Here is a 72,089-nt window from a genome sequence, read left to right as displayed (position 1 = left end):
TTGTAATATACAATTATGGACTGTTTAGAAGGGAGATATCACCAATTAATTATCAGGTCTGAGTAGGTTTGTCACCCGAAGGTGCTTGCACCCGAGGGTGACAACCCTACTCAGACCTGATAATTGAAGATGTCTCCCTTCTAAAATGTCCATAATCGTTTTATTATTCTGAAGAATCTAAATAATCAATTAGATGGAGTAGAAAATAGTAATTAAACCTCTTGTGTTCTCCTACTCTGCTCAGATTCCACTTTCAAAATATGTCAACAGACAACTTTGACGTCATCATTGGAATTTATTGTTTTCTGATCCTGCATATTTAACAATTGTTAAATTAAAAATATGAGTCATCTCGCTAAAACCACTGTATTTTCATTCAAAAGGCAACAACACAGTTGTGACCCAGCATGCTCACTTGTACTATTTCATTGTCATCTGAAGGAAGATAACAGTTGTCACCCTGCACGTGAGGGAGACATCACGAGTTGTCTCCCTGCAAGTGACCTGCTCTAAACCAATCAGATTGACTGTATAATTCTGAAGGATAATAATCTCCTTTGTCGTCATTGTAAACTTTTCACATTTTCATCTTCTTTTCAAGAACTACTCAGTAACTGGGTCCATTTTAACCAAACTTGACACAGAGTATCCTTAAGTGAAGGGGATTCAAAATTGTTCAAGCTAGGGTGGATAATAACAAATTAGTGACAAACTAATGGTATCATTTAAAAATCTTCCTCTCAAGAATCACTGAGCCAAGAAAGATGAAACTTATGTGGAGTTATCCATACATGATGTAGATTCAGGTTTGTTCAAATCATGACCTCCAAGGTAGGATGGGGCCACAATGACCAGCAAAGTTTTACATAGGATTGTGGAATATATAGGAAAAATCTTTGAAAATCTTCTCCTCAAGAAACACTGGGCCAAAAAAGATAAAACTTAAGTAAATTGTCCACAGGTATTTGGTGTTGATTCAAGTTTGTGCAAATCATGTCCCCCAAGGGTAGGATGGGGCTACACTTAGGGATCAAAGTTTTACATGGAAATATGTAGAAAAAAATTTTATCAATCTTCTTCTCAAGAATAGCAAAGTCATGATTAGTGATATTTATAAGGAAGCATCCTCTGGTTGTGTAGATTTATGTTTGTTCAAATCATAGCCCCCTGAGGGTTAGTGGGGCCACAAAGAAGGATCAAAGTTTTACATAAGAAAAAAGGGGAAAATCTTCTCAGGAACAGAAAAATTATATATGTTTAGTCATCTTGACATATAAGCATGATAAGCATCCTTATGTAATAAAGATATAAATTTGTTCAAATCATGACCTCTTCTGGTATGGAGGGGTAACAATGGGGGATCAAATTTTTACAAAGTAATATATAGGAAGAATTAAAAAAAAAACCTTTTCTCAAGAACAGCAAAGCTATATGCTATATCAATATGGAGGCACCCTCAAGTAAGCATGCTTTGTCCTTTTTCTTAGCCGATGTGCTCAGGTGAGCGATATGGCCCATGTGCCTCTTTTTATGCTATATGGGACAAGATGATTAACATTTTTAAATACAGGCATAAAATTTTGAAATCACTATTTGGTAGAGATGACTAAGGAAGCTACTTGATGTGTGAAGACCATTGACCTAAGAAAAATTAAATCTGTGTTGACTTTGTAGACATCACATGATATTAAATCAGTAACACATGACAATCTTAACAAAAGAAATTATGGAGACATTTATAAGCTTTATTGATTTTGAATGAAAGTGCTTTACAGCTAATATAGACCCAGTAAAAATGAAATCTTTTACACTATTTGTGGCATATTGCATTTAACCGATTGAAAATTGATAAATTCAGGACATGTAATCATTAAAAAATAAAAGATTGTTTCAACTTATAGACAAGATATTTCAATTCAATTCAATTCAATTGTGCTAAGTAGTCAGAAAGTTCATGCTGAACAATATATTCTACATGTGTACATGTATTTTCTCTTTTTGTAATTGGAAGCATTATACACATAAATTCCTGTGCTCAATTTTGTTTGCACTTCAAAAGTTTTACATGTTTTATGCATTATTTCTTTTGACATCTTTTTAGATATGTTGTTTTGACAAGCAAACATCATGAAGGGTTCACCAATTGGCCGTCAATGTTCTCATTTAACTGGAACTCTAACGATGTCGGCCCAGCCAGAGATCTTGTGGGTAATGGAAGTTTGATCTTAGAAAACCATATTACATGATATCATTTTTTTTTTTTGCAGAATAAATGTTGTACATTGTACTTTGAGTATTCTGATTAAAATGCAACTTACATGAAAGCATAAAGTTGAATATGATTTCAAAGGGTTTAAAAGCAAATGACATTTTGAGTAAATGTTGTTTGTGTAAAATTTTGTTTGTGATTAGCTTTATATGAACTACCTATTCATAAAAAAACCCTGCATTATCAGTAATACTCAGCATGCTTTGGAAATAAGTTTTGTTTTATATCCTTTAGAGAAATATTGAGTGCTTTTTATAACAATGATAACTGAAGCATACACTTCATTTGTGAAAAAGAATATACACATTTACATATATATTTACAGGAGAGCTTGCAACAGCCATCAGAAACCAAACGGATCTGTTTTTCGGCCTTTATCATTCCCTGTTTGAATGGTTTCATCCTCAGTATCTCCAGGACAAGGCCAACAAGTGGCAGACTCAGAAGTTTGTGGAGGTAGGAGGCAAGAAAAAGTCCTTTAAGTTTATCGTAAACCAACAATTACTGTAGAAGTACTTATTTCCTTGTGGTACATGTATTAATTAACACTAAGTTCATGGTCACAAACTTTCCGGGGATTTTCATCCCATCATACTTAATATACGTAAATGGCATATAGTGAAAGTCTAAGAAATGTGCATAATTTTCTACAGTACTTGCAAATTAAACGGAAATAGATATAACACAGAATTATCAACCCATGGAAAAAAGAATCTTTTCAGTATTCATATCATCTTTTTTTTGCAATTCATCAGTTTGAAATCAATTCACAAAAATTAGTTTTTGCTGAGGAAACATTCTCTATAAATACGAAGCAAAATAAAGTTTTTGTGGATATTGATATTTGTGAGTAAAGCAGGTCGAAAAGCTCATGGATATTTCTCGCACATGAATAAAAATTGGTTTTTAGTATACTTTAAATGTATTATATTTAGCGGAAAGTGATTTTTCATCAAGTTAACGTAGATTTGATTTAGCGCATTTCTTCATGTTCTTATTCATTTATCAATGTTTAAGACATTTAGCGATGTACTTATATTAGCGGAAGTACCTTTCCGCCAAAAGCGCTAAAAAAATACACCGCCGAGTGTAATATGTAATACAGTATTCTTCTCTACACTAGTATTACATGTAGTTACCATCTCAAACACCAGTATTTGTAAGGATAATTGGTACCGGGTAAAATGGAAGTTTAGTTTTTTCAAGTTTCATGCAGCAGGTTTCAATCTGTTTTTTAACAACCATTTTTATATATTTAGAGTAAAACAATGCCGGAGCTGTACGAGATTGTGAACCGGTACAAACCGGACGTGATCTGGTCCGACGGAGACTGGGAAGCACCAGATACTTACTGGAATTCTACAAACTTCATAGCCTGGCTGTACAACGATAGGTTAGAATATCCACACACTTCATAGCCTGCCTGTACAATGATAGGTCAGAATATCCAAACAAACTTCATAGCCTGGCTGTACAATGATAGGTCAGAATATCCACAAACTTTATAGCCTGGCTGTACAACGATAGGTCAGAATATCCACAAACTTTATAGCCTGGCTGTACAACGATAGGTCAGAATATCCACACACTTCATAGCCTGGCTGTACAATGATAGGTTAGAATATCCACAAACTTTATAGCCTGTCTGTACAATGATAGGTTAGAATATCCACACACTTCATAGCATGGTTATACAATGATAGGTCAGAATATCCACAAACTTTATTAGCATGGTTATACAATGATAGGTTAGAATATCCACAAACTTTATTAGCATGGTTGTACAATGATAGGTTAGAATATCCACAAACTTTATTAGCATGGTTGTACAATGATAGGTTAGAATATCCACAAACTTCATAGCCTGGCTGTACAATGATAGGTCAGAATATCCACACAAACTTTATAGCCTGGCTGTATAATGATAGGTCAGAGTATCCACACAAACTTTTTAGCCTGGCTGTACAATGATAGGTTAGAATATCCACAAACTTCATAGCCTGGCTGTACAATGATAGGTCAGAATATCCACACACTTCATAGCCTGGCTGTACAATGATAGGTTAGAATATCCACACACTTCATAGCCTGGCTGTACAATGATAGGTCAGAATATCCACACACTTCATAGCCTGGCTGTACAATGATAGGTCAGAATATCCACACACTTCATAGCCTGGCTGTACAATGATAGGCCAGAATATCCACAAACTTTATTAGCCTGGCTGTACAATGATAGGTCAGAATATCCACAAACTTCATAGCCTGGCTGTACAATGATAGGTCAGAATATCCACACAAACTTTATAGCCTGGCTGTATAATGATAGGTCAGATTATCCACACAAACTTTTTAGCCTGGCTGTACAATGATAGGTTAGAATATCCACAAACTTCATAGCCTGGCTGTACAATAATAGGTCAGAATATCCACACACTTCATAGCCTGGCTGTACAATAATAGGTCAGAATATCCACACACTTCATAGCCTGGCTGTACAATGATAGGTTAGAATATCCACACACTTCATAGCCTGGCTGTACAATGATAGGTCAGAATATCCACACACTTCATAGCCTGGCTGTACAATGATAGGTCAGAATATCCACACACTTCATAGCCTGGCTGTACAATGATAGGCCAGAATATCCACACACTTCATAGCCTGGCTGTACAATGATAGGTCAGAATATCCACAAACTTCATAGCCTGGCTGTACAATGATAGGTCAGAATATCCACACACTTCATAGCCTGGCTGTACAATGATAGGTCAGAATATCCACACACTTCATAGCCTGGCTGTACAATGATAGGTCAGAATATCCACACACTTCATAGCCTGGCTGTACAATGATAGGCCAGAATATCCACACACTTCATAGCCTGGCTGTACAATGATAGGTTAGAATATCCACACACTTCATAGCCTGGCTGTACAATGATAGGTCAGAATATCCACACACTTCATAGCCTGGCTGTACAATGATAGGTCAGAATATCCACACACTTCATAGCCTGGCTGTACAATGATAGGCCAGAATATCCACACACTTCATAGCCTGGCTGTACAATGATAGGTCAGAATATCCACACACTTCATAGCCTGGCTGTACAATGATAGGTCAGAATATCCACACACTTCATAGCCTGGCTGTACAATGATAGGCCAGAATATCCACACACTTCATAGCCTGGCTGTACAATGATAGGTCAGAATATCCACAAACTTCATAGCCTGGCTGTACAATGATAGGTCAGAATATCCACACACTTCATAGCCTGGCTGTACAATGATAGGTCAGAATATCCACACACTTCATAGCCTGGCTGTACAATGATAGGTCAGAATATCCACACACTTCATAGCCTGGCTGTACAATGATAGGCCAGAATATCCACACACTTCATAGCCTGGCTGTACAATGATAGGTTAGAATATCCACACACTTCATAGCCTGGCTGTACAATGATAGGTCAGAATATCCACACACTTCATAGCCTGGCTGTACAATGATAGGTCAGAATATCCACACACTTCATAGCCTGGCTGTACAATGATAGGCCAGAATATCCACACACTTCATAGCCTGGCTGTACAATGATAGGTCAGAATATCCACACACTTCATAGCCTGGCTGTACAATGATAGATCAGAATATCCACACACTTCATAGCCTGGCTGTACAATGATAGGCCAGAATAAATCAGATCAGAATTGTGTCCAAACAAGTCTTAATGACTGTTAATTGAGAGTTCAGTATTTTGTACATAAGCGGAAAGATTGTGTCGTGTAAACTTTTTCACAGGTAAATTTTATATTAAATTAATAGATTCATTTTTAGCTCTACTGGTCAGAGACCAGAAGAGCTTATGCGATAGTAATGCGTCCGTCCGTCCGTCTGTCTGCCTGTCTGTAAACAATTTTTCAAAATGCTACTCCTCCTACAGTTTTGGTCTGATTTCCATATAACTTGGCACACAAGTAGACTACACTAAGATACATAATTCTATGCATCGGTTTTTGATTTCGATGAATGGTGTTGCCATGGTTACTAAAAATAGAAATTTCTGTAAAATTCTTTCAAAATGCTACTCCTCCTACAGTTTTGGATCGATTTCAATATAACTTGGCACACAAGTAGACTACACTAAGATACATAATTCTATTTATCGGTTTTTGATTTTGATGAACGGTGTTGCCGTGGTTACTAAAAATAGAAATTTCTGTGAAAGTCTTTCAAAATGCTACTCCTCCTACAATTTTGGTCTGATTTTAATATAACTTGGCACACAAGTAGACTGCACTAAGATACATAATTCTGTGCATCGGTTTTTGCTTTCAATGAACGGTGTTGTCAAGGTTACTAAAAATAGAAATTTCTGTGAAATTCTTTCAAAATGCTACTCCTCCTACACTTTTGGTCCGATTTCAATATAACTTGGCACACAAGTAGACTATACTAAGATACATAATTCTGTGCGTAGGTTTTTATTTTGATGAGTGGCAAGGATCATTTTTTTTACTTATTGCTGTTTTAAAGTCTCAAGTCCCAACTGCTACTTTTCTCTTCCTTTGTTTTAAGTATAAACCAGTAGAGCTACAGTCTCGACAGAGACTTCTGGTTCAGATACACAGTCAAAATTAAAGAAAAAATATTTTTTACTGAGAAAATGCAATGAACTTATGATACATGCATGTATTTGATTCTGTATGTGTATTCTAATATAGATTTTCTTTTTTTATTGCAGTCCTGTGAGAGAAAATGTCGTGACCAATGATCGATGGGGTCAAGGGGTCATGTGCAAACATGGAGGATTCCTCACCTGCTCAGACAGGTATAACCCAGGTAAGACATGTTAGATTAAATTATGTAATAGTGGAGATTATTTTAGATATGTACATTGTTGTCCTAACATCAAATCTTTTTTAAGAAAAAACATCTGAAGTTATTTGAGGTTTCTTGTTATTTAAAAACGTTTTCTTTACATAAACAGGAAAGTTGCAAAAGAGAAAATGGGAAAATGCCATGACAATTGATAAGCAATCTTGGGGTTACCGTAGAAACACAAAGCTGTCAGAATTTCTGACCACGGATGAGCTCATTGGAACACTGGTGGAAACAGTCAGGTATATAAATAAATCACCTTGAGTCTTTAAGTCAGAGGTGAAGGTCAAAGCAGATATGAGCTGCATTTTTGAGAATTTTATTTTGCGGGTAAAAAGTGTCATTATGATTAATCTGTATGTAATCTAAACCCTTATGATCAATGAAACCAAAATAAAGTTTAAAAATGTTTCAGAAGAAACATTTCTGTACAACTGAATATACAGTTTTATATAAGAAATCATTATTGTACACGACGACAATAATTCAATTTTGCTTAAATCAATGTGTATAAAAAGTTCTTTAATAGCAAATATGAGCAACAGAAGTTTATAAATGTTCTATTTTTCTGTCATTGAAATAGTTAATTACAAATTTGCAACATTTTTTTCCGATGTCAAACATGCAGCTCATATTGCTTTAAGATATTGAACACAAAGACAAACATTTTGCCAGTAAAATTATTCCTATTCAAGTAAAAGTCCCTTTCATGCTAATGCCCCTTTACAACAAAATGGCCCCCCCTTACTGATGTCTCCTATACCATGTTAACCAGCTAATATTGACATCCACTGAATATTTTCTCCTTTATTTCTTAAAGAAAACCCATCGCGTTAATCACTGCATGAACTACATTAGGCATATCGCCTGTACAGATTTCTAGATCAATGGCTGTTCCATCAATGAAACGTATAAAGACGTTCGCATAATTAATACAATAATTAAACTTTTCAATCCTTCTTTAAATGATTATTTAAACAGATATAAATATAAACAATAAAATGTCTTTCTTTGTTTGTTATTACTGGAATTAACGGTCACAGCTATTGCAGAAAAAATTTACATAACCCGCTTACGCGGGTTATGTATTTTTTCTGCAACAGCTGCTTCCGTTAATTCCAGTAATAACAAAGAAAGCATTTTATTGTTTAATTAACCAGTCTGCTCTCCTTTTCAGCTGCGGGGGAAACATTCTGGTTAACGTGGGTCCCACCAGTGACGGTAAGATTATACCGGTGTTTGAGGAGAGGCTGAGAGAAATGGGACATTGGCTGAAGGTCAACTCTGAGGCTATTTATGGAACTCACCCTTGGACGTACCAGAATGATACCATTACTCCCAATGTCTGGTACAGTATGATTGGTTATTGCAGGGTTATAGCATAGCTTCATAGGACTTTCTGAATATTCATTAGGTTAGATAATTTTTAACATTACTGCATCCAAGGTTGCATGTTGTTAACAAGTGTGCTTTGCTTTGTGTGATTTAGTTTTTTAGCTCATCTGAGCTGAAGGCTCAAGTGAGCTTTTCTGATCACATTTTGTCCGCCGTCCGTCTAGCTGTCTAGCTGTCTGTCCGTCTGTCTGTCCGTCTGTAAACTTTTCACATTTTCGACTTCTCAAGAACTGCTGGGCCAATTTTGTCCAAACTTGGTACAAAGCATATTTGGGTGAAGGGAAATTTAAATTGTTAAAATGAAGAGCCAAGTCCCCTCACAAGGGGAGATAATCAAGAAAAGACGAAAATAGGGTGGGGTCATTTAAAAATCTTCTTCTCAAGAACCACAGGGCCAGGAAAGCTGAAACTTATGTGGGAGTATCCTGGGGTAGTGTAGATTTTAAATTGTTCAAACCATAACCCCCGGAGGAAGGGTGGGGCCACATTGGAGAATCAAAGTTTTATATGGAAATATATAGGAAAAATCTTTGAAAATCTTCTTTTCATGAACCACTGGGCCAGAATAGCTGAAACTTATGTGGAAGCATCGTTCAGTAGTGTAAATTCTAAATTGTTCAAATCATGACCCCCGGGGGTAGGACGGGGCCACAATGGGGAATCAAAATTTTACACAGAAATATATAGGAAAAATCTTCTTCTCAAGAACCACTGGGCCAGAAAAGCTGAAACGTATGTGAAAGCATCCAGGGGTAGTGTAGATTCTAAATTGTTCAAATCGAGACCCCTGCCGGGTGTAGGGCGGGGCCAGAATGGGGAATCAAAGTTTTACATAGGAATATATAGGAAAAATCTTTGAAAATCTTCTTCTCAAGAACCACTGGGCCGAAAAAGCTGAAACTTATATCGAAGCATCCTGGGTTAGTGAAGATATTGATTTATTCAAATCATGACCCCCGGGGGTAGGGCTGGGCCACAATGGGGAATCATAGTTTTACATAGAAATATATAGGAAAATCTATGAAAATCTTCTTCTCGAGAACCACTGGGCCAGAAAAGCTGAAACTTATATGCACATGGAAGCATCCTGAGGTAGTGTAGATTTCAAATGTCTAAATTATGATCACTGGGGTAGGATGGGGTCGCAATATGTATAACAAGGGGGAAATCTGGTAAAGAACAGAATGGTCAAAGCTTCTCAGGTGAGCGATGTGGCCCATGGGCCTCTTGTTTTACTTGTTCTAGTGTATTTTCTGCTTTTTAAAAAAACATTATGCTGTCGAATATGAAGGGTTAAAACACACATTTTACTAAAAATATTGTACTGGATTTTAGAGAACATTAACAATCACAAATTTTTTAAGTTCATGATTTTAGGACAAAAAATACCCAACAATTTATTAATATTTCAAACAGATTTTGATCTAGATTCTGAATAAAAATTCTTTCCCATTTTAAGCTGGTGATGGGAGATATTTTTCCTCAAACAGGTATACAGCTGTAAAAATAAGCATGGAGCAAATGTTGTACGCAATATTTCTAGACTGGCCCACCAATAAAACTATTCACCTCGGAGTTCCTAAGACAGCGGAGTGGACCACTGTATATCTAGTGGGCCATGAAGACAAGCCAGTGAACTTTACCACCCTACACCCACAGGGGGTTCTGTTAGAGATCCCCCAAATCCCCACTGAGGAGCTGCCGTGTCAGTGGGCCTGGACATTCGTGTTTCAGGGAGTGCTGAAGTAATCCAGTGACCCAGAAAATAAACATTGCAGCAACATTTCTTCTCATTATTTCAGACAGTTATTAACCATTCAATAATTTTAGGCTTCTCATTTTATTCACATTTCTTCCATGCATGTTATATAGATATAATAATTGGTAATTTGTAATAGATATTTACTGGTGCTTGTTTATTAATTAGTGCATCTCAATTTCTTATTTACCGGGTATTTTATTTTAACATATTTAACACATGCAATGGAAAATAATTTTTATGCTTTGTCATAATAATATTATTGTTAAAGAACTAGTTTCACTCTATGTATAGAATGGCCCTGTCTATAAACCTTTAAATAATTGTTGATAACATCTAAAAATTCAACCATGAATATAAAAAGTAGTCTATTATAACCAAGCAGTAACTATTAAAAAGGTTATGGACAAGGTTAAAGATTTTTACATGTAGGTCAAACTCAAAGGTCAAATTTAAAGGTTGTAAAAAGGTCTCTTCACAATGAATATACAAGTGAAGTACTGTAAATCACGTTTTATTCGCGAGAACTTTATTTTCGCGTAATTATGCGAGACAATGAGCCAGTGAAAATTTCATTCTCGCATTTAAAAGTATTCCTTACGATTATATAGAGGAAAAACAACAATTCGTGAAAATTATGTCTCGCTAATAAAGAGTCAATGACTATCTCGCGAAAATAAGGTGTCGCGAAAATTTAGTGATCTACAGTATGAAAACCCAAGCATAAACTGTTCAAAAGTTATGGACAAGGTTAAAGTTGGGTAAATTCTTTCAAAATTGGGTCAAGGCCAGGGTCAGAGGTCAAATATGTTGGTACCCAAACAAAGATTTTGTCACAATTTGTTTAGGGGGGGGGGCATAAAAACAGACATTGTGAAATGATTAATTGTTGATTTTTACAGATTTAAGGGGGACGACTATAGTTTCCATTGCGCAATATTTCGCGCATCATAGTAAAACGAAGCGTATTTACTGTTTTAATGCAACTTTTTTCGCTTAATTATTAAAATTAAACAAAATTAAGAAAATATAGGTATAAAAATGTAATTACAATTTGATTTAACTGGTTTTTTAACCGATTTTGCAATTGATAGGTAGGTTGACGTCGTTGCAGTGTGTTTTTGACGTTATGATAATCTGTAGTTCTTAAAGAAAGGGGTAATAAAAATATTATTAAAGAAAAAGTAATAAACATACGCTTTTGAAATTTAAAACATAGAAATTTGAGAATATCTCCAATATTTTTATTATGTTTTCATGTGAATCCATTGTGTACGTCATATTTTGTAATACTCTATAGAAATAGTAAAATTTGCTAAATCTTTGCATTTTGAGATGCCCCCTCTGGTAACAAGACGGTAGAATTTTGTGTTTCTTACATATATTGTATAATATAGTATTACTCATCAAATATTATAGTTTGAACAAAATGTCTATTGTAGTATTTGTATAATTTGCTTTAGAGTGCTAAAAATTGGCATTTTCCTATATAATCCTATAGTAAATGTACCTGTATTTTGAGACGGTCCCTCAAAAATACCTGGATGATAGATTTCCCCCAAACTTTGCATGTACACTGAAGTTAATGTAATCTATATATGTTGTAAAAATGAAGAGTTTCGCTATTGTAGTTTTCACACAATAAAACTATAGTCGGCCCCCTTAAATGATGCATCTCATTCTGATCAAGAAAGAAGTAAAATTGAGTTAATTCCTAGATCACCAAAGTAAAACATTTTATAAACTTTGCTGTGACATTTCTTCATTTTATTATTGTACCAAGCTTTTGCAAATTTTATAGCAAGGAGACATTAAATGTCATTTGTTCATCAGTCTATCCATCTGTCACAAAAACTTTAATATTGTTCATAACTTTTGAATGAGAAGAGATGGGTTTTCATGATTGACATGTACATTACTTGTGACAAGTCTTTTCCAAATATACTTTGAATTTTTAACCTTGTGACCTTAACCTTGAAGTTTGATATATTTTTTCAAATTAAAATATCCACCTTACCTTTAATTTGTCATAACTTTTGAAAGAGAAAGATATGATGAACATATTACACATGTATTACCTGTGAAGACCTTTCTTTGTATACTTTGAATTTAACCCTGGCGACCTTGAACTTTAACCTACCTTTTCTTCATAATTTTTCCTAGAGAAGATGAGATAGAGGTTTCATATTTGACATAAGCATTACTTGCAACAAGATGTTTCTGAGCATGCTATATGTTTTCTAACCCCTTGATCTTCATGTTTGATGACTTATTTTTCAAAAAAAAAAACTTTGTTGATTACTTTTGGATGATATTTGAAAGGGTCTTCGTATTTGACACAATATGCCATAAATAACTGCATCCCATCTACTAAGACACTGAAAACAGGGGACCACAATTCTTTGAATTTGCTTGTTTTGAATATATTCCATACTTACCTTTAAACCTAATATTTCTGGTACACCACAGGTACACAAAACAGAAGATAAGCAGTACTACCGCTGTCTACGCCATAGTTCTGGACTGGCCGACCAATGGCATGCTCCGGCTCGGGGCACCAAAGTTAGACAACACGGGGGTCATTTACCTGCTGGGGTACCAACAGCAGATCAAATTCACACCAGAGGCCCAAGGAGGGATAACCATTCAACTTCCTGTGTTTACTGATGGCAAAATGCCATGCAAGTATGCCTGGGCATTTAGAATGCTGGGGGTTCAGAATTAGAAATATACTAAGGAAACATTGTGATAACACGTGTGATAATGCAGTTATTTACCTTTTTATGATGCAATTTTTCTTTTTTTTTATTTCTGAGGGTATTTAACAAAAAATCCTAATAGATAAGGTATTTAATATCTTAGCTTGAGGGTCTAATGAACATTTCCTTAGGTTAGTGTATTTTTCTGTATTTTACAAGTGTCTTTCTGCATTTCACAAGATTATACGTATATATTTTGTCAATGTATTAAATATATTTTTGTATCTATATACAAATATCTTCTTATTGTTTCATTTACATGTAATGTACATAGAGGTATATATCATTAATTTAAAGTATGTTGTGCAATATTTGTTATATATCTCTCACACTACTAAAGTGGACATTGTATAAGGAGTAATCTCCTATAAAAAAGTCCGGAATGGATAAATTAGTCCAAAACAAAACATTCTGGACATTTAGGCCAAAAAAAATTAATTAATAGTTTCTCAGGCCAAAAAGTTCAAAATTCAATGCGGCAGGCATTTTTTTTTTTTTTTTGGAAGCAGGTTTTATACCTTTTTTTGTAAGTCATTTGTGCAGTAAAATGATAATATCTACTTATTCTTAAGTTTTGTTCTCTGAAATTAGTTATAATATGTATTCAACATTAAATAATGTTATTCCAAACATTTATTTAAAAGTTAACTGATAAAATACTTTAGATTTAGAAGAAATATATTGTTTTTCTAATAAAAACGTCTTTCTTAGCATTTATGAAAAGGGGAATAACTCGATTTTCTTTTTCAACTTGGAAAAATAGAAAATTGAGTTATTTCCCTTTTCAGTATGTCAATAAAATTGATCAATGCGGCTGTTTTTGAACTGATGCGGCGGTGCCTGAGAAACTATTGATTAATTTTTTTTGGCCTTAATATGTTTTTTTTATTTATATGTATACATACACTTTTGTAAATGTTAGTTAAAGTAAATAATAGATACATAAAGTACATAAACAATTATTATGGTAGTTAATATTGCTGCATGTGACGCAATCTAATTAAAATTAGATGATCCGAATCTGCTACCGCTATTTGGAACATCTAATTTTAATTAGATTGCATGTGATGTACATACCTTTTTGGAAATTAGCCAATATGTTGTCAAGAACTAGCTCTCTTAGTACATCTTGTTAACTGATGATGCAAACTTCAATCTGTTGCAGTGTATACATACTTCATCCTTAGATTATGAAATAGCTTCAAACTGTTTTGCTTTATTAAGATTTATTTGCCATTATTGTTGGTACATAGGCACACAAATAATAATACAGTTATACAATATATTCCCAATGACAATTACTAAGTATGGACTGTAAGTTTTTTGCATTTACAATGCTGTACAGGCTTAGCTTTTTAGTAGCAATACACTCCATCATATTATTAAAACCTAAATTTGCTATATGCATTTAGCAGTACATGTACTAGATAATTATAACATTGTAATCTTAAATGTATTCAAGTAGAAATATACATTTATATTCACAATATTTTTTCATGCACATAAATACTGAATGTAATAATTCAAATGCTGAATATAACTCTAAATAAACTATATATGTACATGTATAGCTATTGAAAGTGTCAATTTTTTTTAAGTCAAAATTTTCACTCATCCCCATCCCTTATAGAGTTCCTTTCCCTGAATTTCTCCACTTCCGTTTCGACCTCACTTTTGCTGAGTTGGTCATCTTTTTTCATAATCATATCTTTTGCTTGTCCGATGTAATACTTGAACATTGTGAGGATTTTCGTACCAATCGATGTATCATCTCCATTAACATCATAGTCAATATCTTCTTGCTCAGAACTTTCTATTTCTCCTTTTGCATCATAACCATCCAAATTTTGTTCATTTAATTTGGCACTTCCGGTATTTTTGAGCATACTTTTATATTTCCCTGCGGTGTATGAATCCCGTTTTGATGCATTTTTGTGTTGATCCTTATGATAGTATACAAACACAAGGAATGTTATAATGAGGGGAAGGTATATCAAACAAGATTGTCGACATCTGAAAAAAAACAAAAATGCCCGTGAAAGAACAGGCAATAAGTCTATAAGGAACCATACCCTTTATTTTCTAAAAAAGGTAATGAAACGCACACGAATGGCCCAGGTACAAAACATCTAATAAATGTACCATGTGTTAAACGGATGCCTACCGAAATGCTGATATGAAAGTTGTGCTGGTTGTACGAGCAGTTGAAATAAATCGAAGGCCGTTCAGTCAGGTATAGAATATGAAGGCAATGCATACAAAAAAATTCTAAACCTTAGGAAATGACTCGTGGACCATAGAATGTAGCTGAGCTCACTTTCGACCCCAGTCTCATTTTTCCAACATACGTTACATGCATATTCCTTTTGTAAAATTGAGGTGGAGTTCAAAAGTGAGTTAATTCATCTCATTTTTTGGCCCTGAGCCAGGAGGTTCCACAAGCATGCAAGACAAAGAGCAGGGGCCAAGAGATAAATATCTAAACTAAATTTTCAAACTCTGATGTAGGGGAAAAAATGAAAAATTCTGTAATTATTTACATATCTAAAATGAAATAGAAGCGACTGTTTTACCTGCTACCCATTTTGAATCGTCTCTAGAGTAAGATTAACATTAATCATATAGATACTAATGAAGATGATCATGAACTTATTGATGTCTAATGTTTATGTAAATAATATTTATAACCACTGTGAATAATCAATTATTGCATAGGTAATTATGCATATCATCAAGAAAAAATCTATGCTAATGAGTTACATGTAAAATTGTTGGTAGTAAGTTGTAAGGATAAAATACACAACATGTGCTTGTTCATAAGAACCCTCGATGAAGTTTCTACATATTGCCTCTGAAATTTAATAAACTCATAGATATTCATGCTGAAATGTATCTTAGCTAAGTTCAAGCAGATTTCTTTAAACATTGAACATCTTTAGTGGTTTACACAGCCTGGGACTGCTTTTTAGCTCATCTAAAAAGTTAGCCAAAGGCTCAAGTAAACTTTTCTGATCACATTTAGTCTGCCGTCTGTCTGTCCATCTACCGTAGCTGTTTGTCTGTCTTTCCGTCTGTAAACTTTTCACATTTTCGACTTCATCTCAAGAACCAAGGGGCCAATTTTGACGAAACTTGGTGCAAAGCATCCTTGGGTGAAGGGGAATTTAAATTGTTAAAATAAAGGGCCAAGTCCCCTCACAAGGGGAGATAATCAAGAAAAGACAAAAATAGGGTGGGGTCATTAAAAAAATCTTCTTCTCAAGAACCACAGGGCCAGAAAAGCTGAAACTTATGTGGAAGCATCCTGGGGTAGTGTAGATTCTAAATTGTTCAAATCAAGACCCCTGGGGGTCAAAGTTTTACATAGAAATATATAGGAAAGAACCACTGGACCAGAAAAGCTGAAACTTATTTGGAAGCATCCTTGGGTAGTGCAGATTCTAAATTGCATGTTCAAACCATGACCCCCAGGGGTTGGGCGGGACCACAATAGGGAATGAAAGTTTTACTTAGAAATATATAGGAAAAATCTTCTTCTCATGAACCACTGGACCAGAAAAGCTGAAACTTATGTGGAAGCGTCTTGGGGTAGTGTAGATTTTAAATTGTCCAAATTATGACCCATGAAGTTCAGTTACTTAATACCCATAGGCAGAGTAGGGGAACAAAACAATTCTTTTCAACTTATGAATAATATTCAGCAATATAATCAGTAGTGCCCCACCCCACAGGAACCCCTGACCCTGCATGGGTTCATTAATATCAAGGAGCATGCAGATTTCAAAGCATTAAGTTATTTTCAATATCTAATTAACCCCCCCCCCCCATCTAAGGTACCCCGGTAACTGGCCTGACCCAGGGGCCTTGCAATTCACAAATCTGTTAGGAGTATTGCTCATCATGGTAGTTCTTCAGCTTAATACCCAGAAGCAGAGGAGATTTCAAATAATATATGCATTTTCAATATATAATTTTTATAGCTCCATCCTAACATCAGAACCCCTGACTCACTGGGCCATGAATTTCACAATTTTAGAAGCAGCACCCTTCCTCATCATAGCTATGTAGTAAGTTTATTTAATACCAAACATCAGATAAGATTTTCATAGAATTAATGCATTTGCAATATATTATTATCAATAGAGCCCTGCCGTAACATCAGAACCCCTTACCCAGGGGCAAAGAAATTCACAATTTCATCATAACTATGTATGTAGTTAGTTTGTTTGATACCCAGGATCAGAGAAGGAGATTTTCAACTCCTGATACATGAAAAGAAAACACTTGCAGAGGCCTTCAACTCGACATTTAGATATACAGTACATATATTGACAATAAATTGTCAATTAACAATAGTGACATTGTTGACACAATCTATTCCAGTGAGCTTGAGATAAAAGATACTTCAGATTCTGACACAATTCTGTTTCATATTTGGATATTTTACTCGCAAAAAACATTTATGATAACCTAACAACAAATCTTTATGATAAAAACCAGAAGTCTCTGTTGAGACTAGTGTAGCTCTACTAGTTTGTTCTTATAATAAAGGAAGAGAATAGGAGCATTTGGGACTTAAAATTTTACAAAAGCAATAAATAGTATAATGATCCTTGATTAAGTCTCTTTTTGTGGCAAGATTGTAATAAGACTACAACTGTAGGAGTAGCTTTTAATAAAATTTTACAGATTTTCAATTTTAGTTAACATGGCAACATCTCTTATCAAAATCAAAAACACAAAACTGATAATTATGTATCTCAGTGTTGTCTGCTTGCATGTCAAATTATATTATTAATAATGAGACTTAAACTGTAGGAGGAGTAGCATTTTGAAAGTATTTCACAGAAATTTCTATTTTTAGCAATTGTAGCAACACCGTTCATCGAAATCAATAACCGATAAACAGAATTATGTATCTTAGTGTAGTCTACTCGTGTGCCAAAATATATTGAAATCAAACTTAAACTGTAGGAGTAGTAGCATTTTGAATGATTTTCACAGAAAATTCTATTTTTAGTAACCATGGCAACACCATTCATCGAAATCAAAAACCGATGTACAGAATTATGTATCTTAGTGTAGTCTACTTGTGTGTTAAGTTTTATTGAAATCAGACCAAAACTGTAGGAGTAGTAGCATTTTGAAAGTATTTCAAAGAAATTTCTATTTTTGGTAACAACGGCAACACCATTCATCAAAATCAAAAACCGATATAAAGAATTATGTATCTTAGTGTAGTCTACTTGTGTGCCAAGTTGTATTGAAATCAGACCAAAACTTTAGGAGGAGTAGCTTTTTGAAAAATTGTTTAAAGACAGACAGATGGACAGACAGCTGGACAGACAGAGGACGCCGAACGCATTACTATCGCATTAGCTCTTCTGGTCTTTGACCAGTAGAGCTAAAAATGGCGCGACCATACCCAAAACAGAACCTGGCCTACATATTCTTCTGATATATCTGTATACCAAATTTTATTTCAGAATGTACAACGGTTGTGAAGAAAATGAACGGAAACTTAACCGACTGACAGACCGACCGACAGACAGTAGCAAAGCAATATGCCCTCCCTTCTTCGAAGGGGGGCATAATTAAAGATGCAACAGGGCTATAATGATTTTCTATTCACACTAGGTATGATCTAAAACAGACACTCTAACCACAGTTGGAACAAGTGGAGTTTGAATAAGACAAGTTTTATTATAGATAAAATTTCATCTTTTAATTATTTTAATAATTGAACTTGTACTTTAAAAATTATGTAAATATATTCCATCAATTTAAAGGTATTGAACCACTTTTTATATTTCCAATAAATAACACATAACTGATGTACAACCAAAATTACTCCAATAGCATCGTAAAACAACATAACAGACCTCTTTTAATATGTCTCTCTTTTGAAATTCATAAATAAATATTCAATAAATAAAATTTGAATTTTAAATAAATATTAACCAAATTGATGGGTTTGGGATTCACAGTCTTCTCTGAATTGCTTTTAATGCTTGATTGTCAATCAGAAAATATTGATGGAAACATTAAGTTGCAAACATGTGACAAGTTTTCTCCCTTGTTCAAACACATTGGTCTCAATTTCCTGTTATCCATTGGCCTTCACAGAATCATTGGCTTCTAGAATCAGGTCACAGGCTGTCTTGTGCTTTTTCCAGTGAGAAACCTGACACTCCCTGAAATATACACGTTAAGTTATTAAAAAATTCACACTTACATGCATTTCCATCTTGCAATAAGCAAATAAATAGCAGCAGATGCAAACAATCTAAAACATATTTTAAAAAAGGATGATAATAAATTTTGTACGAAAAAAAATCAAATAAAATCTTAACAAATTCACAGTAAAAAAAAACACTTTAAATTGATTTTCTGCACATGTACTTTCTTTCTATATAATATTGCTTACCTTCTGCAGTACCACTCGCTCTGACAGCGTGAACATCTTTTGGTGGCTTCAGCCCCACACACCGCACACTTAGGGGGGTCTGTCAGTAGTCCCTCCAACACATCAAAGTTATAGGTGTCCGCCCATCTACAAAAACAGATGTATCAAAGAGGAGGGAATAAAAATACATGTAAATCATATTTTAAAATATTGGCCCATGGGCTTCTGCAAGTTATCAAGAATTCTTTTTAAGATAGGTACCCCTCATCTAAATTCAACAGGTATTATTACTGTCGATTTATACATTTTTGCTAAGCCCTAACAATACAGTTATTTAGGTTCACTTTAATAGATAATTTTGCCCTGACATCACTGACTTAACTTTACCAGGTCATTGTTACTTTTTGGCCCGGGCTTTCACTCACTGACCTAACTTTACCAGGGCATTCTTTTACCTTTTGGCCTGGCTCCTAACATCACTGATTTAACCTTACCAGGCAGTCTTACCTTTTAGCCTGAGCCCTGACATCACTGTCTGAGGGGTTAAAGAAAGTCTGGGACTGTTTCTTGGCAATCTTTTTCCACTTTCCTTTATTGTCATTCAAAATTTTCTCTTTGATCTCTGGAACCTGTGGTAAAAATCTGTTATTTTATTTGCATCTTACAATCAACATGGAATAGTTTCGTATTAAACAAAAAGACGATGCAGTTTGTAAATTCTGACATCAAAAAAAAAAAAAAAAAAAAAAAAACATAACAAAAAAACACACGGCCTATACTAACAATTAATTCTATGGAACTTAAAATTATCTTGTAACAATATCAACCTTTACAGTATAAATAAAAGAAATTGAAAAGTAATTTTATAAAAATCTTTCTTGGGCATCAATTAGAGTAAATCAAAATATCTATCTACAAAATTTGATTTTTGTTTGAAAAAAAAAACACCCCAAAATTCACTTAGTCCATGTACTAATGATGAACCTATTTAAAGTACCTGTTCAAGGATGAGTTCTCTAGCTGGGGCGGGAGGTTCCATCATTGACAGGTGCTCCAGGTACCTCTGCATCTCAACCAAGATAGGAAGCTGGTCCAGCATCACCTCAGTCAAGTGGGACCTCAACTTCAAATGTAAAAAATAACCTCAGTCAAGAGGGATCTCAACTCAAAATGTAATAAATAACCTCAGTCATATGGGACCTCAACTTAAAATGTAATAAATAACCTCAAACTTGTGGGACCTCAACTTAAAATGTAATAAATAACTCAGTCAAATGGGACCTCAACTTAAAATGTAATAAATAACCTCAGTCAAATGGGCCAACAACTTAAAATATAATAAATAACCTCAGTCAAATGGGACTTCAACTTCAAATGTAATAAATAACCTCAGTCATATGGGAAACTTAACTTTAAATGTAATAAATAACATCAGTCATGTGGGACCTCAACTTAAAATGTAACAAATAACCTCAGTCAAATGGGACCTCAACTTCAAATGTAATAAATAACCTCAAACATGTGGGACCTCAACTTTAAATGTAATAAATAACCTCAGTCAAATGGGACCTCAACTTCAAATGTAATAAATAACCACAGTCATATGGGACCTCAACTTAAAATGTAATAAATAACCTAAGTCAAATGGGCCAACAACTTAAAATATAATAAATAACCTCAAACATGTGGGACATCAACTTAAAATGTAATAAATACCCTCAGTCATATGGGACCTTAACTAAAAATGTAATAAATAACCTAAGTCAAATGGGCCAACAACTTAAAATATAATAAATAACCCCAAACATGTGGGACATCAACTTAAAATGTAATAAATACCCTCAGTCATATGGGAACTTAACTTTAAATGTAATAAATAACATCAGTCATGTGGGACTTCAACTTAAAATGTAATAAATAACCTCAGTCATGTGGAACCTCAACTTCAAATGTAATAAATAACCTCAAACATGTGGGACCTCAACTTTAAATGTAATAAATAACCTCAGTCATATGGGACTTCAACTTAAAATGTAATTAATAACCTCAAACATGTGGGACCTCAACTTACAAGGTAATAAATAACCTCAGTCATATGGGACCTCAACTTCAAATGTAATAAATAACCTCAACTTCAAATGTAATTAATAACCTCACTCAAGTGGGACCTCAATAACCTCACTCAAGTGGGACACAAATAACCTCACTAAGTGGGACCTCAATTTCAAATGTAGTAAATTGTAAAGTACCTTATTCAATGGGACCTCAACTTCAAATGTGATAAATAACCTCAAATTCAAATGTAATAAATAACCTCACTTAAGTGGGATCTCAACTTAAAATGTAATAAATAACCTCAGTCAAGTGGGATCTCAACTTAAAATGTAATAAATTACCTTAGTCAAGTGGGACCTCAACTTAAATTGTAATCAATAACCTAAGTCAGATTGGACCTCAACTTTTAACAGAATTTATAACCTCAGTCAAATGGGACCTCAAATTTAAATGTAATTAATAATATCAGTCAAAAGGGACCTCAACTTAAAATGTAACTAGTAATCCCAGTCAAGTGGGACCTCAATTTAAAGTGTAGTAAATTGTAAAATACCTCAGCCAAGTGAAGTAAAGTTCAAACTTTATTTGAACTCAATAACCTGAGTAAAATAGTACCTCAACTTTCAGCATGATTTATAACCTCAGTGAATAGGGATCTCAATTTATAATTATAATTATAATATTATAATATTATAATTTATAACCTTTGTCAAGTGGGCCCTCAACTTTCAAAATAGTGTGGAATCGTCATGGTCTGTCAGGAACCAATACTTGCGGATTTCGAGATTCACCTTTATCATGAATTTTCATTGTCAATGAACATTTATTTTGCAAAGATACTGATTCATTAAATCTACCTTATAAACCAGTAACCACTCAATATAGTTTGTAATTCATGAGTAAGCAACTCCAAATAAAAGATAAACTGGATTTGTGAATTTGTTTTGTATTTTATAGTCTTTGTAGGTTTATATCTCATTTATACACAGTTTACAGATTTTGTCTTTTTTGTAAGTATACCTTGAGGATACTGTTTTTCTTGTGAGTGTTCAGATCATACTTCTGTTGACATTTACCATTCATCAGCAGTGTGTACAAGGCCAGCCAAATCTACAACAAACAGAAAAAATATAGTAAACTTCTATCTCATATACAAAAGGCCCCATTTCTTCATCTTCAACCCCCCCCCAAAAAAAAATCAAAACTCTCGAGCAGATTGTTAAATAAAGTCAATCAGTATTTCAGTTTCAAGTCCATAAGGAAAACATCAATTTATAGCAACTGTCTCTTTTCATGTGCCTTTTTTCAATTCAACTACAGTTTATTTAGGTTATTTTATTTTGTTAACTTCTGAAATACACAGGCTCTGTTTATAAATTATCACCATTGTAAATAACCTGATGGGTTAATTTCATACTCTCTAAGAAAAATAATATTACCTGTCCCTCTATCTTTGTGATTTTCATGCTCTCTTCAAAGTTTAGTTCCTGCCACTTACTGTCAATAAATTTGAATACTTTTCCTGCAGAGAAAAAAATATATATACCATTTATCAGTTTCAACATAATTGATTCTTGAAGTTGTGAAAGGACAAGAGTTTTTCTTTGTGAAAATGAAGTTTATTTTATTATTGTCCATATATTTTCAATTAAAGAGTGTTTCCAATAAAATTTAATAGTTTTCCAAATAACTTTTTGTTAAATTACCATTTTTCCTTTTTGTCCAAGGTGGGCATTCAACTAGTTGAACTAATAAAATAGGAATGTCCAAGGTATTTAGCATTCTGGTCATTACACTTAATGGCAAGCTAAAAATAAGTTGAAATAATGAAACACATGCCTTTGAAATACCTGTAGCAGATTTAAATCAACTTTCCTACATTACAACAGTAGAGAAACAGTACAGGTATACTACACAATGAGCTGTTTACCTACCTTTCCAGATTGTCTGTGATGTACCGCAGAAGAGAAATCACTTTGATACAAATCTCAAAATTTAATTTCTTCTCCTGTTTCTGTAACTCCTGTAACAAAAATATTTATATCATTCATATCAATCATATAGACCACTGTTTTATCTTATAAAAAATAATTCAAATTTATGAATATTATTTTTTTCATCAAACATGCTTGTATTAGTTGCAGTGATAAGCTTTTGAACTGGCCAAATCTTTACAACCAAATTCCTGGAGGCTTGCTGTCATTCTACCATCATAGCATTTTGTTACCATTTAGAATTTCTGATGAATGACTGCTAAAATCTTTCCACAGAGCTACTGAGGATTTACTACAGTAACTACACAACTATTGTGAACTTCTAAAGACTAGTTATTAACAAGGACTTACTGCCAAATTACCGATGTGAGTTTCGGAGGACTAGCTAACTTACTGCCAAAATTCAATGACAGTAGTTTCTGTGGACTAAGTTGACCAACCATTGCTAGGAATGTGTGTTTCTGAGTACTACTTTGTTAACAATAAGTTTCTGACAACTAATTACCACCATTTTACTATTTTGAGTTTCTGAGTATCAAAAATTTAGTTAACATTGTTCCTAAAAAATTAATTCTTTGTTTTTATTGGATTTTTCTGAGGACGTATTATTTAGCAATGAGTTCCTGACAACTTATACTATGGTACCATTGACAGTCTCTGAGAACTAAGTGGTTTATTAATATTGAGTTTCTGAAGACTTACCTCCATATTACCACCGTGAGTTTCCGCTGATAGTGTGGGGTCATTAGGTTCATCCTCATCATCTTCTGCACTCTCAGACCTAAACAAATTTTTAAAAAAAAGAGATTTATCATTAGGTCTGTTGAACATGAATTTCTTTCTGAAGGTTAGACTGAGAAAGACATTGGTAAGATAAAGTTAGATTCAGCCTTCTATAGCAGTAGTCTGTCAGGTATACATACCTAGCCACTAGCTGTTTTAGCCTCTTATAGCAGTAGTCTATCAGGTATACATACCTAGCCACTAGCTGTGTTAGTCTTCTATAGCAGTAGTCTGTCAGGTATACATACCTAGCCACTAGCTGTGTTAGCCTTCTATGGCAGTAGTCTGTCAGGTATACAGACCTAGCCACTAGCTGTTTTAGCCTACTATAGCAGTAGTCTGTCAGGTATACAGACCTAGCCACTAGCTGTGTTAGCCTACTATAGCAGTAGTCTGTCAGGTATACAGACCTAGCCACTAGCTGTGTTAGCCTTCTATGGCAGTTGTCTATCAGATATACATACCTAGCTGTGTTAGTCTTCTGTAGCAGTTGTCTATCAGGTATACATGCCTAGCCACTAGCTGTTTTAGCTTTGTATAGCTGTGTTAGCCTTCTACAGCAGTAGTCTATCAGGTATACATGGTATACATAACTAGCCACTGGCTGTTTAGCTTTGTATAGCTGTGTTAGGATTCTATAGCAGTAGTCTATCAGGTATACTTGGTATACATACCTAGCCACTGGCTGTTTAGCTTTGTATAGCTGTGTTAGGATTTTATAGCAGTAGTCTTTCAGCTATACATACCTAGCCACTAGTTGTGTTAGTATTCTATAGCAGTTGTCTATCAGGTATACATACCTAGCCACTAACTGTGTTAGTCTTCTATAGCTGCAGTAATCTATCTGGAATACATACCTAGCCACTAGCTGTGTTAGCCTTCTATAGCAGTAGTCTATCAGATCAGGTATACAATCTTCTGCCGCTTCACAAGTCTCACGATAAAACATAGTAGTCTCCAACAGATTCACAACTGTCGCTTCATGATAAAGCTGCAAAAAATTGAAGAAAGTTTTTCTTGCTCATAAAGATAACCTTAATTAAAAACCTAAAATTGAAGGATATATTGTCCATTATCCTTAAACATGTCAGAATCCAGTTCTTATGTAAAGAAAGCAAGATTCTTTAAAAATTGTATTCCTCAAAGCTGACAAAGAATTTCATGCTAGACATACCACCATATATAGGGGGAATGTTGTCTTTGGATTGAAGTTCATGTCAACAAGCTCTGGGAAAATCTTTTCTTTCCAGACCTCTGTTAATATCAGATCATGGACAACTACATCTACCTACAAAAAGAAATGTTCATATTAAAAGATTGAGAGGTAGCCAAAAGTCAAACTATACCAGATCAACAAGCGGAGGAAAAATTATGGAAAATTTTTTTTATTTTTCTTTTCATTCTCTGTATGTAAACATCCATCGCAAAAACTTGTGATTTTTACCGGTATACGGTATAAAATTTCCTTTCATCTTTATGTGATTATTTAGTGATACTCTAATCTAAAGCTTGTGATCAACAGCTACAATCTGATGAATTGATATGCTAATCTATTTGTTCATATTTCAATATGTATAGCACAGAAGATAAGCCATGCAAAACTACTGTAACTGAGTTTAAGTTTCTATAATTCATAAAAGGTTTGAAATTTATACAACTTTCTTGGGTTTTGGTCTGAATTTGTTTGAAGTTTTTACACTGTATTTTTAAAATAGTTTTGTTATTAACAGTAACAATCATATAAATGCATAACACATGTACTCAGTTTTCACACTTTCCAGTTTAAAATTCATACTGCATGGTTTAGGGTTCTTGATGTAAACATAATGCCTGACTAATTACTTTGCCACAAGAGATAAGAAAATCCTTGATGAATTCATCTTCCTGAGCTGTTGCATTGACTACTGCCTGCATGTTCAGTTTTTCCATGTTTTCATGTTGTCTACCCCATCTGTAAGATATACAATATTCAGAATGCTGATAATCTTATGTCACCAAGCGGCAAATGAAGTTTTATTAATCATATGATCACCAAAAATGATAATCTCTATGGGTTTGTCGAAACTAAAATTATATGATATTTCAGTTTTGTATTAACATCAGTGTAAAAATTTTCAGTTTTGAGGAATCTTACTGACCTTAAGCTAAGAGGGGATGCATGTTTACTAAAGAATCCATGTCACAGTGCAATCTCATGGATCACACACATCCGTTCCAAGAAAAGAGAACAGTGCAAAATGTTTCAGAAAAAAAGAAATGTTACCAAACAGGATGTGGCTTAAAGCCTAAGATTCCAGTTTTAAGGGATTGTAGGTGGCTGTATCTGTTCAATTCCCAATGGTAAATACAATGTATGAACTATGATTTTCCCAAATTTCATAAACTAAAGAAAATTCCAGAAGACAATAAAAACAAAATTAAACGTATTGGGTAATAAATGTCCAAACACTGTAACATGTATTTCAGGAATAGAGTTTAAAATCTATTAATTTTGCATAAAATACTAGGCTAATTGTGTGAAAGTATTTTAAAAAAAGAATTAGGGTCTAAAGAACAAAAATAAACTGTTGGGGCATAGTAATTTGGGAAAATGATTAGTATGATATTCTTTCCAATATCGACCAAATGTTAATATTTTTCCAAAATGCAAAGGATAAATGGGCCCTTGGCCTTAAAACCACAAAAACTGGATTCAAAACCGGTACTACAAAATATACTGATTTAGTGAGAAAAAAAAATATGATCGGCGTCTATGACAACGCTGGTTGTTTTCAACTTACTCTCTTCCACCGACATCTTTTATCCCGAATTTCACCAGATGTTCCACATAAGCTTCTGCTTCGACAGACAGTAAGACTTGCGTACCATCCGAATTCATGTTTAGTATTTAATATTCTTGAACATTCCAAACTAAACAAATTCCAACAACCAACGTGCGAGTTCTTGTTGTAAACTTCCTGTCGAATGTGTATCTCGAACCCGATATTTTTTTTCAGCGTGAACAAAAAATTCTCTCCCTTGTGTTTCAGAATAAAAAATTAAAATTGAAAACAATATATTACACCTTTTATAATTTCAGACTTTTAATTTTCGTTTAATATAATCAATCCATATATATTTTTTTCCAATAGATTTCTCTAATCTATTTATCTAATTAAGCCAAAAAATTATAGTCTCTTAGAAAAAACACTTGAAAAGTGTAAAATTAAATTTTGGCCACCCCACTTCTTCAAAGGAAAATTAATAAAAGGGCCTTTGTCGTGAGTGACACATGGAGCCCGTGAGGGCTTCGTGCGGAATCGCTATCAAGAGATTTCGGAGGCACAATTTGTGGCGCACGGTGGCAGTTAGTGCTCAACTGGCCTGACGCCCCACCGAATTAAAATTGAAAATTCTAGAGGTGTAAATAATCATTGTGCTTTGTACATAATGTGCAGAGATTGCAGTGGTGTAGATCTACTTCAGTTCAATAAAATGCATTATTACAATAAAAAGAAATCTTTAAAAGTCTTTTGATGTGCAGTGTAAAGAGGATATCAAATATCCGTTACAAATCCTTCTGAGTTAGTTCCACGTTATGTCCAAGTGGATTGAGTTACATACATAATAATATAACACTGTACCTGTCCCACTTAGTAAATTCAACATTCAAACATCATATACTATAGGCGCAATTCATCTTTATCAGATATTTTACATATTACAATGTGTATGTTTGAGAGAGAGAGAGAGAGAGAGCATTAATTTCTGTATTGAAACTAACATTCGAACTTACATACACAAGAAATAATTGATAATATATAATAACGTGTAAAGAGTACTGCCTTTGCCTTGTAGTTGGAAATAAAAATTTCGCAGTAAAAGTATAACAGAGTTTAATTCTTTCTGGATATGCATGCAGGATATCCAATACTTTACCAGGAAGGCTAGCTCTTTCATATTTTAAAATAAACTCCGACAAAAATCTCAGATTAATTAAGCTTTACATATTCTTTTTCGTATAACAATTTTTAATTTTTCATAGGTTCATTGACGCTTTGCAGTTGGAATATTGTAAAAAGACGACATTATGCCCGATAAAAAAAAGAAAGAAAAATGACAATTTATTATTTTTTCCTGGGGAGAAGGGGGGGGGGGTCAAAAGTCTTACATGTCAAGACTTATTAGCATGATAGAAAATAACAGGTGATCTGAAAGATGTTTTCCAATATGACAGCACAAGATAATTTACAATGTAAAACAAGAAAATGAAGGGAATAAAAGAAATTAAAAATTGTATAAATATCAAAACATGCAACCTTCGAATGCATGGATAAGCACACCTTTCCATATTTTTTTTCTCAAAATATTGTTTATATCAATCACAGACATTGAAAAAATGCCATTGGTAAAACAAATGATTTTGCAAATTCAGGGATATAATTTTTGAACAATTAGAACCTGAGGATCGGACTACTTTAAAACAACTGCATTGTGGTCTATTCCAACCTAGACCAGCAAGCTGCAGAGTGTGTATGTACATGTCTAGAAAGGAAAAACTGTATTAAATCAATGGAGTACATGGAATTAATCTATCGGCATATTAGTCCGAAAAATCTGACGTTTTCCTGGCTTTTTTACGATTTTGATATTTGACATGCCAGGAAAACGTCAGAACCGGCGCCATTACTAAAACTGGGAATTCGCCGCCTCCAACCGGAGGCGGTTGATACTTGCTAACCAAATTAAATGCTGAATTCACATTTTATCAATAGTGCAATTCCTTTAGTACTCACCAACACCGTTTTTATGGTTCGTTTATGAAATAATATAATCCGATGAAATCATTTTATTTGACTGTCGAGATTTGTTTTCATTTCGTGCATTTTAAAATCTGGCAACTTCGGATGAGGAATATGGAGTGGTAAAATCTTTTCATCGATATTGGTGAGTTCTAAGAGCATTGTGTCATTGATAAAGTGTGATTTCTGCATCTAATTCGATTCCCAAGTATAGAAAATCAACTTCGGGTGGAGGCGGTGAAATTCCCAGTTTTCGTTATGGCGCCGATTCTGACGTTTTTATTTTTCGGACTATCGGCATATAATCGTTAGTTTTATATTTACTATAAGTGAATGCACATGTATCAAAGAAATTCAACATTGATTATCAGAAATTCTGTTAAATACTAACGAGTTTAATAACTGGATATGGAACGCCATCACTGCCTTATAGCATACAACTATGCATTTATTACGTCAATTTATCATTACGTGATGTGAACATATCTTTACGTTATGTCCATTTTTTATGGGATGATGAAAATATATCTTAACATCATGTCAATGCTGCATTACATGAAGTAAATACATCCTTTCATTATGTCAGCACTTCATAACTTGAAGTAAAAAATTCATTTTGTGAAGTGATAATGTGTTTACATAGTGTTAAAACTTTATTACGTGAAATGAATGTTTCTTTACATCATTTCATTTCTTTAATATGTGAGGTCAAAATTGCATTACGTCAAGTAAATTGTGTTTTATAATTAAACTTATCATCACATGAAGTCAAAAGCCCATTCTTTTTTGAGAGTGTATATTTCTATTATATCAAAGTATTATTACGTGATATGGATTTATCTTTATTTTACGGCGAGGGCATCATGATGTGAGGTGAACACATCTTACCTTTATGTCAGTGCTTTATTACGTGGTGTAAAAAGTGTATAACATAATGTGAACATATCTTTATATTATATCAACACTTTATTACATTATGTCAAAACTCCATACCGTGATGTGGATATATTATAACGTTATGCCAACTCTTTCTTATGTGATTTAAAAATATCTTTATTATGGAAGGGAATTACCGCCAAAAGTCTATGTATCTTGCTTTTATTCTTATTCTGCCTACTTCTTTATGCTTTGTTATTAATGTAGTTATATGTCACTTTATTGTTTTCATATTCGTCTTTATTACATTTCACTTTGACTTTTATCCTTCTTCATTTCGTCCTTACTTCTATGTTTCTTTATTCTTGTTAAGTCATTTTATTTTATTTTTAAATTGATACAATATCTTAAATGATTATCTCTATTACGAACGTTAACTCAATCACGCAAACAATGAAGCATATTCAATGAAGACGAATGTAAGTTGTCAAACCGTCAAAATTTAGTGCGGCATTATAACGCTAGGTGGTGTGGTGTTCGCTACGAGTGTTGGTAAAACTAGGTAACCAAACCCGGGTCGGGTTATTTGAGATTCTTTAATACGCCTTAGTACTTTAAAGCCATATGTGGCGTAACTGATAAAAAAATATACATTTTTGAAAAATACAAAATTAAGTAAAGAAATATATTTAATACATTTAAATTAAAGCTTTTCATACAATTCTGAACATGGAAAACACCTAATAACACGATTTTATCTTCTCTGTAATGTGTTATTTAAATCTTTTGTATTTTCTTCCGAGTCGGAGAAAATTCCGAAAATCCAAATTAAATTGTGATATCTTTATAACGCAATTGACTTAGATTTTGTAATTTACGGAAAAGTTCTATCTTTATATAAAGTAATGATACAAATAATAAGTTCTTATAATTTTAGTCTAATAATTTTCATTGTACATACGCCATATATGGCTTTAATTATCAATCGAATTTCTGAAGGTCTGATCCAATAATCCGATCCAATAATGGAAACTCCATATTTATTTTCTCTGGCCACACAGGATATACTGTAGTGGCCTCTTTTTTCAGACATAACTTTATACTATACTGAATATGTTTATTGAAAGGCCGACCCACTTTTTGTAAGAGTAAGGGTCAAATAAGTTAATGTAGTACGTATAGTAGGTAGAAAATTTAAATTTGACTCTATAGAAGAAGTTGAATCTAAGCCAAAACTCACCCCGCCTTCGAAATAGGATTTCATTGGCATCGGAAGCAAATTGAAAGTGGGGGGGGGGGGGGGGGGGGGGGGGGGGGGGGGGCCCCCCCCGGGGCCCCCAAAAAAAAACGACAAGCAAAAAAAAAAAAAAAAAAAAAAAAAAAAAAAAAAAAAAGAAAGAAAGAAAAGAAAAGAAATGTCCATTTTCCGAACTAAAATATTCAATTTCGTGGGGGTGGGTGAGGGGGGGGGGGGGTTGGTTCGAACTCCAGTGCCAAAGTTTTTTTTCCCATACACCACCACTTTCCCCATTTTAAACCTATACTGCATCGTGCCCATGGCAAGTGGGGGGGGGGGGGGGTTATAACCTATGCAGGAACGTCTGTACTAAGTCTATCTCTGGAAAAAAAGTGGGGACTAAGTCCACCCCCCTCCACGGTTCCGACGCCTAGTATGTATTTTCAAGTTTTTTTTGCGCTTGTCAAGATGTTTTCAGCCGGGTACTTTAATATTTATTCTCTTGTTGCCCCCTCCCCACTTTCAAAAACTTACAATGCTACGTTACTTTTCTCTCGCCTGAAAAATATAACTCTATTAAAGTTATTTGTTGGATAATTGAATTCTAGTTTAATTGATATAAAAATGTTCAATATTTTGATACTAGTTAACCCTCATAAATTGGGTTGTTTTTCAGAACCTTCCACTGAACTGAAGTTTATTTCATGACAGATAGTAACTGCTCATGTGCGTGATTCTAGGGGCAGGGCTTTGCAAAGGAGTGAGGAGCGTTAATATGGGTAGGCAGGCTCGGATCCAAATTTTTTTTCCAGCGGGGGGGGGGGGGGGGCACCCCAGCCCAAAAACAAAAATTCCAATCCCAGAAATTACTTGACGAGCATAAAAAAACCTAAACTCGCCCAAACGTCAAAATCCAATTTCGAAGGGAGCGTTTAACTTTTTTCCTTGCTTTAGTATATACATTTTTAAACCTTGTAAATTCCAGGGGGTCCTTACACCCCACCCCCCTCTAGATCCGCGCATAGTAGGCGAAGTAAGAACTAGGCTTCATGCATCCAGACATACTAGAAACTCCCTGGTCTTATTTTCAGCGTTAATATTTCTTATCAAAATAGCACTTAATTTTCAATAAAGGAAGAAATATCTTTAGTACGCATCGTATTTGTGATCAGCCAGGAGAGCTAAAAAAAATCTTAGAACTCGAAAATTCTGTTTGGTGGTGGTGAGGGGGGGAAGGGGTCGTCAACTTTTTTACAGGCTAAATTTTACTCATACCAATAAGTACATGACTTTTAATATATAAATTGACAATAAGTTCTGCAACAAAAAGGGTAAGACAGGGACGTAGTATCAGAGGGGGGGGGGGCAGGGGGGAGGGCTCCCCTCCCACTTTTCCCCCGACATTACCTTTACAATAGAAAATGTTTACTTAAAGGAAGATTACCCCCCCCCCCCACATTTCACCACAGTGGATATAAAAAAAATTTCCCCCCAAAAAAAATTGGAATTGAAAAATAGTTGTTCTTGAAAAAAGTTAGCCACTTTGCCGGTGGAGCTAGAGCTGCAAATTTGTCCTATATACTTGGCACTTATAGCCATTGAGCAATGAGGGATCTTTTCTTGTGCCAGCACCTACTGCGACACGGGACCTCGGATAACAATGTCTAGATCGATGGATTGAAATCCACATCCTACAGTGGGATTCTTACCCACGACGTATTGATCGACTCTTTACTACTGTACTTCGTGACTCTAGAGCAGACGCCGTAACCACAGTGCCACGCAGGCGACTTAACCCAGGGGTTAGGGGGGGGGGGTGTCATAATCCATATGGACTCGTGAAGATTATCTATATTTAACTATTGGTTAAAATGATTTAATTATAAAGCACTTTTAGAATGATGTCATTTAAATATTTATTCATACAGGTGTGATATGTATAGGACGGATAACTTTTCTTCAAAAACTGAAAACGTTCGTATATATAAACATCGTTTTACGATTAAAAAACTATTCGGGGGAGGGGTTGCTATGAAGGGGGGATTGCTATATATAGCAAGATTTCCCACGGAAGACTAGCTATACCCCGGGGGAAGTCCAAGTGTATAGTCTTCCAAAGGAAGCATCACTATGTTTCACTTCAAAGGGAAATCTTACCATCTAGGACTTTCGAGGGAATGGCATGTACATATATCGGGTACATACCTGAACTAATAACAAACATCATTCATTTGAAAATTTAAGTTCGATCGATAAAGTATTAAGGCAAAAAATTGGAAAAAAACTCGAATAACCCCGGCCCGGTTTGCTTACCTAATTTTACCAACACTCTTAGCGAACACCCCTGCCACCTAGCGTTATAATGCGGCACTAAATTAGGACAACTCGTATTCGTCTTCATTGAATATGCTTCATTGTTTGCGTGATTGAGTTAACGTTCGTAATAGAAATAATCATTTAAGATACTGTATCAATTTAAAATAAAATAAAATGACTTAACAAGAATAAAGAAACATAGAAGTAAGGACGAAATGAAGAAGGATAAAAGTCAAAGTGAAATGTAATAAAGACGAATATGAAAACAATAAAGTGACATATAATTACAATAATAACAAAGCATAAAGAAGTAGGCAGAATAAGAATAAAAGCAAGATACATAGACTTTTGGCGGTAATTCCCTTCCATACTTTATATTGTGTTAACTCTTTATCATGTGGATTCCAAGTTCATTACCTGATGCAAAAATACATTTACATTATCTCAAAGCTGTATATCTAGTATATAATAAATGTTGACGACCGTGTTTTAATGACTGGTAAGAAGGGGGGGGGGGGGGTCGTGATTGATTAGGACAAATTACAGGCACATAATATCAACCCCCCTCTTTTCTCAGACATAACTTTACTATAGAAAATGTAATGTTCATTGAAATTGTACAGCCCCCCAACCCCACTTCTTGTTGAAATATAGTCCACTAAGGGTAATATAATAGATCTGGAAAAAAAATAGGATTGATTGAAGTTGGACCACTCTCCCCGAAATAGGATTTTCGGGCTTGGACATTTTTTTTCTTGGCTTGTCTAGTTTTTTCGGATAAATGATTTTTTTTACTGGCTGACCTCCTCTTTCAAAAAAATGATGCTACGTCACTGGAGTTAGTAATTTTTTTTAATCATTCCAGGGTACAAAAATCTACCAGTCGCTCATCTAAATCAATTGCCTTAGTAAGCATGCATGGGCACATATCAGTGGCAGATATGGGAATCTTGAACAAGGAAGGGAGGCGGTATATGGTTGGAGACCAAGGGCGAAAAGCGGAGAAGCTCTCAGGCTTTATAGTTTTATAGAAAAAAGTTTTCAACTTAATTCAGCTAAACTTAATGTGAAACTAATGCAATGTCCTACAAAGTTTAAGACTTTTATATATATAAAAAAAAATAAATAATAAAAAAAAAATAAAAATAAAAATAAAAAGAAAAAAATTATTGCTGCACGACTCATAATATTTGATTTATTTAATTATCAGATTAAAGTAAACACCATTGAATTTCGACGTGACTTTAATTCACAGTCGCAGTGTTAAGGCTTTGCATGTTTCAAGATTGTCAATCATTTGTCGCTTAAAGTTTTCATTTAAAGATGTCATTCCGAAATCGCTGAGAATCTCTTCTACGACAGTTTTCCCGCCATTTTAGTGCTTGCGGAACGCGGAAAATACGTTATGCTCATATAAAGACCGAGGATACCCGCGTTCGCATAACGTAATAGTGAATCGACATAATGTAGAAGAGTGCGCACAGTATGGCATGAGCTTTTCACATCAGTTAATAAAAACTAAGATTGTCATAAAAAGTAAACATAACGAAATGCAAGTTGACGAAATAAAATTGTAGTATATGTAAATGTCATAAAGAGTTGATATAATGTAAAGGAAAGTTAACACGATGCAATAGTAGTGTGGGTTAATGTCATAAAGAGTTGACATAATGTAATGGAAGGTTGGCACAATGCAATAGTAGGGTGGGTTAATGTCATAAAGAGTTGACATAATGTAATGGAAGGTTGACACAATGCAATAGTAGTGTGGGTTAATGTCATAAAGAGTTGACATTATGTAATATTATACTTTCATGTAAATTACTTGAATCTGATTCGTCGAGAAACATTTGATAAAGAACACTACTTCCCGCTGAATAATGAAGCCACGCCCTTTTGCGTAGCAACGGTCAACATTGCTTGACGACGGGTGGTATTACAAAAAATAGCGACTGCGCGGAAGTTATGCGCGCACGGTTCACTGTAATATGTATTTGTATAAAACATTCAGTATAATATAATAAATATTGCATGTAGTTGAGTGTAACATTGAAAATTTTCACCCCTCGAAAACCATTGTCAACCTCGGCTGCGCCTCGGTTGACAATGGTTTTCTTGGGGTGAAAATTTTCAATGTTACACTCAACTACATGCAATATTTATATAATGGAAGCTTGACACAATGCAATAGTATTGTGAGTAAATGCCATGAAGAGTTGACATAATGTAATGGAAGGTTGACACAATGCAATAGTAGTGTTCTGCTATAAGGCAGTGACGGCGTTCCATAACTGGACATTCTTCAAACTATTTGTCACAGAGTAAAGTAAAGGTATAGACTTCTTTTCTCACTTTTGAGTTCGTAGTGCAATTTGAATATGGAGCAAAGTTTACAAAAATGTGTGACAAAATATGCTCCAGTAACGTTTTGAACTCGAAACTTCAAAGACATGTTTTTATAAAAAAAAATCAATGTCCTCTTTTTAGAATGGTTTAAAGAAGTCATAATTTACATCTTTATTGCTTTAATCATTTCCATTTTTTATGAGACACTATTTTTAAACACAAGAGGCGTGCTTTTCGCCAGTGTTTGGAGTGATATTCGATAGGCTAACTGACCGAGTTGGAGTGTGTGTGTATTGTGATCGCTGACACAGGACAAATCATGCCCTCAGGTGACCAGACGACCAGTGGGGCACCGACGGGGGTGCAGACAGGCCGCTAAAGAAAATATTTTTAACCACAACAAGAGTGCATGCATTCACACACGTGTTTTTCTTTTCTTTAACTTGGTTCTTCGTTCACTGGGACATAACTTAAAGTGACCGAGGAAAAAAGATGTTTGAAGTTCAGAAAACCCAAGATGAAATATAAGCTTTCTTCCAAGTTTTACGTTACATAAGTTAAAAGCAGGATTGACTAGCATACCTTCTTTATACAATCGGACAGGGTGTCATGTACACTGACCAGCGGTAATGTAAACTGAACAACTCAGAGAGAGAGGGGAGAGTGTGCTTATACGCCAGAAAATGAACCATGATCGTCTTACTCCTGCAATGGGGTGAGTGTCTCTCTCTGTCGGTCTCTCTCTCTCTCTCTCTCTCTCTCTCTCTCTCTCTCTCTCTCTCTCTCTCTCTGTCTTTTTCTCAATCTGCTCTAGAATACAAATTTAATTTTGATATTTTACTTTATTCTTTGATTCTGTAATCTCAGTATTTACAAATGCTATTATTATTTGAATAAAATAACCAACATATATTAAGGTATAGTGCCTCCTAATTTTTTCTTATAAATTTTAGATTTTGGAGGACCTGGATTTTGCCTTTGGTAGCAGTATGGTTAGCTGTTTATATTTACAACATTCCCTCTCCCATTAATCCAGAACCTTACAGGTATAGATACAATATAAATCTATTAGAATAGAGAATATAATTGTACACCCCTGTAATATTTTTCAAAAGCAAAGATATTTTGTATGAATTAATTAATAATACATACTGTACATAAATGGCACATGCCAACCATTTTAAGACATTATTACTATATTAATTATATGATCAGTGCATGTATATATACATAAATTTTCTGTGTATTAATGAAACTTTCCTTATAATTATTATAATTATATTTCACATAAATTTTATAAACTGTATCAAAACCATAAAGATTTCAGAGAATGTATATTATTTCAAAAAAGTCATAATTAATCAATTGATTTTAACAAATATGCTTTAAGTCTAATATTTCAAAGTTGACCTCTATTATCCATAAAACAGTCAGAAACTTTAATTTAAACAAATAATGAGTTAATTGATTTAATGGAAATCTTCTCTTCAGATTAATTTTTAGCTCACCTGAGCCGAAGGCTCAAGTGAGCTTTTCTTATCAAAATTTGTACGTCGTCTGTCGTCGTCGTCGTCATTGTTGTTGGCGTTGTCGTTGTAAACTTTTTACATTTTCATCTTCTTCTCAAGAACCACTCGGCCAATTTCAACCAAACTTGCCACAAAGTATCCTAAGGTGAAGGGGATTCAAATTTGTTAAAATGAAGGGCCACCCCCTTATTCAAGGGGAGATAATTCAGAAATGGTGAAAATTTGGTGGTATGTTTTAAAAATCTTCTTCTCAAGAACCACTGTGCCAGGAATGATGAAACTTATACGGAAGCATCCTCAGGTAGTGTAGATTTAAGTTTGTTCAAATCATGACCCCCGGGGGTAGGGCTGGGCCACAATGGCTGATCAAAGTTTTACATAGAAATATATAGGGAAATTCTTTAAAAATCTTCTTCTCAAGAATAGCAAAGGCATGAATGATCATATTTATATGGAAGCATCCTCAGGTAGTGTAGATTCAAGTTTGTTCCAATCATGACCCCCGGGGTTAGGGCGGGGCCACAATGGCCGATCAAAGTTTTACATAGAAATATATAGGGAAATTATTTAAAAATCTTCTTCTCAAGAATAGCAAAGGCATGAATGATCATATTTATATGGAAGTATCCTCAGGTAGTGTAGATTCAAATTTGTTCCAATCATGACCCCAGAGGGTAGGGCGGGGCCACAATGGCCGATCAAAGTTTTACATAGAAATATATAGGAAAATTCTTTAAAAATCTTCTTCTCAAGAACCACTGTGCGAGGAATGATGAAACTTTTATGGAAGCATCCTCAGGTAGTGTAGATTCAAGTTTGTTCCAATCATGACCCCAGAGGGTAGGGCGGGGCCACAATGGCCGATCAAAGTTTTACATAGAAATTTATAGGGAAATTCTTGAAATATCTTCCTCTGAGGAATAGTGAAGCCATGATTAGTCATATTTATATGGAAGCATTCTTAGTTAGTGTAGATTGAAATTTTTTCAAATCATGACCCCTGGGGGCAGGTTGGGGCCACAACATGGAATCCAAGTTTTACTTAGAAATACCTGGTATGTTGAAAAATTCTTTAAAAATCTTCTTTTCATGAATGGCAAATTAAAGCCATGATTAGTCTGTCATATTTATTTGGAAGCATTCTCATGTAGTGTAGATTCAAGTTTGTTCAAATCATACCCTCTTCCCTATACAGATTGTTTGGGACCAATTTTGGGTTAAACTTTTCAATAATAAACTGATTTCTGCTTTTTTTCAAGCTACAGTACTCAGGTGAGCGATGTGGCCCATGGGCCTCTTGTTTTCTATTTTTTTGTTTTGGTAGTTATCCCAAACCTTTGCCTGAATTGGTGGGGCCATTGACAATTAACTCCCATCTTAGGAATGCAACAAGAGCATTTGAAGGGGAGATCGCTGGTCCAGAGTCTTTTGCCATAGGCTCAGATGGTAAGATTATAACGTTTGGAGGTGCTTGTTCTGCCTTGAATATTTTCATAAACAAATAACTAATATTGCCTTTTCTGATAAATTTGACTTAATTAATTAATATATAGCAAATAAATTTAAAATATATGTAGCTTATAATTTTTATGAGGGGTGGGTGGTGTAACAAGTATATATACTATTCAAGAAATTGCAATTAATTTAGCTTTACTGCAACTTAGATCTACTCATTTGTAAAAGAAATGGACCAGGAAATAATGTCTTGAGATTATGAGGGAGAGCTCATAAAATTATTTTTAAAATCAACCTTTTATCAAGAAAAGATTACCAAAGGAAAGATGTGTTATTGATCCTAGATGAAAATGTAAAAAATAATTTTTCTTCATTTTTCCCACCAAGGAGTCCTATACACAGGCTTAGCTGATGGAAGAATAGTAGGATTCAAAGGGGAACAACTCTGGGAGGTAACAAGGATAGGAGAGTTCCACCCACAATGTGGTAGGTACAGTGGATCCCACTTAATCCAATAGTAAATTTGTCAGCCTTCTGTTATCAGAATAGCCAAATATTAGAATAGCTGATTACTCCATTTCGAGTCCAAACAAAGATGTATAGAGCTACATGTATTGACAATACCCCGGTACATTGTAGCAAATTTCAAACTTGCACTTTTGTTTTCGTTTGATTACTTTACCTAAAATAAAATGTAATAAAAATGGAGCACAATAGACTTTCGTGATAACTGCGGTACTGCTCTTTTGCAGGGCAATTATTAATTGAGTGAATGCTTAAGTAACAATATTTCTTCTTTCCTTATAAAGGTTGTCCGATCTAAAATCTATACTTTTGTAGAGTATATACGAGGGTTGTCCCGTAAAATCGTGGACAAGTTATCTAGTGTGAAAAATAAACATCACTGCGTTTTGAAATTTTCACTATTATTTAGTACATATTTTAATAATATACACAGCAAATTTCAGATAAATATATGCGTAAATAAACAAATTATGAGATTTTATGCGATGTATTGTATCAACTTACGGCGCATGGATTATAACGTCAAAGTGTCTAAAACAGCGTCACGTTTTATCTTTGCTGAAAATGAAGCTGGGTGAGTCCGACTTAAATTTAGGAATTTCATTGATACACTTTCTGTAGTCTCCATAAACAGCCGAAGAACCAATTGGCACCCTCATGCGATCTTCTGAAGATTTATTAGTAAATTACGGACAATATTCTCACCATCATTCAACTAATAGAAAATCTCAAATCGGCGGTCTACTGTGACAGCGTCCTTTGCTATTACATTAGGAGTTTGTCCGTATGTTTTGTACTCCCCAGGGACTCGATCAGAAAAAAACTTCGCTAAGAAAACTCCTATTTCATTTGTATACTTAAGATATGGTGATATTTTTATAATCTTTTTTCTTCTATGGTCATTTCAAGTCTCTAAAGGTGTCATTACAACATAGAAATAAAACTGAGCAGTTCTCCAGTGCGCCGTAACGTCACAAAACGTCGCCATTTTTCGTGTGTTGTATTTACCATTTTCCCATTTCGAATACTCGAGAAACTGCCAAAAATTAAGCAAATGCCTTAAAATTTTTACAAAGACTACAAAATTGATTGTGGAATTGAATTAGGATAATTTTAATCCAAATCTTATGTATTTAAAACTTTTATTGTGATTTCAAACTTGTGTATTCTTTAATAAACCCTCGGTTTTTTGACCGTGCGCCGTAGGACAATACCTCGTGCACATTCAAGCATCATAATATCTTTATTTTTGCCTATATTTATTCAAAAAAAATTATCATGCACTTAAATATGATAAATAAACATTTACTGAAATTTTCAGCTTAGTGCGCGCCCATTACTTTTCGAGAAAAACGCTCTGTCCACGATTTTACGGGACAACCCTCGTACATGTAGATTTAAGACTTAGAAACTCTTTTCTAGCTAGCAAAGAAGCTTAATCAAATGATATAGATTTTCTTTTTTTGTGAAAAAGGTAACTAGGTAAAATAATTTGGAAATAATAAAAAATAGAAAAAAAATTGGAATGATCTAGCTAACTAATACTAGTATATACATAATGTATATACTAGTATTAGTTAGCTAGATCATTCCAATTTGTCATATAGTACATTTAGCCAGCAAAGCCTGAAATAACGGGATATAATGGTATCTTGAAGGTACATTCGAGTTTGAGCCTATCTGTGGGCGGCCCAAAGGAATGAAGATCAACACAGCGGACCCCTCCCACCCCCTTATTGTGGTCGATTCCTACAAAGGACTGCTACAGGTGGACACAAAAACGGGGGAAATACAAGTCCTAGTTTCCAGTACCACAGGTTGTTACAAAAAAGTAGGACAGAAATTAAAATATCCACATTTATCAAAAGGAATTTGAAATACTTGCCATTTCTGTCATTTCAGTAATGTTGACTTCATTTTTTAAAATTTATTTTTAATCATTAATATTTTGTTAAACCTGGACTTGTCAGTTCACTGCATGCATGTGCATGTCCATAATTTAAGGACCAGAGTCTCTTCAATATATAGGAATTAAAAAAAAAAAAGTACATTTACCAATTGTTAATCCTGAAATAAATAAATTTTAAACTTTACGTGCATATTCCCATTTTCTATTGCGTATGACATTACAAACAAATACTTAAAAACATTTGTTTAATCCATGATAATTAGCTATATGGATTTCATTGGATCACTCCTTTTTTTCAATAGGAGTAAATGGTGAGGCTTTCACATTCCTGAATGCTTTAGACATTTCAAAGGATGGTATCATATACTTCACAGACTCCAGCAAGAAATGGGATAGGAGGAATTATCGATACGAGGTAACATTGAGGTTCGAGGTTTGATGTGATATGTTTACTTATAAATGTTGAAATGTTTGAAATACACACCAAACAACAGTTACCAATATTTCTTTTTGTATGAACCATCAAGCCTGTATTGATTTGCTCCAAAAACATGATTAGATAATGAGAGGTTTAAGGTTTAAGAATTATGAGTTATTGGCCATCGAAAGAATTTCTATGGTAAAACAATCTGTTCTATTTTCTTTCTATCCTCTCTCTTTTTTTTTGCTTTTACAGCACAGCTCTGTGATTACAACAGATGGTCATAATTTTTTTTTTATTACACAATAAACTGTTAAGAAGAAGCTCTAGCTCTATGGATAGGATAAGAAAAATCTGAAAACTTCTTACTCAGCTATACCAATTAAGTTTTACTGTGTTTTGAGATAACATATTGGAGATGATAAAATCAGAGCTTGTACAACTTTTCTTTTTTTTTTAGCTGGAACATAGTGAATTATCATATATTCTCATCCTTACATGCATGCATGGTCATGTTTAAGCATCTTTAAATTAAAACAAAATGTGATTGTGAAACACTGATGCCCCCATTTGGCAGCTTTATTATGACAAGGGTTGAATTTTTTGCTAATGCAGATTGCAAATCAAAGGTCAAAAGGTCAAAATTGTTGGTATCCAAAGGAATGTCTTGTCTAATAAACCTGACACTGGTGAAATATGAAAGCCTTAATTATTAGTATTAACTGCTCAAAAGTTATGGTCAAGGTTAAAGTTTTTTTAATAAAAGTGGGTCAAACTCTAAGGTCAAGGTCAAATCTCAAAAATATTCAAACCCATCATAAGGTTTAATCACAATTAATACACATGAAATATGAAGCCCTATCACCACCTATTCAAAAGTTATGGTCGCGAGGTTTAAGTTTGGTAATTTTAATTTTGTAAATGTGGGTCAGTCTCCAAGTCAAGGTCAAGATGTCAAATTTGGTGGTAACAAAAAAAGGTCTTGTCACAAGAAATACACTTGTGAAATATGAAAGCCTTAGCACCTCCTACTCAATAGTGAAAGATTTTGAGGAAAAACAGACAGAGATGAGATGGACAGACAGGACAGAAAGTATATATATATATATATATATACCCCTCAGTCTGTAATTACATGGACATAAAAATTCAAATCCTAAATAGAGAGAGAGAGAAAGTGGGAGAGAGAGAGAGAGAGAGAGAGGAGAGATAAAATCTTTAATCAGATATTGTTTTCCCTAGGTTATAGAGGTCAACAGACAAGGTCGGCTGATTCAGTACAACACAGTTACCAAGGAAACCAAGCTGTTGCTAGACAACCTGTACCTGGCCAATGGGGTGGCTCTGTCATCAGATGAGAGCATACTGGTCATCGCTGAAATGAGTGCTTGTCAGCTACGAAGGTACATACATGTAGTTATAGTTTACATGGAGTGGCAATGAGTAGTCCCTGCATTCTCTATCTGTCATGAAGTTTACACTGACAGAGCAATACTCAGAATACTCCTGACATCCTTATATACATAAAATAGTGTATTCCTACATATACATCAACTATATGCTGATCTTAGCTCACTTCTAACCTAAATTTCAGGTGACATTTTATCTTCTTTTTTTTGTAAATTTCAGATACTTTTTAAAAGGTCCAAAATCTGGCCAATCAGAAGTGATTACACAAAATCTCCCAGGATACCCAGACAATATAAAACTGAACAGTCAGGGGAACTTTTATCTTGGATTGGGGTCAGTCCGGTACAAAGGAGTCAGTCGACTGGGTCCATTTTTAGACCTCATAGGTCCCTACCCTGCCATTAAGAGGTTTTTGACAAAGGTATAGTACTGCAAAATGTTTCTAAATTGTTTAAAGCAATATGAGCTGCATTTTTGAAAATTTTACTTTGCAGGTGAAACATGCTATTATGAATCATTTGTATGTAATTTAACCCTTATGACCAATAAGCCCAAAATAAAGTTTAAAAAATGTTTCAGAAGAAATATTTCTGTACAACCGAATACACAGTATTATATAAGAAATCATTATTGTACAGGACGACAGTAGTTCAATTTTGCTTCAATCAAAGCTTATAAAAAGTTCTTCCATCGCATAAATTACAACAAAGTTTATAAATGTTTTAATTTTCTGTCATTCAAATGGTTAATTACAAATTTGCAGCAAAATTTTCCAATGTCAAACATGCTGCTCATATTGCTTTAAGATTTCTATAAACATGTACATTTTCATGTATTAGTAAAAGTTAAAATTCTGTGGTATTTTTATGCTGTTAGTGATCTGCCCTTAGATTTAAAATGTAAAAATTCTTTAATTTTTGCTGTAATTTTTACAGAGAAGACATAAACAATATTACTGTCCTGACTAGATTTACAAGTCGGGTTGTATTCTCTAGAGGAATCTGCCCTTCATCAAGAGTTTACAACCACTATGACATTTCAGCAGTTTGTTCATTGATTTATTCTTCTATTTCACTCTCATGTCATGTAGATAAAAGTTTTTGACTTTTCTTTTCTCTCATTAAATATTTTAATGTACCTCCATCAGCATATTCATTTAAGGAATAACTGTCCTATTTTTCGAATTCATGAAGTGATCAATGGATTGGCTTGTGTGTTAATTTTCATAAACGCCGAAGGCGTTTATGCATAAAATTATCACACAAGCCAATCCATTGATCATCTTCATGAATTCGAAAAATCTGACAGTTATTCCTTATATTTACATGCTTTGATTCCGCCAATCCACGGGATCCAAGCCTGCTTCTCTCTAGGTGCTTTCCCGCCCTGCACGTGGTTTTTTTGGAACCGCGTCACTACATTGATGGGGAAATATTTACATTTCCAATGTCTTTGTCCGAGATAAAATTACCAATTGTAAATGTAATTGATTTCCTCATGAATGTTTTGGCGCGGTTCCAAAAAAACCACGTGCAAGGCGGGACAACACCTAGAGAGAAGCAGGCTTGGAGCCCGTGGATTGGCGGAATCAAAGCATGTAAATATAAGGAATAACTGTCTTATTTTTCGAATTCATGAAGATGATCAATGGATTGGCTTGTGTGATAAATTTATGCATAAACGCCTTCGGCGTTTATGCAAATTATCACACAAGCCAATCCATTGATCACTTCATGAATTCGAAAAATAAGACAGTTATTCCTTAAATAAATTACATTTACAATTGGTAATTTTATCTCGGACAAAGATATTGGAAATGTAAATATTACTGTATATATAATGCATGATCTGGGAGTCAAATTACATGAACCATCAACATTGTTGAAAATAAGAACTATAATGCAGGTGTGTATACTCTATGCAGTTAAACCTTATTTTATTTGATTGGACTCAAAACAAACTTTGAGACATCCATCTTTGTTCGAGATACCAGGTTGTTTCTTTCAGATCACACCTTTAAGAGTCTTTGACGTCTTTATGCCAAAACATTCCATAATATTAGAAATCGACACAGAAGGAAACATCATCAGCAGTCTACATGATTACGGAGCCAATGTCATAAAAGCCTCAGGGGAGGGGTTTGAATTTAACAACACCCTGTACATTGGAAGTTTTTGGACTCCTTACATAGGTGTGCTGAACTTGACTCTTGTGAAGTAACTTTAGTTATAGTCTTTACTATACAACCAAACAACTGTTAATACATGTAACAGTCTGACCCTGTATTTTATCCAAACAGACTTTATGACATTCAACTTGCAATACATGTCCATTACATATATGTGCCAATATTTTATTTATTACATAAATTTCATTAGCATCATCATCACCATGTTACAGCATTCATTACCATCATGCATCAAACTGTAACTGCTTAAAGCTGTGTTTACCAAATATAATATGCATAATAATTATAAAATAAATGAGAAACAACTGATGATTTTTGTTTTGTTTTTATTGTTTTTTTAACAGTTTTTCTTTTGTTGAAAGTAAGGTACAGAGAATTCAACAATATATGTAACAAGATCCATAAAGCTGTGGTTACTCTGATGATACAAGGTCATGTCATGACCTTTCAAGGTCATAATTTGACCTGAATTAATAATCAATGATATCGTTAACAAGTTCTCAACTGTAGTACATATACAATCTGTTAAACACTGCACACCAAAACAAAAATGTAAGGTGCCAAATTAAAGTGATAATTAATCAGTCATTCCATAATAAATATATGAGCCATTTTTTCAATTAAAGAATCATTCAATTACTTAGAGATCAAAGGTCAATGCTGTGTACTTTACAGCATTTGCAGAAACAAATTTTAATATATTCACATCTTCTGCTTATATGTATGATCACTAATATGCTAGCCTAATAGATATAGATGACTATAATATGATGATACACATATTTTTTCTCTCATAAAGATCAAGAAAAAGACCTAGCTAAATCCACCTCACCAACCCAAATACAAAATCAAACCCCGACCCAAATAAAAAATCAAAACCTGAAAATGTTGTGTTGTGTGATAACATCTGTACATGTTCCAATGAGGGAAAAAAACATGAATTTTGAAATTCGTAAAAATGGTAGATATTGACCACAAACGATGCAAATCATGAGTAAATGACAATAAATACAATAATAAATGCAATTCTATTTAGAATTTTACACTGGCACTCAAATAATTTTTTTCAATATATATATACATTACTCATATACAAATGTACTATAAATGTAGAATACTTCTATATGGTGTTTCTTTGATGGAAGTCATATACTAGCTAGCATGAATAGGCAGGACATGGTCGACATACAGTTCAAGTATGTTTATTGTACCGGGAATGTTATGCAAACTATATTCTACTGAAAGTGTAGTGTATTTACCTATAGGTGCTGCATAAAACATGTGGATGCAGAGTAGCATCCAATGGTCAAAATAACACAGTGACAGTGTACTTAAACACAGCTGAAAGTAGAATATCAAGATGTTTTCTATCAAAAAAAAGGACCTTGGGGTATGAGGAATTTCTGACTGATTTCATTTTTCATTATCTGTCTGGCATCTAGAAATTTTCTTCTTAATTCGAGGACACCTGTTCAGAAGGGAATGTAAACAGGCTCCCTTCTCCTGTGTCCTATATAAACAAAACTCCAATGGCTCGTTTATACATCAGCTGATTTCAGCATATTTTCACCCCCTAGCTGGTTGCCATGAAAAATGGCAGCCATTTGCTATTTACCAGACAGATAGTAAAAAAATTCAAATGGTGATCCAGTAAACATATTTGCAATTTTTATATATATATTTATAAAAAGTATCAGAATGATGAATCTGCTTAAATTTGAACTATATTGCTGTTAATGTATTCTGTACCTTTTTTTTAACAGTTTATATTAGTATATTGACAATATACATGTTCTGAGTGGAGAGAAGGCACTTTCAATTAGGGAAACATCTGCTGTACAAATAATAAATAAATCTATTTTATCCGTATATTTTTTACGCTATGCAATTCCAAAGCCATATCATTTAATTATATTGAAGCATAGTGTTTTGTGTCAACAAGATGTTGCAATATTACAAGGGGGGTCTTTTTCTACCAGTAAGTATTTGTGGACACATTTTTCATTTACTGAATTTTCCCTTGACATCCTATCCTAAGACATATATCTACTCCTGCTAATAGATGGGTTTGGTATAGGTATATAGTTACTGAGAACTTTGGCATCACATGCACCTGGAACACAGCTAGGGTTGACACAGATTTGATCTGCATCCAATATTATGCCAAATATTTTTGCTGCTATACTATTCATGTGATTAAGTTGACAGATATATTTGAAGTCCACCTTTTTTAATTCTTTTAAAATTTGAATATAGGATGTAAATGTTGAATGCGTGGTGGCAAAAATCACTTGAAAGGCATTTGGATGATATTATGTGAAGTTTACATAAGGTGTACATATAATTTTTTCCAGAGAAAAATATCACATAGGCATGATCTTTAAGTGACGCAATAAATTTGCAGTAAAACACAGAGCTGCCAACTTACATATTATACATATTTGATTGTGCAAGACAGAATTATAAACCCAGTTTGATAATTATAAAAAATAAAACATTAATATCTACTCTTAATTAATATCTCTTAATATCATTTAACCAAGTTACACACTGAGTAGTGTCCCAAAATTTGTGGCCAATTTGAATCTGTCGGTTTTGTATTGATCTATATTTTTAGCTAAATAGAGACATTTTGGGGGTTAATTCATAGCCCTTCTATTTTTTTTTTCGCCAGCTACAAATTGATAATAGATTCCATTGGCACCTCCATGCATTTAATGTTACATGTACATGTAATACTGAATGATAATGCAGGATAGGGCTTCTACCAGAAGAATAGGTATAGCTCTAAAACAATGAATTAAATCCATGTTGCCCTAAAAAAAATCACCTACAGAGAAATGGAGACAGCACTTATAGTTGATCTATACAATGATGAGTATACTTCAAATTTAACAATGTTTTATATTTTTTTTTCAGCATGACTAGTCTCTGATGCATGCCTATTATAATCTACATCTTATATATAATATAAACACTATACATAAATAATGGCCCTGACAGCCATTTACAGATGGGAATCAATTGTCTCCAAGCCAGTTTCAAACACAAAATAGTAAAATAAACATCACAGTGATTATTTTTTTGGACTTTTCATCTCCAGATTGGGAATGAACATTTACACATTTAGGCACTACACTGACATAATGTCCACATCATATCAACACCCGAGGTACGAAAGAAATTGAATCCAATGAGTTAGAAAGCCTCATTTTGATTGATTCAGTTCTGCACATAATGTAATGAGGCTCCCTGATTGGACAATTTTATATCACATGACAAGAGCACCACATCCTCTTTGGAGGCATCACAACCGTATGTACAAATCATGAAGACTGGGCCAGCGGGTGATCAGCCCCGGCAGGACGGATGTACGAGTCCCTTTTGCTGCCAGCAGCTTGGTGTTTCTCGATTCGGAGTTCTTTGAGTCTTTGCTGGACAATCTTCTTCATGAATTTATACTTGTGTTTGAGTTCTGTTAGGTACTCTTGTTCTTCCCTGTCTAACACTCGAAGGAAGTTACTTAGCTCGGGTAAACTGAAGGCCTCCCACTGCAAAGAGAAAATATGTGTTAACGGTGCATCAAAATGAAAATAAAGGGTAACAATATTTATCATACTTGTTTGTATAGCAGAATTCAATTTCCTTCTGATTTTTTGAGTTTTGTGTTTGAACTTACATCAATGAGCATCATCTTGACAGTTAAGTCATATATATACCATTATAAATTAAACATGTATGACAGAAACTGTTATAGTAAATGTTTATTAAGGACAGACAGACAAACCAGATGATAAAATCACTGATTCAAATATATCTTGGGTGTGTTCATTTCCTTGAACATCAAATATAAAACTGATACAAGAAGAATCAACAAGAAAAACAAATTCTATCTACTCCCAACATACAAAGCTATAGATAAGCAGTGATTTCTTGCTGTGTATCAAGCTAATCTGCCAGTAAGTAAATGACTAAACAAATCCAGCTTCTTTGTCTCACACTCATGATTTAATGAAAATCAAGAATGATTTCAAATATCATCAGTAAAACATATATTGTTTAATTAGCATTGCACTGATACCTTACATATCAGTGCATTTTTTTTCAATATTTCACCCCCAAAAATTTCTATAATTCTGGAGAAAATCCAAATGTATTTTTGGCATGCTTCAAAACTGCAATCATATCGTATGTGCAAATGGAAATTTGTACTTTCTGATCAATGACTTCTCCCCTATTACTTCTGATATAAGGAATACCCCCTGTTGTGATCTGAGGTTACTGACAAGCTATGAGGATTTCCTAATGCTAAGATTTATAGCTTCATTGAGCCTTTATCTTGATTGTTGTCTGATCAATTTGTTTTGGACAGGTGTCCAAAATCTGGCATTCCAATTCCTAAATGCTAATAAAATCTCTGTTTTCACTTTCAATTCTTCTACGAGTCAACAAATGAAAACTCAAATTCTCAAAACTGCAAGAAAAATTCTAAAAATATATCTCTGACATGTATATATTTATATTAATAAGAACTTCTAACTGCAGTCTGTAAACTTTTGACAGCTTTATACCACTAAAATGAATTTCTGAAGAATTAACTTGCCCTTTACATGTACATGTATGCTATTACTGCAACATTAAAAAAGTTTTGCAAGGGTATTACAAATTTCTGATAAGTTCAAAATTTGTGGTCAAAAAAAAATTCTTACATCAATTTCACCATTTTCGTTTTCCTGTAAAACAAAACGTGTTCTGTCTATTCGGTCCGAGTCCCAGAGTAATGATACGTGGAGCGGGAATTCCGTCTCCTGGATCCGACGAAGCTTGGCTAAAAATAGATAAATAACATCATTATTTATACATGTACATAATTTCACTAACTAGATGTCATATAAAGCTCAGATATCAGAGATTCACCAATAGATTTTTGTTACAGGTATTTCTGATAAGAGATAAAGTGGTTTAATGAAAATACAAGCATAGACCTCAAGAAATCTGTCATTGAAATGCCCTTTTGACTTTAATAACGAGACTACAGGCCTTGAAAAAGTAACATTTCTACACAAACAACTTTGTTTGAAGAGTCACTGATATAAGAAATGAGAATTACTGGTTTCTGGTTTCACTGTAAGCGAATTCTATCAGCGGATGGTTCATTAACCTTTCATATTAAGTGGTAATACTTAATACATGTAGTAGATGATGGTGTATGAGGTATCAAACCTAGCTTAAATCAGGCTTTTTAAGTAAGGTCTTATGGTACAGAAAACTTTCAGAATTTATCTACTCATTAAAATCTACAGATAATATCAAGTCATAGCTACAACCAGCCAACTAGATTACAATTTTCATATTTACAGTAAGTCAACTATTGAACTGCTGACAAAAATAGCTGGAAAAATCATTGCTATAAAAATTCATCTGTTTTATTTCTGTGAGAAATTTCTCTTTGGTTCTGATAGCTAACTCTCAAAAGAAAATCCTGTGTTTTGTCTTTACTTATACATCATAAATTCAATGTTTTTCTACAACCTTAACTACGTCAGTATTGCGTCAATGACTCTCAAAGTCTACCACGGCTGTCTGTTACTTCCATTTTTTTTTCTTCAAAAAATTTTAAACATTATTCTAACCTTGATAGGTTCCTCAGATTATTCTATTTATATTCTTTGTTTTTATCTTTGAGGTACATCATGCAACTTATCATTATCAAGGAAATTTATCAAACAAAGGCATATTTGAGACTGATGGTGGTCTGATATTTTACAGTCATACAAGAACTTTCAATCCCCATTTTGAATACCATGTTATTTCTTACACGTACTAGTATTTTGCAAATTCTAGAGCTGCATGTACAAAGATGCTGTAACAATTACCTTGAATTCTTTTCATATTGAACTGGATCATCTTAAAATATTTTCACATAACAAACTCTTTCATAAAAAGTTAGATCCACCTACCTATTTTGCCTTTCTCATTCAGCTCTTGCTCATACAAGGCAAATTTTCTGGGATTGTCTAAAATATGGAACTTTTTCAACAACATGGAGATCACGTCCTTTGTAGTTTCATCACTGTTATAAGAAATAACAATATCAAAATGTGAACAGTATTTTCTAATGACATCAAACTGCATCCACAGTACACATACAGTAAACATGTATGTTACTTATTTTTCTTATCAGAACAAAATATCTCAATTTTTAAATTTAACACAAATTAGCTCAGTTAAGCTAATGGATTCAACACAACAACAAAATCAATTTGGTCCAAATACAAGCCCCACTGAAGTTTTCTGTTAGCTTCAAATTTATATATATGTGGGTTTTGCTTAAGTCATATTTTATATAAAATAGGAATAATTAACTTATGTATTCAAACTCTTGGCCAATAACTCAAGCCTGGATGACCAGTGTACATATTTTAGTATTTCCATTTATTGGTCCCTTACCTGGTTATATGAATAGACTTGACTGTGTCACGGGGCATGTAGAACGAAATAGTCTGGGTGTTCTGTTCTACGATGTGCTCATTGGTCAGGAGTTCGTAGACAGAAGGGGGTCGTGCCCCCAGAGACATACAGATAGGTCGTACAAGGTTCAAGGTCACTTTCACAAAACCCTGGAAAGTTTCACCCTTCTCTGTATGCTGCAAGAAGTAAAAAGAAATTTAAGTAATTACATTAGTAGTTAGATTCTACCATCCTTACATTGTTAAAAGAAAATATTTGATCAGATTGTTTCAACTGAGAAAAGACAGCATATATTGTTCAGACTAATACCACAGGAGAAAAGAACTTCATACAGTCATCTGAGAAGATGACAGGGATAGAGTGATGACACACTATGTGTTACAGGAAAATCAGATTTCTCCAGCCAATATTAGAAAGGATGTTATGTACTGGGTTAAAATAATCAATATGACATGATAGAGTCAGACTGACTCATCAAAGAAAAAGGGGTTCTAATGCTCTCAATTTATAACTCTTCAAGTCTGTCAGGTATTTCAAATTAAAATACTTTCTGGCATTTTCTTTTTTTACTATTTTCTAGAACAGGATATGAAAAATTTTATTGCATTTAGGAATGCTTTCATTTAAGTTTAAAAGCAATGAAGTTCTTGTTATTGGCAATATGATATCTTAACATAGTATAAAAAGTTGGGTAACCAAATAAAAAAAGTTAATTTAAGAACTATTTAGCATAATATATAGTATGTCAGTCTTTTTAGTTTAGCTTTCAGTTTCATATGCAGAGAAGCACTGAATTAAAGTTGTACACTTGAAATTTTAATGACGTGTATTACATGTATATAATGTACTGTATCAAACACCTGATGGGGGAGACCACACTTACTGGACCAGGGAGAACTCATTAGGTACATTTATTCAGGTGCTTGTCCATTAGATGGTAGGATTTTCACACTCGGTGAAGCTATTCCAAGTGATTCACCACATGGTGTATTTTGGAGAATCTCCAAGACTTATTTTTCCTGTATGATAACTTGTAGACATTCTATAGCCTCCATCTTCTGCCAAGCAATGTTTGGTTAATCTGAAGATGGGGCATTGGAGCACCAACAAGGCAACAAATAACCCCATACAATTCATAAGATACCTGTGTATATCTGTGCTGTTTGACTTATTGCTTTCAAGTAAATCAGAAATGAAATTCTAACATTTCACACAGATTCCTTAATAATCCTGGCAAAGATGCAATCCAAGTTGCAATCATGTAGTAAACTTATTTTGACATATATAACCCAATACATTGCAAACCAAACCATGTAGTTTTCAAGATAGATTGATCTAAGTGGAATCATAAATAAACAGAATGTATGAAAGTTATTTATGTCAGATGAAATCTTTGTGACATGGAGGTTACACACACTAACAAGCAAGCTTTTAACTGACTCAGACACCCCATATGTTTATCGTTGACTCTGTCTGCCTGTTTGTGGGTTTGTTCACCTCTTTACTTTTTTTGAAACATCTGTCTTCCTTCTAGGGTTCCCCCAGAAACAAAGACAACCACAGGAACTCGACACAGAGATTGACAAACCTTCAGACTCACTATGATGTGTATGATTTATCCTGCATCTTAACAAGAAATCTACCAGTGCATTGTCTGCATTCCACTCAATGCATGTGCCGCATGTTGGCAGTACTAAACATGATTTTTATTGTGGAAAAAGAATTCTTCAAATATATACCTCAGACTTCTTCCAGATAATAAAGAGAAATTTTAATTAAATCACTATAAGCCAATGTCTTTACATTTTTGTACCTTTTTGTCTTTGTGGATGAAAATCTAAACATGAAATTGTCTAAGGTTTGGTAGTTCAGTTCGAAAGTCTAGTATAAGCACTAATTCACATGCACGCTAATTGCTCTTATAAAAACTTTCATCTCTTAAATCATATTAAATTAATAATTCATTTATGAGACATTTTGATTGAAAGATTAGAACATTAACATCTTATCTTCTCAAAAACTCCTCCTTTCAAAATAATTTACAAATATATCAAAACAAACTGATTGCCAGGATCACCTGTTTAACAAGTGGTCGGTTTGCAATCCAAAATTTTTTTTCAACTTTTATATCTTCTTTGAGTTAAAGAGAGATAAATTTTAACTTTGGCATGTTATCATAAAAATTCTTTTTTGTGCCAGAAAAAAATCTCTCCTACCAGCCATCATTAGTTCAATGATCTTGGTTACTTTATCTAATCCCAAAATTCTATTTCTACAAAGATTTCTAAGAATCTTAAGCTCTGAGTAACTTAAAAGTTTAACAGCTTGGGATTTTCTGAAGTTTTAAATGATCACATCTAAATTTCTGAGAATCAATGAATTCACTTCTCAATATCCTGTTCATTCATTTTTCTTTTTATTTAAAATAGAGCCATATTAACATCATTAAAATTGACACAAGCTTCATTCACTCACTAAGGTCTCATCTTAAACACCTTCACAATAGACAAGGTGACCTTGAAATGCAAGGACAAACAAAATATCAGCTATCTAAATTGCCATCATCTCTCTCATTGAAACCTAAACCTTTAATATCACAATTTTGGCAAATGATTTAAGTCTCCAACAAAATTTACATTTCATATCTCTATTTCAATCCCCACCCCAATTCTTTACTGGTAAATGCAAGAATCAAAAGTGGTTACCAGTTTTCCACATGTAACACTTACTAGTTTGAAGTCTGCCCCTGGCACCAGTGTATTGTATTCCTCTAACTTCTGTACATGTAACACTTACTAGTTTGAAGTCTGCCCCTGGCACCAGTGTATTGTATTCCTCTAACTTCTGTACATGTAACACTTACTAGTTTGAAGTCTGCCCCTGGCACCAGTGTATTGTATTCCTCTAACTTCTGTACATGTAACACTTACTAGTTTGAAGTCTGCCCCCGGCACCAGTGTATTGTATTCCTCTAATTTCTGTACATGTAACACTTACTAGTTTGAAGTCTGCCCCCGGCACCAGTGTATTGTATTCCTCTAATTTCTGTACATGTAACACTTACTAGTTTGAAATCTGCCCTCGGCACCAGTGTATTGTATTCCTCTAACTTCTGTACATGTAACACTTACTAGTTTGAAATCTGCCCCCACCAGTGGCACCAGTGTATTGTATTCCTCTAACTTCTGTACATGTAACACTTACTAGTTTGAAATCTGCCCTCGGCACCAGTGTATTGTATTCCTCTAACTTCTGTACATGTAACACTTACTAGTTTGAAATCTGCCCCCGGCACCAGTGTATTGTATTCCTCTAACTTCTGTACATGTAACACTTACTAGTTTGAAATCTGCCCTCGGCACCAGTGTATTGTATTCCTCTAACTTCTGTACATGTAACACTTACTAGTTTGAAGTCTGCCCCCGGCACCAGTGTAAGTCTGTATGTATTGTATTCCTCTAACTTCTGTACATGTAACACTTACTAGTTTGAAGTCTGCCCCCGGCACCAGTGTATTGTATTCCTCTAACTTCTGTACATGTAACACTTACTAGTTTGAAATTCTGTACCCTTACTAGTTTGCACCAGTGTATTGTATTCCTCTAACTTCTGTACATGTAACACTTACTAGTTTGAAATCTGCCCTCGGCACCAGTGTATTGTATTCCTCTAACTTCTGTACATGTAACACTTACTAGTTTGAAGTCTGCCCCCGGCACCAGTGTATTGTATTCCTCTAACTTCTGTACATGTAACACTTACTAGTTTGAAGTCTGCCCCCGGCACCAGTGTATTGTATTCCTCTAATTTCTGTACATGTAACACTTACTAGTTTGAAATCTGCCCTCGACACCAGTGTATTGTATTCCTCTAACTTCTGTACATGTAACACTTACTAGTTTGAAGTCTGCCCCCGGCACCAGTGTATTGTATTCCTCTAACTTCTGTACATGTAACACTTACTAGTTTGAAGTCTGCCCCCGGCACCAGTGTATTGTATTCCTCTAACTTCTGTACATGTAACACTTACTAGTTTGAAATCTGCCCCCGGCACCAGTGTATTGTATTCCTCTAACTTCTGTACATGTAACACTTACTAGTTTGAAGTCTGCCCCCGGCACCAGTGTATTGTATTCCTCTAACTTCTGTACATGTAACACTTACTAGTTTGAAGTCTGCCCCTGGCACCAGTGTATTGTATTCCTCTAACTTCTGTACATGTAATACTTACTAGTTTGAAGTCTGCCCTCGGCACCAGTGTATTGTATTCCTCTAACTTCTGTACATGTAACACTTACTAGTTTGAAATCTGCCCCCGGCACCAGTGTATTGTATTCCTCTAACTTCTGTACATGTAACACTTACTAGTTTGAAATCTGCCCTCGGCACCAGTGTATTGTATTCCTCTAACTTCTGTACATGTAACACTTACTAGTTTGAAATCTGCCCTCGGCACCAGTGTATTGTATTCCTCTAACTTCTGTACATGTAACACTTACTAGTTTGAAGTCTGCCCTCGGCACCAGTGTATTGTATTCCTCTAACTTCTGTACATGTAACACTTACTAGTTTGAAGTCTGCCCCCGGCACCAGTGTATTGTATTCCTCTAACTTCTGTACATGTAACACTTACTAGTTTGAAGTCTGCCCCCCGGCACCAGTGTATTGTATTCCTCTAACTTCTGTACATGTAACACTTACTAGTTTGAAGTCTGCCCCTGGCACCAGTGTATTGTATTCCTCTAATTTCTTCTTTAACTCCTCCCTGTTTAGAGTGGCCTGGCTTGGTTTCCGTGGTAACTTGTCGTCGGGGATTGTCCCTGATCTGTAGCCACTGTCTGTCTCGTCCTTCTCCTGCAAAAATCAACCCTTACATTTACCGAAATCAGTCACACACAAAAGATGCTATTCATTAAACTTTTTCTTGTAATCTTAACACATTAAGAAAGGAATTGGCATATGTTAAATCCTCAAAACATATAGCACCTCTTCCTCAAATTTCATTTTTCACTCTCTAGCATATAACTTTCTACAAATTTAAATTACATAAATAATCTATCAGCATTGAGTTAACTATTTTTTTTAACAGAACATTTTGAAATTTATTTTTGCACTATTTAATCATATTTCGATCGATAAAAAAATTTCCCCAGAACATGCATGCAACTGATTTCCAATAACCCTCTGCTGAGTATCAAATCTACTTCCCCAGGCCCCTGTGAATTTTATCTGACGTACATTAGCGGCCTCCGAGGTAGCCTCGCTGCTGGCGCTCAGGTTAACGTCGGAGACACTGGGAAGTCCCTCCACTTCCTGGGAGGAGTCGTCTAGAGGAAGTCCGTCGGGGGAGTGTTTACACGGAAGACGCACTAACTGGGCACACTTCTGGTGGCTTGTAAAATGACAATCTGTAAAGATTAAATCATCCAATTTTATATCTAATGTGTTTCTGGATCAGATTAATGAATGCAAATTAAAATAGACAAAAACTGCCTCTTATTGAGACAAAAAAAATTGAATTCATTCCTTAATAATTACTGTAAATCACTTTTTAATCATGAGAACTTTATTTTCTCGTAATTACGTGAGACAGTGTGTTCGCAAAAATTTAATTCTTGCGTATAATAGCATTCCTTAAGATTATATAGAGCAATAACCACAATTCATGAAAATTTTGTCTCGCTAATCAAGAGTCAATGACTATCTCGCGAAAATAAGGTGTCACGAAAATATAGTGATCTACAGTATTATGAAAGAGCTTTTATACATCTAGTTTAAATTTAATGAACTTTACAAAAAATGAAAAAAGGCTAATCATGCTAATTATCCTTTTCTTCATTTTTGGAAGTGATCATAAAGAGTGTAACATTAATCAAGTGATTGTAATGACTGCCTTCTCTTATGTATATTATCGCAAAATTTACTTTTTTTAAAATATTTGCGAACAAAAAAAGTCGAGTAGTGCATGATTCATTGATCATTAGATTTATTAGTTACGCGTATCAATCCAAGTCATACTATCCACAAAATCAGATTATATGTTTTCAAAAAATTTGTGAATATAACTCTATCAAAAAGATATATTCCAAGTGCATCAGATATAATTACATGTATTTTACACAGATAACTTATAATTAAATTCTAAAATACATTCTGTGCATTTTCAACATTTAAGTGATGATAAAACTATGGCATTCACTCTTTTTTTTTTAAGATTTGTGTTTCTTTTTTTTTAAACGTCGGCGATGTGTATTGCAGCTGACCGACTTTAGCGTTATGGGAGAGACGCGATCTCGGTTACGTCCTTTGATGAACTTTGTGATTTTGATTTATTCAGGTGTTATCAATTTCAAATATACATGTAGATCATAAATATATTCTAGAATGCTGTTATGCAGGAGTGTCAGCTTGCTTGACATTCAGAAACCTTATTGAATATAAAGCTACAGCTAGTTGAATTTAAGAACTATGAATTCCACTCTCTAGCTAAAGTTTGTATTAACGTAAAAGTCAACACTGTAATTAATTTGTACAGTCAGCTTTCTGGAATGGAAATATGTAAAGCAGACTTCATCTAATTACAATAACGGCACCAAATATGGTAAATGAATTCGGAGTGTAATTAATGCTGCCCCTTCATTAATGAACAAAAATAACTAGAATATGTCATTTATTATTCACTAATGTCAACCATTTAGTGGTGGCACATTCTGAGGGCACAGTGTTCCCATATGAATTTATTATTCCACTCTAAATCATTTAAGGCTTTTATAAGAAAAACCATTGCATGTATATGTATCAAGTACACATGAAACACATGAATATACGTAAAACGATACTGGCCCCATTTCATTGACTGGATATTAAGACGAAATTCCAGACTAGACAACATTTCAATCAATGGAATTCAATAAAAGAAAAGTTTACATTGTACATCTAGTTATAAGCAAGGTTTCAGAATATGCAATATCTTGGATAGACAAGTTTTACTGTGCTTTACTCTAATATATATTTCAATCTACTCTTGGATTTTAATCAACCAAGAAAAGATTTTCATGGACTGAGACACTCCTAAACTCATTTCAAAACAAGTGTATTAAGTTATATGCCCTCCATTAGGCTACTGTATTCATTTTGCTCAGTTACCACTGGTGATTAGTGGCACAGACATATACAGTAGCAGAGAAGTATAGGGAACATCTGTTAACACATAACCGTAGATACAGTAGTTCAGTTAGTGGGCTACAGTGGCTGATACTTGAGATGGCTGAATAAAACAGGACAGGACAAACTATTTACATATCTATTTTTTTTCTAAATACATGTACCGGTATGTTTCCTCATGTGCATTGATTATAAGTTACAACACACAATATTGAATGTATATGTCTGTATAACAGTCTTCTAATCTAACATCAGACTGTGTTTTTGATGGGGTTTCCTGTAAACAGATAACCTTGCATACCCCTGTGTCTACACAGATTCCAGTAACCCAATTAATACACCAAAAATAAACTCACAGGCAAAATAAAAATAAAGATTGCAGAGCTTGTCTAAGAATGAACTGTAAATCTAAGATTTGTTATAATAGAGAAACTGTGATGCTCCTTAGAAGAGACAGATTTCATGAACATAGCAGTGTTCTCTAATTGGCTGATGTCTTTTGGATAGCATTGTACTAGTATGCTGGTTTCTCCTAACCAAAGTAGGGCGTAATACCATATCGACTTGACAGGGAAGTCAACTTCCTAATCCAAAGTCCAAAGTTTGGGCTTTATTTCAGTCACTTTGTGTATGTCTCACTATAAAACCTGAAGATACCTATGTACTCTTATTACAATTGAAGGCAGGTTGTTCTAACTATAAAGCATACAACCATAAACCAGATTTTCCTACAACAAATAACCCTGGTGTCTCCATATCACTGTTCACCTATAAAGCTAGCCAGACAGATATTATATAACCTACTGATTAAACAATAGACGGTTCAATTACATTGTTCCAGACTCTGATATCTCAATATCAGGGAGACGTCACAGTGAATTAGCAGTTCCAACCGCTTATTCTTTATGGTTTTTTTTTTAATCCTAATTACCTCAAAAATTCAGTTATTTCATAGAATTTTATTCTTGGTTCCGTTGAGTTCAAAATATCAAGGTTTGACTGTAAATTGTTTACTTTGATTCAAAATATCAAGGTTTGACTGTAAATTGTTTACTTTGATATCCCATAAACGCCGAAGGCGTTTAATCCCTTGCAGATTAAAAATCCCCAATTAACCCAATTAACCACTTGAGGTATATTGGTTATGATAAACCTGGTGATTCAAGGTCTGTACGTATTGTAAACATGTAAACACCTAAACCTGTTGACAGATTCCTTCAAAGAAACATAAAATCTGATAAGAAACTCAAACAAAGGAACAGAAATATATACAGCATTGTCTAAAGAGAACTGTCCATATAAAATTCTATTCAAGTTCTACAATACTAAAATAAGCTGATACACCTAGGTTCCAATAATGAAGCCAATTTAGGTTAGTCATTCAACCCACTTCCTCTGTTTCAGGAGAAATATGAATAAACCTATCAATTAATTTTAAAGTGCCTCCAGATCTAACATTATAGTCAGCTGGGTTCGTTCAGTTCAGTCTGGGGCATCAAGAGAGTTCATACTTATATCTGTATATATAATTACTTATGTTGGTTTACTGGTCTCTGGTCTATACATCTTTTCATAGAATATTTTACTAATATCATTGTATTCTTTTTTCATGAAGTTTTATCATGTTTATTGGACATCAAAAATGCAAAAAAGAAAAAAAAAAGACCAATTATTTTCCTCAAAATTAACATTTAACTAATTGAGGTATAACATATGAGCTACGAAAATCCCTTTTTTTTCTGAAAGAAGCTTATATTTAAACTTAACAAAAATGCTTGTAGCGGAAAATGACAGCAATGGTCACTAATTATAAAGTGCATAGATCTCATTTATACCTTGCTAGTATACATTTTACAAAATTTTACACCTTGAGCAATAACCATAATGGATTAAATTTTCTCATCATTGCAATTCAACTAGTACCCCCTTCGACTTTTTTCTGTAGCTGGTTTGAGAATTACCAGACATTTTTACCATGGACATGCTAGATGCCAAAGGCACCTACCATAAAATCGAGAAAGAACAGCCCTAATTATAGAGCATCATCAATGAACCCCTCCAAACGATAATTACACACTAGATACCCACTTACTCCATTAATGTCAAATACTTAATCTAATCAAAGGAGCTTCAAAGAAAGGATATGACCCCATGACCCCACTTATAAAATGCATCTTGGTCCACAAGGAATTTTGAGGGCAGACACCTGTATTTATAGAACACTGTACAATAATTTATCTGTTATTCATTGTATTTAACCTTGAAATGAACTGGAATAATGTGATTTACTTTAATAACTGTTGTCTACACAAGCCTAGTTAGTTCCAATAGACAAGCATTTCTTAATTGTCACTATACTCTTCATCAAAATTGTTCTCCAAACCACTTCAAAGGCATGTAATATTTTTAACTTAAATATTTTTAGAGGATTTCTTCTGCAGAAAACTGCCATGGAAACCAGACAATTTATTTTTTGTAGGCATGTTAGAAGACTACTGCAATGTAACAACACAGCCATGCAGACTTGACAAAAACTGAAATGGTACATACAACCAGTAAAATGACTGGAACCACTTATACACTCAGGCCTAACTGGTACCACAGGGCAGCATGTGGGAGACCACAGGTGGTGGTGCCTAAAGATCTGTATCTGATAAATGTACACCTTAAAGCCATTAGGGTAGCCATTAAGAAAATTAATCACTGTACCAAGATTATGCAATATTTATAATCTGATAACCATCTGAGACTTACTCTCATTATTAATGAAGATGATTTGTAATTTCTGTAATACTGTTGCATGTTTTTGATGCATCAAGTGTTTGTCTTTGATGATATCAAGTTAGTTATATGATCTGATTGCAAACACCTGAGTTTACCTATGTAATTTTTTGTAATCATATGTGTGTGCAGATAAGCAGTTTTTGAATGGGTCCCCTAGGGTGCAGCATTATCTCTGAGATTAGGGTGAACATTTAACACATTAGAATGATTGACTTTTCCTGATTCTACCTGTGTTTGCCTCAGCTGTTAAGAATCACATCCTATCTGATACCTCTATTTACCTGTAGTCAATATGATGTAATAATCTTAGGTAAATAATACAGTCATTACAGAGAGGAAATGAATGTTCAGAAATTCCATAATCTCTCTCTCTGCATGCAGAGTAATGCCAAACCTAATTTTCATTTCAAGAATTTGTTAAGGATGCCTGAAGTTAATGGTAATACATGAAATAACTTGTAATTTATATTATGTAATGCAAATGTGTTTGCCATTCTGCCTGTAAGTATTCGTGTGCTGTTAATTGAATTATGCATGAAGTAAACTGCTGATTTAAACCCCGGATGCTGAACTTACCATGACTAGAAATTTGAGCACTTGGTTCTGAACATGAACACTTTGGTACATTGTTCACATCACTTGGTTCTGAGCAACATTGTACACAACCTGAAATATCACTTTGTGAACCTGAACAACTTAGTACATTGCTTTTATATTCCACAGTATTCTGAATACTGTTCACATTACTAGGGTCCGCAGAATAAAATCCAGTATCACATTCGGAGTATGTATGAACTGTGTTAAGACTTGAACAACTCCCATAATTCCCTGATATGTTCGAGGCTGACGTGGACCTCTTTTTGTTCAGATGACTGAATATATAGTCCCATTCTCCACCTGAGTTCCAAAGTCTGTGTTCACCAGCTTCCAGCATGGCATCGTATTTCTTTGTAGGGTCTCTATCACAGAGGGCTTGTAGTTCTGACACAATGTCACAGCCAGACTGTCTGTTAATCCTATCAATCACACGAGATCTTCGTTTTACCTTAAACGTCTGAAACTCCCTCTCAAACTCCAGAAAACTTGCATCATTGTCAAAAAACTCGGTAAACATATCTTCCTCTGGGTCATCTTCAATGTCACCTATAAATAACTCATCATCTAACACGATGGTTTTGTCGTCGTCATCGCTGCTATCACTGTCCTCGTCCCCGAACCTGTTCAGGGACAGTCGAAGCTTGTCCGCACTATTCGAGAATCTTTTACTTTTAAAAGTCTCAAACACTCTCTCAAACTCCTGGAAGTTTTCATCACTGTTGAAGAATTCCATTAACTGGTCTGTACTGAGTCGACTCCTTCGTGATTCGGCCGTGGCTTGTCTGGTTCTCCGCTGACACTCCGGACTGCTTCCCTCTCGTAATTCTTGTTTTAACACACGGAAATCTAACAAATCCTGCTTAAAATCCTCAAAGTCATCTTCATCAATGAATCCATGCCTCAGAGGTCTAAACTTTGGTGATGAAGCGATATCTTGAAAATTGAGTTTGAATATCTCTGACTGCAGAAAATTCCTGGCCGCACTAATGCGCTTGGATCTATTCAGCTTATTGGTTTTCTTACGGAATGGAAGGAATGATTCTCTACTATCTTCCATGCCTCACAGTGCCTGAGACATCCACTGAAGTTGAGCTGAATGAGCACATCATAACACTTGCTTCAGAGCTCTCCTGTTGGGAAGGGGGGATTTTATCTCTGGGGATAGATTAAATACAAAGCTTTGGAGGCTTGTAACACCAATCACTGACTACTGATTCCCTATCTCACCAGCATATCAACAGAAGATGCTAAATTTAATGGATCCTGAAGCAAGTCTAAAAATACCTGATTAAGACTAGATAATTTCTGTAGCTCTATATTTCCCCAAAAAACTTTTTTTCCTATTTCCCCCTGAAACTAATCACTTACAGTGTGTGTCAATTAGAAATCAAAGTTGTTTTTTAACACACACTTCCCTCAAAGATAAAACTCCAATACATGAATCATGACCTGAAGCAAGGATAAAAGCTAGCCTTACAAACAGGAATAGAACAGTCCAACATACCAGGTGGAATTTCCTCAATCTCCGTCACCCATCACGATTTGCCTGGTCGAGTATAACACTACAAACATGTCACACACATACACTGACTAGTACCACCCTAATTAATACACAGTTCCTTCTTTCACCTCAACAATACACAACCAATTACTAAAAGTCATCAATCTTCCTCTCATTTGCTGAATCAACAGTATACACTTATCCAGGCTCCAACATTCGAAGATGAATAAAGAGTTTTTAATATGCACCGATATAATGTTAAGATTCACACTCTCCTAGTGCTGGTAAGATTTGTAAGCTGCTACAAAGCTGTAAGTCCTCCTTATTACTGTGTCTCAGTACACAGTCAGGCCAGTCTGCTGTCTGTGATGCTAATGTAGTCTGACAGATCCCCCTCCTTGTAATGTTATGTCATCCCCCTTAGCTTTCCTCTAACAATAACAGGCACAGTGTGTTACATCACATTCTCCAACACCAGATGTCCTACCAGCTCTCCTCTGTGATTGGGTACCCTGCGGACAGTTTATAAATCACAGTTTGCAGAAGAAATGGACAATAAGCAGAGTTTCTCTCAATTTTATCCTCATAAAAAAAAAACCTTACTCTGTAACAGGAAATCTGATCCACTAATTAATAATGACTTTCAGATTATTTTGTTATCCTCATGTACCAGCTAATACTATGGACAAAAGTATTTTTAGAATATCCTTGAATCAGTTCTAATGATTGCCTTCCAGACTTCCCTATTTCACCAGATTACAGAGTTCTGGAGATCACAGGACCGTGGCTGCCTCAGACTTCACTAGCGTTCTTTTGATGAGGGCACCTTGTTAACGAACTAAGATACTTTTACCTGATTGACTGTCACTCTAGCTATAAATATCCATCTGTCTAAGACTGCACACATGGGTTATAATAGTTAATGGGAAGAATATTCCTCAGCAGAAAAAATGTTCTTAATCAGCAAAAAAATTTCTTATTATATTGTTTTCCACAGATAAATTCCAAAAAAAAACAACACATTCTCTTTTGTTAATTAAAATCCTTCGGGTTTAAACTCTGTACACATATAATCAATCATCTGATTTTTTCCATCTGTTGAGATAAAAAATAAAACCCCAGCACCTAGTGTTATCTTGTGATGTCACTGCTATTAAATGAGAATGGTTTCAGGTAAACACCTTAGAAAGGTAACACTTATGTGCTTCTCTTCGAAATCTGACACAGTCCCAAACAGGTGAATCACTCGGATCAAGCTTTACCAGTACATAAACACGCCAGTCATTTTGTTTATTTAAATCCCACGAGAATATCAGCTGGAGAAGGTATTATCTTTAAACTACGGACATAGATTTAGTTCAAGAGAGAAAACCTTGATGTGGCTCTATGGAGAGCTTTTCTACATCTCACCCACACTAGATCACCTTGAAAGTGAAACTCCAGATTTAAAAATTTTTACGACATACAATGACACCTTGACACAAAGACCTTTGTTTAAAATTTAAAACTGCCAGAGTTATCTACTCTTTTCATGGGCAACCAATAAAACAGAAATTTTGAAAATCATTTTCTCTCACAAATATATTTATAAGCCCTAAATAATACATTCTGTCCTGACTTTATATATGATGTGAACAATCAAGACAAAATTTAAGGAGTGTTTGGGCATTGTATACTTTTTAAAATGAACTGTGTGTCCTTTCATATTGTGTTATTGTTATGGACTTATTTTCCATTCTATAGAATTAAATATCTTAACGCTATATTCATGTCATTCATCTGTACACCGACAGTGGAATTTCTCCCACTAAAACCTATAAATACCATGAAGAAACACTATTTCTTCTGAGCAATAGGGCAATTTTTTTCTTCAAAACAGGGATTATAATCATTTCTAATTAAAGGTTATATAAGTTTACATCTTTAAAATTAGAAGGAAGATAAGAGAGTAACTACAATAACTAATGTCTTTATTTGTCCCCTATTTGCCAGGACTATCAGCCTGTTAGTATTAATTGATTGTCACCCTTTGTGGTATGATTTCCCTCGGGGTCATGGGCCTGTCCAATACTCTACCCAAGGGAGCGAGACACTGATTTTTATCAGTAATAATGATGATAAGTGGCCAAGACACCTTCAATAATTTCACACCCTATATTTATTAAACAATATATTTCCATAGCAAACATCCAAATATTCATACCAGTCTTCTATCCACCTGTTCATGAAAATATATTGGAACCAATAATGACATTATGGCTAGCAAATGAATTTTCGGTACTGTGTACTGCTAAATATCTCTCAGTTTCTGTTTAAAATGGACATATTAAAAACATAATTTAATTTTGGTTATAACAAGTCATTTAATTGGATAAAAAAATTGAGGAAGAAATTGTCATTACTTTCAACACTTAGTGATGGAAAATTAACCCTCGGCAAGTTCTTCCAGTATAATTTGGGTAGCTAGTTAATTCATTCCTTAATTATTGAACATCAACAAAAAAGTAACAAAACAAATCTAATATGATTATCTTGATTTTTTTTTTTCTCTTTTCTATAGTAATTATATATATGCATTTTCATTTCAGAACCCTAGCTTGAAATATCTTTATACATAGTTAATCATACATTTTTTTAATAACTGTTTACATTTCTCTTAAATTTCAATGCATGTAAATGATTATGTATCATATAATGTTACGTATAAAATTCAGAATAACTTCACATTTAGCAGATAGACTCCCATCTTATTTGTGTTAAATAATCATTGTTGATATACTTGTAAACAAAAAAGCTCTATATTTTTTTTTTATGTGCAACAAATTAAAGACTAATTAATTAACTGCTTCAATCTTAATTAGAACACATATGATAGTTTAAGTGCAAAGATTAATATTTTTCTTGGATTTATATGGATATAGTAATCTGTAAGCTAAAATTATATGATAAAACATATCTTGGTGGTACATGTATAACTTGTATATACATGGTGTTAAGATTTTAAGACTAGCAGAGTTATCTTTCTTGGTTGTGCTTTATACACGTACTAAAGTACCTCACAGGTGCTTTTAAATGTAGCAGAAGTCTGAAAATAATGATTGAAAAAAGAACCTAAATTAAAATAGTACATTTCTTTGAATAAAACACTGTCAAGAAGGGAGAGTCTGACAAGACTTGTCATGTGTGAATCACAAAACAGACTGAAACCGGGCAGGCATATATAAAAATTTACCATTAGTACGTGACTGAAATCATGACTGTACTGGCCAAAATATTCTGTTTCTGCAAGTTATCTCCTTGTTGGTTTCTATTTTTTTTTCTAAATCCCTGCTCATGGACTCTCTCCTTGTTGCATTCAAGCAAAACAAGAGGCCAATGGGCCACATCGCTCACATGAGAAGCTTTGACCATTCTATTCTTTACCAGATTTCCCCCTTGTAATACATAATGCATCCCCACCCTACCCCACTGATCATAATTTAGACATTTTGACATTTACACTACCCCAGGATCCTTCCATGTGTACATAAGTTTCAGCTTTTCTGGCCCAGTGGTTCTTGAGAAGAAGATTTTCAAAGATTTTTCCTATATATTTCTATGTAAAACTTTGATTCCCAACTGTGGCCCCGCCCTTCCCCCGGGGGTCATGATTTGAACAATTTAGAATCTACACTATACCAAAATGCTTCCACATAAGTTTCAGCTTTTCTGGCCCAGTGGTTCTTGAGAAGAAGACTTTCAAAGATTTTTCCCATATATTTCTATGTAAAACTTTGATTCCCCATTGTTGCCCCACCCTTTCCCCAGGGGTCATGATTTGAACAATTTAGAATCTACACTACCCCAGGATGCTTCCACATAAGTTTCAGCTTTTCTGGCCCAGTGGTTCTTGAGAAGATTTTTTAATGACCCCACCCTATTTTTGTCTTTTCTTGATTATCTCCCCCTGTGAGGGGACTTGGCCCTTTATTTTAACAATTTAAATTCCCCTTCACCCAAGGATGCTTTGTACCAAGTTTGGTCAAAATTGGCCCAATGGTTCTTGAGAGGAAGTCGAAAATGTGAAAAGTTTACAGACGGACAGACAGACGGATGGACAGACGACGGACAAAATGTGATCAGAAAAGCTCAGTTGAGCCTTCGGCTCAGGTGAGCTAAAAAATCCTCTCAAGAAAAACTGTCTACAACACTGACAAATATGTCATTGAGACATTTTTGTACATTTCTAAAACTAGGTACTAAAGAAGTGATGAAAATCATCCAGTGTTGCAGATACCAGTATAAATGAACATTAAGACTTTTTAGATATGAGCATAAAATTAATATGCGTTTAATGTTGTGATTGCTGAAATGTCACTAGTTTGTTTTTTGCAGTAAACTTTTGCTTTTCAAGGTCCTTCACCTGTACTTTCTCTCAATATAGACATTGGTTTACTCAAAACTAACAAGAATATCAACTAGCTTGATCAGAAGACCATTGAAAACATTTTTCTTCTATCAATAACTTAGATGTGATGTATAGTGCAAAGATATTAATTATGTGTTATACCTAAACATTAAAAATGGCCATTACAAGAGAAAACTAGGCATAAAATATGATATACACTAAAAACAAATCATGAGATGGGATGAAAAAACCTGCTTCAAAGAAAACAAAGACTACAGCTTGCTTTCTGGTACAGGTTTACTTACGTAGAAGACAGTGCTTGAGATAGATTTTTGGTACATGAGTACTTACATTTACATCGTAGACAGTGTTTGTAGAGGCCCCATATAAAGTCCCCACACTCGTCACACCAGGTGGGGTTAGACAGCTGCTGGAGCACGAAATCGTGGCCCTTAATCAACAGCTCCACGTGTCCAAAGTGAGCCATCTCGATGTGGTCCCCAAACTCCACCCCTGTAGAACTTATATCCACCGCCTCTGGAACTTCTACACTCTTCCGCTTGGAGCCACCTATAGCCTCCATGAAGCTGGAGAAAACCCTGCCCCACCCCCATCCCCCTCCCCCGTTCACATTCCCGTACCCTGGGGTGGGCACCCCCGGGGCCTGTTCGCCTCGTCCTGAGACAGCCTGTTCCATCTGGTCATAAAACAAAGACTCCAAGAAGTCTCGGGCCATACAATGTCACATGTTGGCTTTCTGTCTCTGTACCGCTATCTGTAACGACATTGTAATACACCATTACAGGTTGACAGTCTATTAAAAAAAGTATATTCTATGAAGGTTTCATCAAAATGATCCATAAATGTTTAGAAGTGTTGCATGGTCATACATCCTACTGCCTTATCCATATTCAACTAAGTCACTGAGATTCAATTTTCTTTAACTTTGAACAGTTTTTATATGGAGGAATGTTAATTCCATAGTACATAAAACACAATAGATGTCCTGAATGTGAAACTAGATCTGTATAAATTATAGTTTTGTCACAATATCTCCAAGTACATGTTTTCATTCAGTACACGTATTATAAAATATGTCACACACATCTGATAATCATACAATAATTACGCAAAATGTAAACACACAACAAAACACTGTATCACATTGTCAATACACAAGTATGTTCTGGAACACATCCGTTTAATACAATCCTATCTCCCCCCAGCCACTATAAAACCTGTATATCATTTTTCTTAACAGGAAATCTTGTCCTTCAAAATATCAACACTTTATAACCTCTCTATCTTAATACTATACACACACTGTGGGTGAGCACCTCAGGGATCAAGTTTCCTTTATTTGATGGCAGATAGTTTAACTAATAGGTACACATGTACATTATGCAAATCACTAGCATTTGATTCACATATCAATTAATTTTAGAAAAACACTTTAATAGTAAAATATTTTTACTCAAAATTTCTAAAAAACAAATTATATCTTGACATGTTCATGGCTCAAACAGTCAAGCTAAAGGGAAAATTAATTGCAAAATGCTACATAAGTATGATAAACCCCCTTTACACCGAGTGTTAATTTACTAATACTCGTAAGCCAAAGGTCAGGGTTCAGAGGTAAATCATGTCCGCAAGTCCGAGACTAGTAAAACTTGTGTCGGACTAGTCAAGTTTATGTAGCACTAGTCTGTACAGACTCGTGAAAAATCCAACCGTAAATTTAAAAGTCAATCATGTGTGTGTGTTTGTGTGTTTGGAGGGGGGGGGGTTCAAAGTTACAAAGGTTTTTCATGGGTATGTAATCATTATCATAGACAAAAGGGTAGACTAGTGAAAACTGGAAGTCACTAGTCCATATTTGATGGCAGATAGTTTAACTAATAGGTACACATGTACATTATGCAAATCACTAGCATTTGATTCACATATCAATTAATTTTAGAAAAACACTTTAATAGTAAAATATTTTTACTCAAAATTTCTAAAAAACAAATTATATCTTGACATGTTCATGGCTCAAACAGTCAAGCTAAAGGGAAAATTAATTGCAAAATGCTACATAAGTATGATAAACCCCCTTTACACCAAGTGTTAATTTACTAATACTCAAGGTCAGGGTTCAGAGGTAAATCATGTCCGCAAGTCCGAGACTAGTAAAACTTGTGTCGGACTAGTCAAGTTTATGTAGCACTAGTCTGTACAGACTCGTGAAAAATCCAACCGTAAATTTAAAAGTCAATCATGTGTGTGTGTTTGTGTGTTTGGAGGGGGGGGGGTTCAAAGTTACAAAGGTTTTTCATGGGTATGTAATCATTATCATAGACAAAAGGGTAGACTAGTGAAAACTGGAAGTCACTAGTCCATATGGACTGGAGGTCATGGATCAAAATTTTGCTGTTGGACTGCAACAAAGGGGTATACAACATTTAGTATCAGTCACAGTATCCAGCGATTGGGTATATGAGAGGCAGCATGTGATTTTGATAAAAAAGGTGAGGTTGCATGCCGGACACCTATAATAATCATATGAGGACTAAGGCCCTTGGTAGAATGGGTGAGGGTCATTGGGAGGAAATAAGTTGTAGTTAAAAATCTGCTATGTCTCTATCAATGTCCACTTTGCTCCTTATTCTAAACCCATCATTAACAAATCTTTCAAGGATCTGCCCATGTATGCATGGCCAAGCAGCGTCCAGTGTCTGTTGAATCTGAGGTCATCTAAGTGAGTGGTGGGTATTGATGGGAAATCAGAATTTTTTTCATAATCGATTATAGAAATAATCGTATGCACTTTAATCTATTAATGATCTATTGATTTCCAGAATAAAATTTGTTCATTTTTGAATAAAACTAAACAGGTAAAATTCGGGAATGATTTCTAAAATGCACATTTGATGTATTTTGTTAACATCTGACTCATTTATTAAATTATTACTTAAGATTTGGCTACATTCATTATAGAATGAATCAAGAATTCATAAGAATAATTTGCTTTCAACTAATATTTTAATCGATTATAAAAATTATAATCAATTATCTATAATTAGGGGCTATCTAATAGATACTCAATTTAATCAATTAATCAGAACATCACTATTGGTAGGGAATAGACATCAGCCAATCATTGGCCCATAGTCAACCATGTATTAAAGTCCCAGGCCAAGCATTGTGGGCTGATTGGTGAAAACTATCCAATGTACTAATCAATCTGATGTACGGTCGATGTCCGTCAGACAATGGGTCACACATAGGTCAAAAAATTATTTCCTCTGGAGTCACTCCATTATCGGGGGGGGGGGGGGGGGGGGAGGGCCTGTTTTGTTGCTAAGACAAATATGTTAACTACTTGGCCGATGAGTACCGATGTTGATGCATCACTCACACCACTGCATGATTACCACCAGCTTAGCATAATTTTTGACAAACCGATATATTAAATCTCAGAATCATTATATCGCATATTTTGAACCCTGGTTCACTTTCTCCTTCCATATATATTGAACCCCTTGTTAAATTTTGAACCTGGTGTGTTCATATAATAATGGCTCTATTACAGGTATATATATCCTGGGTTTGATATATTATGACCATAAAATATGGAGTCTCCCTACCCCTACACTTTTAATTTAAGAGGGAGGGGGTTCAAGATATTAAGACTATACAATATTGAGTCCCCCCTACCCTTTTAATTTACTGTAAAATCACATATTTTCAAGGGGTCAAATTTTCTTGGTTTCAGGAAAATCTCTTGGTTCATGGGGATTTGTTTTCATGGATCAAGAATTAATGAGTACTTATGTATGTAACATTTTACATTTCGTGGTGGACATGAATTTGTGGGTCTTTACATACCTCGGAAACAAAGA

General features: G+C 34.4%; 4 protein-coding genes and 1 non-coding gene across 5 annotated transcripts in view; 3 read left to right on the top strand and 2 right to left on the bottom strand.

The window, feature by feature from the left end:
• Nucleotides 1-13,486, top strand: part of LOC134260183 (alpha-L-fucosidase-like) — a gene marked incomplete at its 5' end in the record, with an annotated part of 17,290 nt that extends 3,804 nt beyond the window's left edge. The window contains 7 exons of the mRNA XM_062742768.1: nucleotides 2,102-2,208; nucleotides 2,595-2,725; nucleotides 3,529-3,662; nucleotides 7,021-7,118; nucleotides 7,267-7,399; nucleotides 8,335-8,505; nucleotides 12,781-13,486. Of these exons, the coding sequence (XP_062598752.1) occupies nucleotides 2,102-2,208; nucleotides 2,595-2,725; nucleotides 3,529-3,662; nucleotides 7,021-7,118; nucleotides 7,267-7,399; nucleotides 8,335-8,505; nucleotides 12,781-13,036 (1,030 nt within the window). The remainder of the gene's footprint in view (nucleotides 1-2,101; nucleotides 2,209-2,594; nucleotides 2,726-3,528; nucleotides 3,663-7,020; nucleotides 7,119-7,266; nucleotides 7,400-8,334; nucleotides 8,506-12,780) is intronic.
• Nucleotides 13,487-18,960: 5,474 nt separating this feature from the next.
• On the bottom strand, nucleotides 18,961-27,259 carry LOC134260181 (zinc finger MYND domain-containing protein 10-like). The gene is made up of 13 exons (XM_062742766.1): nucleotides 27,089-27,259; nucleotides 26,151-26,259; nucleotides 25,483-25,596; nucleotides 25,166-25,299; nucleotides 24,228-24,306; nucleotides 23,466-23,554; nucleotides 23,238-23,338; nucleotides 22,971-23,053; nucleotides 22,552-22,641; nucleotides 20,474-20,599; nucleotides 19,984-20,105; nucleotides 19,498-19,623; nucleotides 18,961-19,264 (listed from the first exon to the last, which is right to left on the bottom strand). Exons 1-13 carry the CDS (start codon nucleotides 27,184-27,186, stop codon nucleotides 19,177-19,179), a joined length of 1,359 nt encoding a protein of 452 aa, XP_062598750.1. The 5' UTR covers nucleotides 27,187-27,259; the 3' UTR covers nucleotides 18,961-19,176.
• Nucleotides 27,260-27,552: 293 nt separating this feature from the next.
• Nucleotides 27,553-27,682, top strand: LOC134260191 (U11 spliceosomal RNA). The gene has a single exon (XR_009990484.1). It is a non-coding gene; the product is annotated as a U11 spliceosomal RNA (small nuclear RNA).
• An 8,442-nt stretch (nucleotides 27,683-36,124) lies between these two features.
• On the top strand, nucleotides 36,125-45,547 carry LOC134260190 (adipocyte plasma membrane-associated protein-like). Its single transcript, XM_062742780.1, has 9 exons — nucleotides 36,125-36,579; nucleotides 36,818-36,910; nucleotides 38,718-38,839; nucleotides 39,236-39,334; nucleotides 41,032-41,190; nucleotides 41,585-41,697; nucleotides 42,946-43,106; nucleotides 43,333-43,534; nucleotides 45,121-45,547. The coding sequence occupies exons 1-9, from the start codon at nucleotides 36,548-36,550 to the stop codon at nucleotides 45,331-45,333; spliced, it is 1,194 nt and encodes a 397-aa protein (XP_062598764.1). The 5' UTR covers nucleotides 36,125-36,547; the 3' UTR covers nucleotides 45,334-45,547.
• A 63-nt stretch (nucleotides 45,548-45,610) lies between these two features.
• LOC134260189 (uncharacterized) lies at nucleotides 45,611-64,408 on the bottom strand. Its single transcript, XM_062742779.1, has 7 exons — nucleotides 62,297-64,408; nucleotides 57,011-57,180; nucleotides 56,474-56,626; nucleotides 51,752-51,948; nucleotides 51,262-51,374; nucleotides 50,011-50,129; nucleotides 45,611-48,852 (listed from the first exon to the last, which is right to left on the bottom strand). Exons 1-7 carry the CDS (start codon nucleotides 63,372-63,374, stop codon nucleotides 48,628-48,630), a joined length of 2,055 nt encoding a protein of 684 aa, XP_062598763.1. The 5' UTR covers nucleotides 63,375-64,408; the 3' UTR covers nucleotides 45,611-48,627.
• Nucleotides 64,409-72,089: the final 7,681 nt, after the last annotated feature.

The sequence above is a fragment of the Saccostrea cucullata genome, unplaced genomic scaffold (assembly GCF_032062105.1).
Source record: "Saccostrea cucullata isolate Sc308-1 unplaced genomic scaffold, CSIRO_AGI_Scuc_v1 ctg2201, whole genome shotgun sequence".
Classification (NCBI taxonomy): Eukaryota; Metazoa; Mollusca; class Bivalvia; order Ostreida; family Ostreidae; genus Saccostrea; species Saccostrea cuccullata.
The sequence above is the reverse complement of the archived record's forward strand: the minus strand, read 5'-3'. Positions and strand labels throughout refer to the sequence as shown.

Excerpts from the sequence above, each read along its gene's own strand:
- LOC134260189 (XM_062742779.1), bottom strand. The coding sequence starts at position 63,374 with ATGGAAGATAGTAGAGAATCATTCCTTCCATTCCGTAAGAAAACCAAT. Across the intron at positions 51,949-56,473 it reads CAGGGGCAGACTTCAAACTA|CATACAGAGAAGGGTGAAAC; the intron begins GTAAGTGTTACA and ends TACTTCTTGCAG. Across the intron at positions 50,130-51,261 it reads GAATGAGAAAGGCAAAATAG|CCAAGCTTCGTCGGATCCAG; the intron begins GTAGGTGGATCT and ends ATCTATTTTTAG.
- LOC134260181 (XM_062742766.1), bottom strand. The coding sequence starts at position 27,186 with ATGAATTCGGATGGTACGCAAGTCTTACTGTCTGTCGAAGCAGAAGCT. Across the intron at positions 23,555-24,227 it reads CTCACGGTGGTAATATGGAG|GAGTTACAGAAACAGGAGAA; the intron begins GTAAGTCTTCAG and ends TTTTTGTTACAG. Across the intron at positions 20,600-22,551 it reads AGAAAAACAGTATCCTCAAG|TTGAGGTCCCACTTGACTGA; the intron begins GTATACTTACAA and ends TTACATTTGAAG.
- LOC134260190 (XM_062742780.1), top strand. The coding sequence starts at position 36,548 with ATGAACCATGATCGTCTTACTCCTGCAATGGG. Across the intron at positions 38,840-39,235 it reads TTTTGCCATAGGCTCAGATG|GAGTCCTATACACAGGCTTA; the intron begins GTAAGATTATAA and ends TTTCCCACCAAG. Across the intron at positions 41,191-41,584 it reads CCTAGTTTCCAGTACCACAG|GAGTAAATGGTGAGGCTTTC; the intron begins GTTGTTACAAAA and ends TTTTTTCAATAG.